The sequence below is a fragment of the Ceratotherium simum genome, chromosome 13, assembly GCF_057802395.1.
Source record: "Ceratotherium simum simum isolate JZ-2026a chromosome 13, ASM5780239v1, whole genome shotgun sequence".
In the NCBI taxonomy this organism is placed as follows: Eukaryota; Metazoa; Chordata; class Mammalia; order Perissodactyla; family Rhinocerotidae; genus Ceratotherium; species Ceratotherium simum.
Window position 1 is genome coordinate 20,856,728 of NC_141912.1, and position 72,089 is coordinate 20,928,816.

The following is a 72,089-nucleotide window of genomic DNA, read 5'->3' on the forward strand; positions in this document are numbered from 1 at the left end:
TTTTAACCATGTGTCTTTTAATACTCCCCTACTATAAAAGCCCACAAGATTATTAACGAGCTGAATTTTGTGATTTGGATGGGAAATGAGTTTGCTCCAAGATGGCTTCACAATGTTTGCAAGTCCCATCTTAGGAGATGTGCAGTGAAGTGTGGGGATGGGCTGAGGCTTATGAGTTTATAATAGATGCCATACTGGGAAGGGCTAAAGGCAGAACGTTGTGTATGACTAAAGGAAACCACAGAAATAGCTTTCAAAGAACAAGGTACCAACTAGCCTATGCTTGACCTGAGCTACTGCTAACCGAGAAAAGGAAGCAGCTTCTTAATTCAACTGAGTTCAAACCAGGGCATAGAAGCTACAAAACAGTGAGCAGAGAGTGAAGATGGATGAAGTTAGGGACCTATAAGGAGAAGGAAGGAGCCATACCTAGTACGCTGGCCCTAACCTCAGGGAAAGAGTTTGGCTGCACTGGTTAAAATAATCAAGAAACTATTTATATATCTCCTCTGAGACATTGTGGCTCTTAAAAAAATTCTTGGCAACGTTCCACTTATACTACAGAAATCTGTTCAGTGTGGGCCCTCAGATTTCAGCAGGGGATTTGCTGTCAAATATTTTGGTTCTGATTCATGGCAAATTTTCACATCATTTATAGGAAACTTTCAGATTAACTCAGAGAACATACATATACAGGGAGTTGAAAAAGCATGTTTTCAAATCTTAAAAGGAAAAAAATCATTTTAAAATCCCCTCTGTTATTTATATATAAAAAATCAGCCCATGTACTATTGCATTCCTAGAGAGGTCTTCGGTTCTTCTTATTTGGAATGCAATTTATACGAAATGGTTTATTTCACTTGTAAAAAACAATATGCAGCCCCACTACATAAAATCTTGCAGCTACTTTATGATAATTTTCAGAAATTGGGCTCCTTAATACTGTATTTGCTTTGTCTAAAAGCATGCTGCAAATGGACTTTTGCTATGTCTCAACTTTCATTTGTTGTTCTTCTTGGTGGATTCCAATGGACAGGCTGCACTTGCAATCAAACTACTACCTTCGAAAGTTGTCAGTTCTGGTCTGGAATAGCATGACTGAAGGTTCATTTGTCTTGTCAGAGTTCAAAAGGGCACGCAAGTTTTATCCCTTGGCCCGCTCCCTTTTCTTGCTTTTCAAAATAATTCTGCAGTGCCACTGGGTTTTTGGCCTCGACGCCTGGGCACACATATGCTGGCGGGGTGAGGCTCCTTCTGCTCATCTTCCCAATGAAAGAGCTGAGGCTAGAAGGGACGGGAAAATGAAACTTGAAGGTATTAATTTTTAAACTCCCAAACCAGTTGCTGTACCTGTCACTTTAGGCTTCTGAATTTCATTAGTGTTGACAGAGATGAACGACGTGTCCTAATTGAGGGCTCGTGCCTGCAGCTTGACAGCACTGGCTTCTTTATTAGCACTACCACAGGGCCTCCTTCCGCACGTCTGCCGTCTGAGATGGCAGTAACCACCTCCACGGACTGTGTAGCTGGAAGAGGGCAATGGGACTGCAAGCCCGTATCCAAAGAGAATCTCTGCCTCTTTCTCTATTCCGTTCTCTCTTCCCCTACTCTCTTGCAATCCCCTTACCTCTAATACACTGAAATAGTTCCATCTTTGTAAGCCCCATATCACATAAACAGAAGAGAAGAGAGTGAGTGAGGACAGGAGAAAGAAAAATAGAAAGAGAAAAGGGAAGAGTATGATAGGAGAGAAAACACAAGAGAGCAAATGTATGAGCTCATTTAAATGAAACCTCACGATTTTATATTATGTCTTCAGATTATTGATCTGCTCACACATTACTACCTTTCAGTTTATTCAGTTGTTAAAAAGCAATAGGTTTGGGGGCCGGCCCGGTGGCACAAGTGGTTAAGTGTGCGTGCTCTGCTGCGGCGGCCCAGGGTTCGCCGGTTCCAATCCCGGGCGCACACCGATGCACCGCTTGTCAAGCCATGCTTTGGTGGCGTCTCATATAAAGTGGAGGAAGATGGGCACGGATGTTAGCCCGGGCCAGTCTTCCTCAGCAAAAAGAGGAGGCTTGGCAGATGTTAGCACAGGGCTGATCTTCCGCACAAAAAAAAAAAAAAAAAAGCAATAGGTTTGCGTCAGCATCATATCCATATCTATAGTTGTAGGAATACAAAATTCACTCACACCAATGAATCTGTTATCTGTTATGACTTGTTTAACTAAAACTATAGTTCACACAACTATATTTCTACCTACCATTCCTTATAAGTACAATCCTACACATACTTTGCACTGCCATATATAACATACACATATAGACTAGCTATACTTGGTATGCTGTGGACATTTAATAACTGCTCATTTGCTCTCTTTAATAACTGAAATTATTTCCACAATCTATGAATGAAAATGTGTGTCTATAGTTTAATATATATATTTTATATTATATATATATATATATATATATACACACACACACTATATATCTCTCTCTCCTAACATGTTTAACTTGAAAACTTAGGAATATTTTAAAACACAGAATCATTTAATATATTCATTAATGAATGCAATTATTTGGCTTTTGAATAGGTACTTCACAAAAGAGGCTATCCAATAGCCCGTATCCTTCAGGGAAAGTCAAGATAGAATCATAATAAAATACCACTACACAGTCAAGAGACTGACTGACATGAGAAACCCTGCTAATACTTTTACAACTCTCACAAATTTCTAGTGGGATTTTTAAATGGTGGAAAACATCTTGGAAAACAGTTTTCCATTATGTAATGAAGCTATATATAGGTATATCCATAGAATCCAAAAATTCCAATTCTAGGTATATGTCCTAGAGAAGTGCATGCATATATGCATCAGAAGATAGGAATAACAAAGTTTGTAGAAGCCTTATTTAAAACAATACAAAGTAAAAACAACCCTAATATCAATAGGAAAATGGATAAATTATGAATTAATGAAAATGATTGAACTGTAATTATAAACAACAGTATCAATGGATTTTTATCAACATAAGGTTGAACCAAAGAAACCAGACACAAAGGAATAAATACCGTATGATTTTGATTATAAAAAACTGTAACTGCATTGTATAAGGAGGGATATTTAAGTAGTAAAGCAATAAGATGATTAGTATAAAAGTCGAGTAGTAGTTATCTTTAAAGAGGAGTAAGAGGTTGGATTGAGAAGAAACATTCAGAGAGTTTTTGGGCGGCTGGTAATATTCTTTTTTTTTACCTGGGTGGTACTTAACTGTACATTTATATATTTTACACTTTCCCTTATATATGTTGTTTTCACAGTAAAAATATATATTTAAAATGCCATAGTTTCAGCTCTCTGTACCTACTTCTACTAAATATCCCAAGAAAGAAATTCACAGTATCACAAGCAAAAATATTTAGTCTTTTTGAATCTAATCAGACATTCCCAATTTTTAACCCCATCTCCTTAGTTACATTGTTTTCCCCATCTCTGTAAGCCAGTGTCCTTAGATTAGAATTAGGGATCTCAAATCAGAATCTAAAAATGATTATTTTAGCCTACGATGTTTGCAAAAGAAACATACCAGTTAGGAGAAAAAGTTTCTCTTTTTTGTTATTTGGGTGAAGGTTAGAGCTCACGATTCTTGTCCTTGACTGAGCTGCTCATCTCCTTTGCTATCTCTCCCGTATGGTTTCTTCTTTTCCATATTTTCTCCACATCCCTAGGGTGAAAGTAAGCCATCTTCCACAAGAACTGTGCAAAATTTCCAAGGATTCACAATCCATGTGACTTTTACGTCCCATACCCTGTACCTCAACTTATGCATTCTGAAAAGACAGACGAGGCATTAGTAAAGAATTGGGCTACCCTAAAATAACTTTCTGGACCCTATACCAGTTGGTAATTCATACCCAACCTTAGAAAAGTTTGGGAATTTCGTAAACATATTTGGCTGGGGGATCAGCTATTCTGGTTATTAATGAAAATTGAGAAAGGACCTAAAGTTAGACCTGGGTCTGAGACAGCTAGGCGTTCAAGATAAGGGGAAGGGATGAGTCCCAGATTGGAAATCCCCAGGATGGAAAAATACATGTAATAACTGTCATTTCAGTTCATCCCACCAAGCAACTCTTCCCTAAGTTCCACCACCAAACCCTCAGGGAGGAACAAACTAGGGAGGAGGACTGTAGTCCGCTAACTCTAAGGGTTTGGAGCGGGACAGAGAAGAGAATGCTGGAACCAGTTAATCTTCATCTTTTTTTTTTTTTTAATCTCCTTACCTAGTAGGGCCTTGCACTGTCCCTATATTATTCCCAAGGACAACTTGGTGTGGGCATTCAAGGAAGTCCTAAGGCAATGGTCCAAGACAAGGGAAGAGCAGAACTGAAGCCATCTTCTTGTATTCCTCCTCTCAGAGTGGCCACCAATTGCCTTCCCCCGCTGGTTGCAATGCGGAACAGCCTTCAGTTTCTCCAAAGTTTCTTACTTGGTGTGTTGCTGCCACTCTTGTTATTTCCTGCATTCCATGTTTTACTGTGTATTTTTTCAAGGATTTTTTTTTTTTGTGGTGGCAGGGAGAGAAACCCAGTTTAGCGAGATGGAGAACCTGAGTCAGCCCCTGCTTGGGTGTTTATGGGCTTGACAAGCAGATGCTAAAATGGACCAAAATCCTGGAAAATCAGAGAATTCATTACATGTTAGGTCCATGGTACACAATAAACGTGGATCAAGCCAGAATCTGAAGGTATGGCTGCTAGGGAGAATCAAAGCCAAGAAATCAGGTCCCCAAAATACAAAGAGTAAAAAGGGCAAGAAGGACAAAATTGTGTGGACAAAACAATCCACATGAGTTGGGGGATAGATACTGACATTTCATCCCAGTTTAAAGATACTGAGAATGTGTACCGATGCTTAGCATAGTATAACTACTCACTGAATTTAGTTACACAACTTTTAAAAATAGTTATTGAGTATTTCCCATATCCAACATTTTTAAGCACCAATTTTGTGTCATATATTCTTCTAGGCTAATGGGAATGTGACAGACAAGGTCACAGCCCACAGGGATCTAGTGATGCAAAATGACATGTAAAGAAGTATGTATAATAATGCATAGACTTATGTGCTCTGATTTCAAGTTGATTGGACTCAGAGCACAGGTGAAGGATCTGGTCCTATACAAGGACAGGAAATCTTTTTCCACTGTAAAATATGACAAAGAATAAAAGATTGGTGGTGGGAAGCAGGGGGAGTTTATTTTCCCTAGGTAAGAAACTGACAAGATTGCCTACTATGAGTGAGAAGGTGGCAAAAAATTAAAGGTCTGAGGAGAGCCTTAAAGGTCTAAAATAGCAAAGAACAGAGTAAGAAGGCTGAGTATGGAAACACAGAAGTATCATCAGACACCTAAGACCAGTTGGGGTGGAAAATCATGAATTTACAGTGAAGCAATGTGGATAATTTTGTGATATTTTTAGCCATTTGCAACCATCCAGACTAGATTCATCCATGATTGAAGTTGTTGAGTGGGTCTGAATGAAAGAAAATTGAGGAAGATTTGGGTATACTGGGCAAGAGAGTAAATTGGATTGTTGCAAAATTAAGTGTTGACACCATATTGAAACCTTTTGTTAAATACATCTTAACAGTCAATGATGATATTTCCAAGATTGAGGAGCAACAATCCCTATGCAACAATAACTGGAACAACCATCTGTTAGTTGAATGGTATTAATTTTGCTTTGTAAAAATAGCTTTGATTAGAAATTAAAATAGGGGCCAGCCCCGTGGCGTGGCAGTCAAGTACGCGCGCTCTGCTGCTGGTGGCCCGGGTTCAGATCCCGGGCGCGCACTGATGCACCGTTTGTCAGGCCATGCTGTGGCAGCATCCCACATAAAGTAGAGGAAGATGGGCATGGATGTTAGCTCAGGGCCAGTCTTCCTCAGCAAAAAGAGGAGGATTGGCATGGATGTTAGCTCAGAGCTGATCTTCTTCACGAGAAAAAAAAATTCAAAAAGAAAAAAAAGAAATTAAAATAATTGTGTGCAAGATAAACACCTCAAAGGTTTTATGACATTATTTTCTGGTTTCATAGTCTACAAAAATATTTAAAAGAGCTACAAAATTGGGTAATTTGAGAAGTAGTTACTAGACAAAATTTGACCTTTTTAGTGATGAACCTTCTTGAAAATAAGAAAGGTTTAGATGGGATGATGACTTAAGCACCACCTCATTAATGCACAGAGAAATACTTGCCAAGATATGTAAAGAAGAGCTAAAAAAGGTGCTAACATAATCTGTGGCTTCTCGTCTCATCTCAGAAAACATATTTTCTGACCAAAGCAAACACAAAGTAAAAATAATAAGTCTGGTTTCTAAGTTTTTAGCTTTTGTTTATTACTAGTCGGTAGAAAACATGCTATAATTTGTGTCCCTTCGAGTTAAAATTAAGCACAATGGAACTAAACAGCCACTTAATATATTACAGACTGAATCTAGCAAAACATTATCAGTCCTGGTGACTATGGAGAATGAAGATGTGCTATAGTTAATGGATATCTGAAAGAACCTCTCGAGTGGAGAAGGCAAACCTTGGGAACACTAGTATAGGAGTATTTCTTGGTACTTTCAGGTCTCAGAGACGCTATCACTCTGGATCTGAAAGTTCTGATCATGGAGATCAGCAGATTTATTTCATTTTATTTTTTTTAGCATGGTAGCTTTCAGCAGGGAGAGATGCCAAGAGATCAAAGACAGAACATGTGCTTAAAAATGGATACAATATAACCACCAACTAGCTAGGCAATCTTAAAAAAGGCTTCACTTTGTTAGCCTCAATGTATTCAACTATAAATCAAAGAAATGCTACTCAATAATTTCTAAAAGTCCTTTCAGTTCAAATATTATGTTCCTTTTAAAAATATTATTTTGTGGATTGTACGTATTATCTCTTAACAGTGACTGGTCTGGCTTTTCAATAAAAAGAAAATGAATTATTCTGATGATATCTTAAGAGGGTGATCGAACAGGTCTGTGGAGTGGGAAGAGTGACTAGAAAACATAAAACTTAAGTTTGTGTCTGGTAATTCCATCAAATGTTGTTGACAACAATTTCCTCATCGGTGGCATGGGAATTATCATATACCCTTCCAGGTGCTGGATCAAGATGCAATAATACAGATGAAAGAACTTCAATCAAATAGCATAATAAGACCATAAAGGACTATAAAAATATAAGAGATTTGTGCTCTGTGCAAGTCTGATCACATGTCATCATTAACCTATAGAACCCTAGGGGCTATACAGTTGCATTGGGGTTAGGAGTATAGTATTTATAGGTCCACCAGGAAAATTGGATTACATATAGTAGATCTGCTAGACCAATTCTCTCCCAAATCAATCTTTTAATAAAAGCAGTCCCAGCTAATATCCCTGAAGCTTAATTTGCGTGACCTGATAGGTTGACACTAAAGTTCATTTGGATGAGAAAATCAAAACAGCCAAGGCAATTCTGAAAAAAGAACAGTAGTGAAGGCAGTGGCAGGGCTGGGGGTGGGGAGAGGTTTGTTCTACATGATAACAGAACATTTTAAAGGACGGACATTAGAATTCTGTCATTTGGCATAAGAATAGTTGAAAAGATCATTAGTATTGAGTGGAGAATCTATTTAATTTGCTAATTTAGAATATTAAAATGGGAAAAACCTGAAATATTCTACAGCATAGTGACAATTCACTGTTTTTTTGTTTTTTTTTTTAATTTAGATTCCTAACTGACATTCACAAAATTCTAAATGTAAAAGACCAAAACTATAAAAATTGTAGAATAAAATGTAGGAGAATATGCTAACAAACTTGATCTTGGCCAGGGTATGTTCTTTACCAAGATACAAAATGCAAAAGCCATAAAGAAAAAAATATTGAAAAACAATGAACTGCTAAATAGAAACTCTATACACAAAGTTAAAAGATAATTTGCAGACTAAAAAATATTTATATTATATACAACAAATGATTAATCTTCACAATAAAGAAAGAGCTGTTAAGACATTAGAAATTCAGAAAATGTAGAGGGAGGAAAGAAGGAAGGAAGGAACAAATGAACCAAGGAAGGAAGGAAGGAAGGAGGAAGGAAGGAAGGAAGGAAGGGTAAAGCATATGGACAGCACTTCACGTAAGGAGAAATAGAAAAATGTCTGCATTGGGCCGGCCCCATGGCTAGTCGTTAAGTGGGCACGTTCCGCTGCTGGCGGCCCGGGTTCGGATCCCGGGCGTGCACTGACGCACCACTTCTCCAGCCATGCTGAGGCTGCGTCCCACATACAGCAACTAGAAGGATGTGCAACTATGACATACAACTATCTACTGGGGCTTTGAGGAGAAAAAAAAAGGAGGAGGATTGGCAATAGATGTTAGCTCAGGCCAGTCTTCCTCAGCAAAAAGAGGAAGATTAGCACGGATGTGAGCTCAGGGCTGATGTTTCTCACACACAAAAAAAATGTCTGCATGTATACTATATATATTGCCATACATGTGATCAGTTGATGAGAGGGGCTTATCTTAATCTTCCAGAGTGACTGGACATTTGAGAATAAGAGAACAAAACCAAAAATCATTAAAAACTAATGGCAGGTCACGTATTGGAAAAAGCATGACTGAGATTGGAGAGTTGGGTTTAAACAAACAAGGTTTGAATATGAGAAGCAGGGTCTTGAGAGTCTGGGGCCCACTGACCTTCTGACATGATGTTACTTTTATACCTCTAGGCTTAGAGTAGGGTACTTAAAAAGAAGACATCTTGAACAGATGCCTCTAAACTGAGCGTGGGGATAGATTATGATAGAAAATCTGAAGTTACGGATATTAAGTGATAGCATTCTTAAAGTCCTAGTGTGGAATGAAACTGCTCTACTCTTTCTAAGGACTTCTGGTTGTCAGATGAACAGGAGTGGATTAAGCTTGAGGCAATTTTACTTGTGTCTCTAGGTTTAGCTGGAATCAAAGGATTTTATGAAAGGAAAAATGGCCATACACGATTTTAAATTCTCTTCACAATTGACTTTGTGATATTTTATTCCCGGGAATGCAAAGGCAAATAAAATAAAACCAAATCAAAATACAGTTTTCCAATGATGTAGTTTGGCTTAACTCAAGTATTTAAATACATTCTAGCATTCTGTTTAGGTTATGTGAATTTTAAAAACACAATCTATGTCAAGGTAGACTCAATTTCCATCTATTTCTCTTCTATCCTTATATAGTCAAAGTTATATTTATGGGTATTTATGTGAAAATAGCACCTTTAATCATACTTTAGTCTTTCCAAATAACAGTTAATAGATTTTATAGAGTTTGGTCAAGGTCTAGATTTATATGAGGGGCTTGCGGTGGTCTTGTGTACACACTTTTGTTTTGCTTTAAACATAATTAGATTTCAATATGTGCCCAATAAACATTTTATTGAGAGTTTCACAATGTCCATGGCCATATAGCTATCTTAACAGCCAAAACTTTGTTGAGCTTCAATTCTCTCAGTCATTTTAGTTATAGAAATTGATTGGGAACTGAAAGGACAGAGTGCTTAAGGCTGAGAGAAAGTAGCCTGGCGGTGGCCTCTACCCTCTCTGCCTGAGGTTCTGTACTACAGAAAGGTCTGTCGGCTCCTTGGAGGCGATGCACACCTTCTCCCACTCTGAGAGCAGTCTCAAGGCAGGATGTCAGCAGAATATTCCATTGCATTATTGTTCTACCCATCTCAGTACTTAACTCTTTGCCTTGTTTCTCTTCCTGTGTGCCCACATATCTATGCCAGCTCCACATCGACTCTGAACAAGAAGCAATGAAGTGCCTGAGACAGGAAAAGGGAATAAATCACAGACTCTAGAGCTCAGAATTAAAACCCTTCTGTGAGCTCATCCTGAACTACTTAACCCGCCTTTCCCATTCCCTTCATAGATCCCATGCTTCAGGAGTTACTTATTACATTCCCGCCCTGTACTTTCACACCGCCCTGGCTTTATTCTCCTCACCTTAAATTGTCTGCCTCTCATCTCTACATATTCTGCCATTCTTCAGGGCCTAACTCAACTTCCACATTTCTAAAAACTTTCCTCATCCCCTGATCCTTTTTCATTGTTAATATCTTTGGAACATCCTTGATAACTCTCTCTGACATTCATCACCTTCCATCTTCTCTTGTGAGATGTCTCATTTCCAAAGCAGATTCTGAAAAACAAATATACAAACAAACCAACCTTATTAAATTATTAAATGAAGATAGCAACACCCTCAAGGGTTTCTCTTTCTATTTTATTTGATTATGAAGTATTCCACTTGCTGAAAAGTGGCTTAGATCACTCTAGGCAATACCAATCAATGAAGGGGAATTCTGAGTCAGGAGGCCATTTGACACTTTAGGGTCACACTATGGAAATCAAGTGCGAGCAGGTCCAGTCCACTCTTTATGAGGGCAAACCCTGAGCTTTCATCTGAAGTAGCTCAGGAGGACTGTGGGAAACTAGGTGTCCGTAGCAGTGCTCTGTGTAGTTGCCTACCAGATGCCCATCTTTCCCTTGCATTTAATAACAGAACCGATTTTTATCTGAGCACATTGCTGCCAGCTAAGATATTACAAGTCCTTTTCTCCCTTGGAGTTCTGTGTAGGCCTGTGACAGTGTTTTGTTCGAGAGATGTAAGTGGAGATTTCCTTCATGAACAATCCCTGAAGTCTGCCTCTTTCACCTCTTCCTCCATCTTGCTGTTTGGCATGAGATGAGAACAGGAAAGCTGGACTTCAAACGGCCATCTTGGACCATTAGGAGAGAGCCTTATTATAGAGATCGTGGGAGGTGGAGACAGTTTAAGCACATCGCTATATTAGGGTTTTGGTCACATGCAGCTGAACTTACTGATATGCTCTATAAAGCTTGCTTCACCTCTGCTAACCTAAGAGCTGTAAACTTAGTTCATTCTGAAACCATAAAAAAAATGACATGTAACAGAACCCCTCAGTCTACTGCGTGCATTCTGAAAGATCATGAATAGGTCAGGCTCTTTGAAACAAAGACCAGAGAAATACTGACCTAAGACCAAGACTCCAAGCATTCTTCTACTCTGGACTCTCACAGGCCTGTTTCCACTGCCATGTCTGGTTTTAGGACACACTACTTCTCACTTGGATGACTGGAAAAGTCTCTTTTCTAGTCTCTCCTTGTTCAGTTCTCCCTAATACATATTACTAATGGAGTTATCTTTTCAAAGTATAACTTTGAATGTCCTGCTGTTTGCTAAAAGTGCAATTATTTTTTTCCATTGCAATCTGATGTTTTTCAAGCTACTTACCTGATAAGACAGTGCATGCTCTCAAATCAGGTTCTTTCTCTAGTTCTGTTTCTGTCTACTTTCTTGTGCAACCTGTATTTTATCAAAATTAATTATTTGCTGTTTCTAATGTTATCCCAGAAATGATTCACCTCCTGCACACAGTCTTATCTATGTTATTCCTGATATTTGAAATGCTTTCTCACACCATCTGTAAATGGTTTTATTATACCCATCCTTAAAGATTCAGCTCAAATAGTACCTCATCTTTGACACTTTCTTTAATAATAATGATGCCTCTTAAACTATGAATATACTCAAATAATGACTAAGTTTTGAGTAACTACTGTTAAGTCAAAAACTGTAAATGGTCTGAAATTTTACAGTACTTGCAACTAAAAATTTAACCTGCCAGTCTATCTTCTATTTATCTACATATCTATCTATCCACCAACTATGTGTGTCTGGGTCAGAGACAAAGTCTGTTTATTACTCACAACAAAGCAGTAGCAAGAGCAATACCTTTGTGTGGATTTCTTAATGCTCCAATTCCCACTGGATGATGTGGTGAGTGCCGTATGCTACTTGTGCATCATAGGAAATGAACTCCAAAATTAAGAAACTCTCGTCTTACATAGAGCTGCTGGTGACATGCCCATTCTCTCCTCCAGAAAAAGAGAGAAACCTTATCATTATACTGAAAGGTAAGCAAATGTCCCCAGGGGAAGACAAGGGAAGGGAAGGAAAGGGAAGGGTAAGGGAAGGAGAGGGAAGCGAAAGGAAGGGAATAGAAGGGAAGGTCTTTACCTCTACTACCCTGGGATGTCTCCAGAGAGGGCGATGTCTCCAGCTTTACTTTCCTGAAAGGTCTCCTTATACAAACATTGGCTGTAAATGCCTTACCTCAGAGGGCTTGAATCATGCAGAAACATGAGATAATCATGGAGAATTGTCTTCCAACAACTACCATGAGTCAGGCACATTATATCCGTTATCTCCAATCTTAACTCTAACTCTCTAATGTAGATATTAGTATTCCAGTTTTGCAGATGAGGCGACTGGAGCTCTGAAAAAGACAAATAACAAATAACATACACAAAGCTACAGAGTTACTAAGTATCAGGGCAGGATTCAAGCTGTGGTCTTTTGGCCTTGAAGTCAATATTCTATCCATCACAAACCCAATGCAGTACATCTTCCACTGAAATCAGCTTCCTCATGCTTAATGTGAATTTATTTTATTGTGCATATTTTCTGTTTTTCGTATTTTCATGTAAGCTTCTTGAGGACAGAGACATGTCTTGTATTTCTGCTGTGCCTAATGAAATGAATAGCTTGTGATTACTGGATGCCTTATTAAGATTGCCTGAATGAAGAAAATCTGTCAAAATACATACGATGAAAATTTGACATCATACCACCTAAATAATACATGATTGTGGAAAAGAGGTCACATCATAAGATTCAAATATAGCAACCTCTTACTTGAAATATTAATAATGATCTCAACTATTTTTTACTCAGCTGACAATTTAGCCTGAATGTTTATAAAAATTTGATGTCTAAAGTTTAGAAAAAGTAACTAAGACCTGATAATAATCAATGAGGAGGAATATATAGATTATATGAGTCAATTCACATGAGTACTAATATAGTTTTAATATAAAGTATCTTGAAAAATGAAAAATTTATTTCATTTTAGAATTAAACTCCTTCCATTCTAACCAAAAATATGCTCTATGCTGAAGAGTCAAAATTAATGGTTGAGTTACAGACCTTTTCCCCCTCAATCTGGGTCTGGGGCAAAAGCTTTTCTCTCAAACAGTTTATTCTAACATACTCATCTTCTATTTACATGGTCCATCTTCTGTTTGCATAGTTCATATCACTGGAATATGTGTTCATAGTTCTTCCTTGCCTGAAATCAGGCTGCTCCACTCTTCAGAACTTAATGAGTTTCTTAAATAAAAACACTAGAAACTGTTAAATATCTATAGCAAAATTTAGTCCCAACTTTGTCATTTAAGTACCCTACACAAGTTATTTAGTAGAATAAATATATTTGGTTGCATTTCTCCCTTTGGGCCAGTATTCACTGCTTTATTCTCCTCCTTACGTTAAATCATGAATATTTAAGGCTCTTCTTGCATTCTTGCTAAATACCTGCTTTAAACATGTGCCTGTTTTTGAGATAAGAAACCTCTATTCCCAACAAATTCTCAGAGAACAAAATATATTTACATAATATTTTAATAAATATTATAAGTTGGTATTTTTTTAAAAAGGGATATTTTTACCTTTTCTCAAAAAAAGATATAACAAGAAAACAAATGTGAGCCCTCATGAGTGGGAGGAAGGGTATGTTTCATTATATTTTAAACGACTTTGGCAGTTGTTTTCCTTACATACATGCAGGATATTAAAGTGTTAGCTGTGTGTGTGTGATTTATCATGAAACCTCTCTACCCAAAAAAGCCCTGCTATTTTAGTAGAGTTCAATATATTTCCTTTGGGGAAGATTAAATAAAATATGTTAACTCAGTTAAATTTGGAGTCTGATGACAAATGACTAAATGTGTTCGAATTAGGCAGGCACAGGAAATCTGCCCAGCAAAGAACTAAACTGGGAAATAATGTTTGAATGTACAATGGCAACGTTTTTCAGTTTGTTGCTTTAGAGTTCAGTATTACTATATGCTATTAATTTTAAGTAGTAACTTAAACAAGCAGAAATAAGATTCCTATATTCTGGCACACAACTCAGCTATATAGCTATACACTAAAATTCAAATTTATATACATATAAAGGTAAAATGAAATTAGGATGGGGTAGTGGAACATATTTTAGATTTGATTTTGATGTATGACATTTAAAAAAGGAAAGGATATCTTCACTTAACCTCAAATTACATGTCAAAGTACACTCAGGGATTATTTAATTATTATCTTCTGATAATGGAACTAAATTACTAGAGGTAGGGAATATATCCTTATTGTGAATTTTAAAATCAATTATTTTATATAAAGCGTAATTATAAAGATAGGGTTAGGAATTAACTTGGGTTCAATCAAGTTCAGGCCAGTTGACTTTGGTAGGTACAGCTAGGAAAATAAGTACTGGGGCATATTTTTAAGTGTTTTGCTCAAGATCGAAGCTGGAGTTGATAGCAGACAATGGCCATCCCAATTACACATGTTTCTGAAAGTGGAGGTTTGGAATTATTAAGATAAAGTATAATGCTTTTCCATCTTTCATAATCCCAGAGTGACTTAGCTAAGAGATATAAAAGATAACCTATTGCTATTAATGCTAAACTCACAGATATAGGAATACATTTTTTCTATGTTGTGAATTTCAAACCTTAGCAAAATACATACAGATACAAACAGAGACCTGGAGAACACTCCATACGCCCCAACATCTTCCTTTTATTTAACCTTTGATGCTGAAACAGAGCTACTCCTTAGGATATACCCAGAGCACCCCTTTCATTCTCAGAATAGAGGCTAGGTTCCACTGCTATGTCTGTTCATAGAATAACTATTTCTTTTGCAGGGCACTCCAGCCTCTTGTCCTTATTAAAGGGAGAATCAAACTCAATGAGAACAAAAACCTGGTAACAGTAAAATCACGTAATATAACGCTTTATCTCTTATTTATTCTTACATCTCCTATGAAGCCTAGTCTGCTTTCCTAAGGTCATAAAGCTCAACAAACGATCACTTTATAAGATCAATTATTTTATATGTTTTTATTTTCTTCTATAACATCCAAAATGCATTTTTGGTATGGTGTCTTCTGTGGAAGACAAATCAAAAGAGGAGGTATTCACATCACGAAACCGCAATGGTTTGCCATTTTTTGCAATAAATTTCTAAGTAGACCCATTTCTGATGTCTAAAAGAATTACAGCCCAGCACTGAGGATTCAGGCCATTGAATTAAGGATGGACAGGGTTTCTCAGACAACTGGAATTTAATTTCAAGTAATGAACCAAAGAAATATAAGAAGTTGATATTTTCAATGGTGTTGAGTTAGAAGTATTTTCAGATGAAGTTTGCATCACCTTGAAGAAAGGACATTTCTATTTTTTTTGAAAACGTATTATTACAGTACAGAAGATGTAAAATGAACTGCACATATGAGACACTGCATGAGCTAAGGCATGAGCTGAAAAATATGGGAAAAAGAAACATAAGACTTCATAACAAAAAAATTAGGTGCTGGAGAAAATCTCCCAACAGAGAGAAAACAAATCTAGTTATTAAACTATTTTCAAGAGTGCTAGGCAAAATGGACTATGCAATTGCAGTTTAGTTTGAAAAATTTCCTAGGTCTTTAAAAATGTTCTGATCCCACTTTTCTATCTCAAGACCAATGCACTGCCAACCAGTCACTCACATGAAGCATTAGTAGCTGGAGATACCATTACCCATGGTGTTGTGTTGGAACTCTGTTGATTTTGAGCAATTTTAAGTGTAAATGATTGAATAGTTTAAAATGAGTAGCTTTTAGAGAACTACTATAGGTGAGTAGAACTGCACTTAAAAGATCAGAAGATGAAGGCAGGCTAATGTGTCTGGCAATCTAATTGTTATTGGAAAAATAACCTCCTTGAGCCTAACAGCCGTGGAGAATCAGGCAGCAGGACTTGGACAGATAGATAGGCATCAAGTCTCTGCTTGAAGTAAGTGTTTTTGCTTTTATCTCAGTCTCTTCATGATAACTTCTGAAGAAGCTGAATGACTTGGACTGAATTTAGTAGAAAGTTCAAGATGTACCTTAATTTCAATTAAGGGGTCAGTCTGCCATCTTGATTTAGTAAAAGTTTGGATGATTATTGCCTATTTTAAAATATTATTTTCCTATCTTTTGTATCAAATAAAATAGCTAGGCCCTTTAATATTGTCTTCCCTGACATAAATGTTGATTTACAGTAATTCTCGCTTTAATTTCCACGGAGGCAATTGGTTTCAGATAATGTATATATTTTGTTATAATCTTCAACATAAATGATAATGGTGGAATTTCCTCTCATCTTTAAGTCAAATAAATAAAATTGAAGTTTAGAAAGAATTTTTTTTTCTGCAGTAGATAGAATGTGAAAGTATCAATCTCTGAAAACTCTGGCAACAAGCTAAGTTTTGTGAGACACCTAGTAGAATTCTAATCTTTTATAACCTATAGTTGCCAAATTTTGTGCTCTACCCCACTTCTACCAACATACACACACACAATGTTTTCAGGAACTGCAGTATCCTAAAATCTTACCCAGGAGAAGTCTTAGATATACCATGAAACAGGTCCAGCCACTTCCTATATAATACTGCCCTCCATTCTCCTCTTCTTCTGCTCAGTTCCTCTCCTGTGCTGTTAGAAGCCTCTCTGTTTCTAAGACCCACTGATGCTCTTGTTGCCAAAGCATTGCTGAATTCTCTGGAGTTGTCAAAGTGTAAAGGCAGGTTGTCTCGTAAGCAGTGGTTTACAGAATCCCTTTAGACAGCATAGCATTACCCATTTCCATAGTGGTAATTTAAAAAATAGCTCTTTAAAAAAAAAATTATAGCCCGTTCCCTTCAGATGTTTTTGAGGCTCAGACTACTCCACTAAGTAGAATCTGGGCTGGGACAAACAGCTTAGTAACAGCTCTCCTCACTGCTAATTATGCTTTCTTACTGGACCATATTTGTCTGCCGGATTTTCTGTTCCCACAGAGTTATCTTCCAGTTATCTTCAGTCTCTCTTGCTGGTAGCATTAGGATGTGCTTTTCAGCCATTAATGTGCCTGAATACATCTGTTTCAAAGCAGAGTGTTAAGGCTTAGGCCATTTGTCTATCATCTCCATTACTTTTACAGATAAAAATCCTTTGGGGGAAGAGAAGAACTATTTTGATGCAAATTATTACTAAATCTTCCAAGTTATCCTCTGGAGCCCTGTAACTGCTGAGGGTAGAATTAGATTCTGGAGGTAGCTCAGGATGGATGCCATTACAGGTTTCCCAAGGAGCTAACACATGCATTATTATTATGGTTGCTATTGTTATTAACTCTCTTGAGGCAGTCATTCTCTGGAAATCTATTAATGAAACACAATAACCTTATATGAGTAGCCACACATCAAAATACATGTGCGTTTTAAGATTTGTGGAGCTTTTCTCTGAACGAGGGAAATGCCATGTCTGTGCTCTTTTCTCAGTATTCCATGGCTAAAGTTACCCCTGAATTTTATCAAAGTCCATCTAGAGCATGTAGGAACATTCCCAAGATCTCATGAGCTTTTAAATACCCCACAGCCTCTTTGGTGTGGACAGGGAGGCACCAAAGGCTACCTTGTGGTTTAGTGTATCTCCCATCAGGCACTGGTGTGTGCAAGCAACAGCTTCATGGTCACAAATCCCCATCCAATGAGGAACTCCACTTCTGATCCAGTCTTATTTCTTGAATGGACCAAGCATGATGCACTTCCCTTCTCTGACTCTGTCTGATACGACCCCACAGACGATAATTTGTTCAGGATCAAACCAGTACCAGCACTCTAGTGACAGCTTCCTGAATCTCCATACTCTATGATTATTTAAAGTATCCCTCAATTTGGACACAAAACTGAATATGGTCAATTTAATATGTGTGTTATATTGAAGACATGCCTCTTTTTGCTTAAGTCGGTGTCACAAAAAGAGTATGTTGTTCCTACAGACCTAATAAATCAAGAAGTTAAAATATAGTTCATCTAGAAGGTAAATCTATCTCCTAAGAACACAGCTGTAGAAAGCAAAGAAGAAATCTCCATATATGGTATTCCCCCGTGCTTTAGCATCTAGCTCTTAAAAAGTGTCTCAGATATATTATACCACTTCAGGCAAACAAAATACTCTATTTACTTCAAAGAAAAGAGAACTAAACTTCTCAAAGAAAGGGAACTTCTCACATTTTGAAACAATACATATATTTTTCTAATTGTAGAAATAACAGATGTTATTGTGGGAATAATAAAAGTTATATAAAGAAGGAAAATAATTTCCCATAATCCCATCACTGAGTGCTAACAACTTTTAATGTTTTATTTAATTTACTTGGAGTCTACCTATCTATCTACAAACCTATCTATAAACTGCCCATACTATTTAATAATAACAATAATAGCAATAATAGAAGCTAACATTTATTGAGGATTTTCTATCTGTCTGGCATTGTTATACATGCTTTTCAAACATTAACTCATTTAATCTTCACATACCTCTGAAAGAAACAGTATTTTTATCCCATTTTTATAAAAGAGAAAACTGAGGCACAGAGAAGTTAAATAACTTTTTTGAAGGTCACATAACTAGCATATGGCAAATTTAGGAAAGGCACAAACACACACACACACACAAACACAGAAACCCACAGACCCAACACACACATACCTACACACCTACACAGATCCAACACAAACATAAATTTTATCCAGCTTATTAATAGTTAACGTTCTATGGTGAAAGATCTAAAAATAACATAAGCCTATTATGAAAAACACAGAAAACACACAAAAATAAAAAAGGGAAAATAACAATCACCTAATCCCACCATTTAAAGTAACCACTGTCAACCCATGTAAACGATTTTCTTCTACTCAACTTGTTCTATATTTTGAAATATTTTTAATAACTCTACATATATAGCTTTATATGCCACTGTGTTTTTTTACTGAGTACTAAAGCAACTGCATTATTCCATAACATTGAAAGCTATGGTACCATATCTTTTCCGAATCTCATGATAATTTTGTTGCATAAACACAGTTCAGATGGACATAAGACAGGTGCTAGTAGAGTATTAAATAAGAAAATAGGCCTGCTATTTGGCATTTCAGATAATCAATTAAAAGAGAATTTATTGAAACCAGTGATACCTGAGTTTAAGAGGCACGTTTTCATAATGAAGATGGAATTGGAAACAGCCTTTTAATTTCAGGAGAAACATGGTTTAATGATGAGCACATGATCAAATTATTTAGACTAGCATAGGCAAACGCACTGAGATAAAACTAAGCCCTTCGTGTGTAGGGGCCATATAGGCCACATATAATCTGGGATGGTGAATCCTTATGGAGAATAAACTTAGAGGTTCATATTTGAAGGAGGTAGAACATAAACTGGGGTAGAATAGAGGCAGATTGGAGAAATCTGAAATCCAACAAGTTGCTTCTATCTATAGAACAGAAACACAGCTGAATTATGTATATTGTTAAATAAAGAACTTGGTAGCTTTAGAGATAATTTAAATTGATTTACATTTACTTAAGTGATAAGAGATCTCACCATAAAATCCTTTGTTCCTTGAGGTGGGAGGAACAGACAATTATGTGAGTGTATCCAAGAATGCTTGTCTCTCAAAAATAGAAACTTGTGTTTTTAGCCAATCAGCCAGTCTCTGTCTTTTAATTGCAATGTTTAGCTCATTTTCATTTAATGTAATTTATTAGTAGGGTTTGGATTAAATCTATCCCTCATTAATATAGATACAAAAATCCTAAACAAAACATTAGCAAATCAAATCCAGAGGTATATAAAAAGGCTATGCTAGTCACTTAGTAGAGTTTATTCCAAGCATACAAGAGTAAATTAAGATGGAAAAAAATCAATCAATGTAATCGACTGTATTAACAGAATAAAGGGAAAAAATATGATGATCTCAATATATGTGGAATGAGCATTTGATAAAATTCAACACTTTTCATAGTCAAAAGCCTTCTGCAAACCAGGAATAGAAGGGCACTTAATTTGATAAAAGATCTACAAAACGTCTTCAGCTAATATCATACTTGATGGTGAATATTGAAGCTTTTTCTCTAAGGTGGGACAATTATCACCAATGTTATTCAATATAATACTATATTCCTAGGAAGTGCAATAAGAAAAAGTCATATACAAACAAACCATTAGAATTAGTAAGTGAATTCAGCAAGACTGCATGATACAAAGTCAATATACAAAAATCAATTAAATCTACATACTGGCAACAAGTCATTGGGAAATGAAATTTACAAATAGTACTATTCACAATAGCATAAAAAAATCAAATACCTAGAAATAAATATATCAAAAGATGTACAAAATTTCTACACTTGAAACTACTAAACACTACAGAGAGAAGTTCTGGAAGACTTAACTAAATGGAGATATTTACCATATTTATGAATTGGACTACTCAATATTTTTGGGACACTGTTTTTCCCCAAATTAATCGATAGTTTCAAAACTATCCCAATCAGGATTTTCTTCTAGAAACTGACAGAAATAACGTCTAAAATTTATACGGAAATGTATAGGACCTAAAATAGTTGGGACAATTTTGAACAAGAAGAACAAGTGGAGGACTTATACTATGAGATTTAAGTCTTGCTATAAAGCTAGTCATTAGGTAGTATAATAGTCATGTAAGAATAGTTGAATAAATCAATACAACAGAATCGAGTCCAGAATTATAATATATCATATCATATATATGCGTGATAGATATTTTACAATATATAGTACATATATTGTCAATATGTATTATTGACAATATGTATGTCAATATATGAATATATATATTATATATGCATATATGTACATATACATATATATAGTCACTTGATTTATGACAAAGATGCTAATGAAATTCAATGAAGGAAAATAGGTGTTTCAATGAACGACAATGAAGTGAGATATCTATATGGACAAAAAACGAGCCTTGACCTCTACCTGATAAAATTTATTCAAGAGGGTTCATATTACCTAAATGTGAGCACTAAAGAAATCAACTTTCTAGAACAAGGGTGAGCAAACTTAGTTCTATTATCCAGATTTTTTAGGCTCTTTGGGCCATGCAGTATCTATTGCAACTACTCAACTCTTGATGTAGCATGAAAACAGCCAAAGACAATATGTAAACAGATAAGCACGGTTATGTTGCAATAAAACTTTATTTATGGATACTGAAATTTGAATTTTATATAGCTTTTGTATTGTTTTATTAAAATATTACTTTTCTTTGGATTTTTTCAACTGTTAAAAAATGTAAAAACCATTGTTAGGTCATGTTTCACAGAAAAAAAATGTGATGGATTGGATTTGGCCTGTGGGCTATATAAGATTTTTTTTAATTTTATTTATTTATTTTTTTCCCCCAAAGCCCCAGTAGATAGTTGTACATCATAGTTGCACATCCTTCCAGTTGCTGCACACGGGACACGGCCTCAGCATGGCCGGAAAAACGGTGCGTTGGTGCGCGCCCAGGATCCGAACTCAGGCCGCCAGCAGCGGAGCACGCGCACCTAACCGCTAAGCCACGGGGCCGGCCCATGGCCCATGGACTATAGTTGGCTGACTTCTGTTCTAGAAGAATACATAATAGAATATATTGATGATTTTCGAGTAGCAAAGATTTCTTAAAAATTTCTAAATCACTAACGAAATAAAAAACATTCTATAAATTGTATATCAACAAAACTAAAAACTTTGCATCAACTCCATTAAGCATGTGTAAGCCAGCCACCAGTTGAGAGAAGATATTGAAGCACAAACCAAGAAAGGACTCAAATACGTAAAGTACTTCTTCAAATCAACTACAAACAAAAAAGACACCAATCTTTTAGTAATGGCAAAGGCCTTGAACAGACTCTTTACAAAAGGAAATAACCAAATGGCGACTAAGCATATGAACAGGTTCTCAGCATCGTTAGTCATTAGGGAAATGTACAAACACAATGAATGAGATATCACTATACACCATCACAATAGCTAAATTTTAATAGCAGAGATTAAAATAATGGCAATTTGGTGAGGACATGGAGCAATTGCAACCCCCATTCATTGCTGACGCAAATGTAAAATTATACAACCACTTTGGAAAACTTTTTGGTAGATTCTACAAGTCTAACAATATGCCTACCCTATGATCTAGTAATGTCACACCTAGTATATATAATTTAATCCAGCTTTTATCAGTAAGCAACTAATATTTTGAGATCCATCTGCCAGATTCCTGAGCGTATTTCTTAATTGCTTTTGAATTCAGATTTTGGAAAGAAAGGTGTAATTTTGGGGGACCTCTTAAATGCCAACAAACAGATTTTAAAAAATTTCATCTTAAACATTCATGTCCTTTCCAAATACTGTTATGGCCAGGCTGCCATTTGGGATACCTTTGTTTAGTCTAGTGGTTCTCAACTGGAACAATTTTGCCCTCTCAGGGGACATTTGGCAAAATCTGGAGACATTTTTGGGCGTCAAAACTGAGTGTGTGTGTTACTATCTAATGGGTATCTAATGGGTAGAGACCAGGGACGCTGCTAAATATCCTACCATGCGTAGGGAGCCCCCTCACCCCCAACAAGAATTATCCAACTCAAAATGTCAATCGTTCCAAGATTGAGAAACTCTGCTCTAGCTTCTTTTTCCATGTCATATCCATCTTCCTGGTTTCTTGACTTTTCTATTCTGGTTTTTGCTCAGGAACTACCCATTCTTCTCTTTCTATTATGCAGAACAGTTTAGCCCATATTCTGACATCTTGGTGTGAGACAACTCCTAGGCTCCAGTGAGGGAAAAAGGAAGGACTCCCATGCCACAACAGGCATGCATTTTCCCAACCAAAGGCAGTGCTCTCCCTAAGAGGAACTGTGGTACACATAAATTTTCCTATCTCATTATCCTTAAAATGAAAAAAAAAAAGCAACTTAACTGAGATTTATAGTAATAATTTAAATTAATTTTAACTAAAGACGCAATATGGAGTAAGTGGCCAAAAATACTTTATGGAAAATAATTCTAGGTCATTTGAGTTAAAATAAACATGGACAACACACATATTATCCTTGCTTTGAATAGTATCCTATCTTCTTAATTATACAAATATTACTTATAAATTTAGCATGCACTAAAATTAATGCAAAGAGAAATGCTCAAAAACAATAATTTCAATTGTTGAAATGATGACAATCCTTTCCTCCCTTTGAAAAGTGTCGGAATATTACTTTTATGATGCAAAAACTTTAGGCTTTGGAGTCAGAATGTGTGTGTGGTAAGAGGGAGTGTTGGCAGGGGATGTACTGATGTCACGTGAAATGGCCACAAGAAATTTTCTGAACGTGGCGTGATGATTTTTTACTTCAAAATAACTGAATTTTGATCATGGACTAAAACACCATAACACTTTTGATGAGCTGGATCTGAGTTTGGCTAAATCATCATGGTGCCCACATTTGGGTCACAAGTCCTAAGAAAACCTCTCCACTTAAAGTTTCTTTCTCAGATCCTAGGATGCAGCTGAAAGTTGGCATTGCTAGATTGAATCCCTCAGCTACTGTGTGGGAATCCGAATGGCCTCAAAGGCACCCTCTGACCCCAGTGGCAGGTGACTGAGTCATAACCACCACATGGATTTAAATAGCAATTTAATTTCATATGTTTGGCTTCTTGCTTGTTTGTTTTTTAGTTCCCTTGTTATCACAGGTCTGCACTGTCAAGGCTACATGATAAATTTGTCTTTGCCCAGCACAGTAATCTTTATCACTAACAAAGACAATTTATTTCACCCTTCATTACAGCTATCATTTAGTGAATTATTTTCAATGCTCAACTTGAAGTATCAGTAGATATTTATAAACACATGCAGGGTGTAGGAATACCATATTTTTTATTTCTCAGCAGACTATCTGACATTCCTTAGCTAATGAGAGATTAAATGAGAAATCTGATCACGCATGGATCATCTCTGTCTGTAAAGTATTGTTGATATTCTCAATTCCAACATCATCTCAAAACAACACTAAAGCCTCAGGAGGGGTATAGCATAAATTTAGAAACTGTGGTCTACATCACATTTTTAATCTTATATTCACAGGTTTACACAAAAGTTTTCTAAAACTTTTATGATTATGCTGCTCCTTGCCTAAAAAGTGTGCAATGGTTCCCATTGTTTGAATGGAGATGGTGACTTTTACTTTCTTTGAACTGGAATAAAACATAATTTCTGAATCAATCACTGGTCATTTAATACATATTGAAATTAATATTTTTAATTATAATTGCTTTAAATATATCTTATTTCTCCAGTTAGATTATAAACTCATTGAAGTCAGGCATTCTAATCTTTACAGGCATCTAGAAGTAGTTGGAAAGATTAAAACTCTTAGTGATTATTGGCTACTATCAAATGCATTTGGCAAGATATTACAGGAAAAAGAAAGGACCACATGAAAAATGGCCATTTTGTAAACAGAGATAAAAGGGAATAGAGAAAGCCTAGAACTTTGATGCTTTGAAGAATTAGAAAATCTTACTGCTCCTAGATGCAAAAAATAAGAGGAAAAAACATCTTTGAGAGACAAGAGCTGCTTGAATCCCAGTCTTGTGGTGAATGCCAAATTGAGGTTGTGGTCTTATAAGTCTGTAGCTTCAAAGTGGCTACCACTAAATATAGAGAGAGGTGTGGTGGAGTTGAAGGATACAATAAAATAGAGCATATACTAGAATTACATTTAGGAAAAAACTCGGTGTATGAACATTGGTACATGGAACTAACTAGAAGAAAAGACTGGAAGCCTGTTTAGTTTTTGTTGGAAAGGTATTGCCTAAAACACCAAAAGCTGGGACTAAAAGTTTCTTTATTCAAAGTTAAAATACACCTAAGTTTCCACCCTTCTATAAGCAGGAGCATGTTCTAAAAACTATACCACCCTCAGGAGGGCATATTCCCTAATGCCCACTCCAGATGTAGCCATGGAGGATAATGAATAAAGATTCTCTCTCCAGTGAAGTCAGAACCTAGAGCTTTAGAGATAAATGAAAAATGGAGTCTAATGAAAAATGGAGTCTAATTAGGGAACTTCCCTCTGCCAGTTCAGGAAACTTTATAATGATTGCATGATAGTAATATTTCACACCAGCAACTGCTGAATGTCTTCCATTTTTCCCTTTCAAATAGGAGTTTTATGTGGCTACTGTCCCTATTCCACCATTGAATAATGGATGTGTATGTGGTGAGGAGTGGCAAATAAACTTTTACTCTCTAGTGCATGTTTTACTCTATAGTGTGTTATTTTCCACATCCCTCTCAAAAATGTTGCTCTACTTTGTGATTCTAATATAATTAATTTAACAATGTAAAAATTAATAAACAGAAACCTCATTTAAAATGGAGTTGGGAGGCCAGAAAGGGGAGTTCTCACACCCTAGGATGATGGCAGCGCCCAACAGGAAGAAAGATTTCCTCTTCTTGCGTGGCAAGAGCTCAGCCAATGAGAGACTGTCACAACTCAGCCAATGAAAAGCCACTACATACAGAATTCTCAATTCCTCCAATGAATTCTTTATTTACAACAGCCCTCCCAATCTCCTCTCCTCCTCTATAAGAGTTTCTCTTCCCCTTGTTGCTTGGAACTTGAACGTGGCTCGCCATGGTTGCAGATTCTGAATTGTAATTCTTTGTTGATCTCCAATAAACCCTTTTTGCTGGAGAAATAACTGGCCATCTATTTGTTTAAGGTCAACATTTGGTGGCCGGTATGAAGATCCAGAAAAAAGCCCTGACAACTCTGAGGGTAAGTATTTCTCCTGGATGCGATCTTCTACTCTCTTTGTGGTTTGAAGCTCTCCAGGCTCTATTAGGGATCTATTTTAAGGCTTTGTCATTTTCTGGTTAAGGCCTTGTTTTGTCTTCAAGTACTTCGTTGGCACTTCGGCCTGACTCTTCTCAATCAGGCTGTTCCATTGGAACTGGCTGCTCAGCCTGCAGTCCAATTCCTCTAGAATCAGACTGTTTCACTGGAACTGTGATGTTCAGCCCTCAGCCCAACTCCCTTGGGATGGGGCTGTTCTACTGGAACTGTGTTTTCAGTCTTCAGCCTAAGTCCTTCAGGATTAGGCTGTTCCCTTAGAGAACTGTGCTGGTATTCAGCCTGCAAGCTGTTTGAGCTGTTCAAGCTGTTTGAGTTGCTAGTTGTTTAAGCTGTCTGAGCTGTTTATGCTATTTGAAAATTATTCTTTTACTCTAGAGAAAAACCTCTGAGAAATGGGATCCTAGTCATCTAAATATTTTGAGGGCATCCCTACAGGCCTGATTTTATGTTTAAAAACTGAGGTCCTGGGGCCGGCCCCGTGGCTTAGCAGTTCAGTGCGCGTGCTCCGCTACTGGCGGCCCCAGTTCGGATCCTGGGCACGCACCGATGCACCGCTTCTCCAGCCATGCTGAGGCCGCGTCCCACATACAGCAACTAGAAGGATGTGCAACTATGACACACAACTATCTACTGGGACTTTGAGGAAAAGGAGGAGGAGGATTGGCAATAGATGTTAGCTCAGAGCCGGTCTTCCTCAGCAAAAAGAGGAAGATTAGCACAGATGTTAGCTCAGGGCTGATCTTCTTCACACACACACACACAAAAAGGGCTTGCCTTTAAAAAAAAAAACCAAAAAACGGAGAACCTTCCTCATGTGCATTTCTAACTAAATGGACCAACTTCACCAAAGGTAATTTAGAACACCAGTGGCCAATATGGGGAATTTGGAACACTCCAAACTTACTTTTTTTTTTAAACTAAATTGGACAACCATAGCTTTGTAATTTCCCAAACCGAATGGAATGCCTATTTCCATTCGTATTTTAAGGCTTCCAAATGTTATCAGGAGTCTAAAACTGACTCTTTGCAAAATAAAATTTTGAGATTGAGGTAAACAAATGATTGAAGGTGATAAAATGGCTTCCGAAGTCTCAGTTCCTCCTTCCCAGCTTCCTTGTCTCAGGCTCTGCCTCTGGCACCATCATGGTGCGCTCCCCAGGCTTCTCATGCTCAGACCCTACCTCCAGTGCCACCTTCCTCCTTCCCTTCTATGCCATCTACACCTCCTCTGCACCCTCAGTTCCCCATACTAACTCCCTCGCCGATCTTCCCCTTTTCCCTGAACCTCTCCCCACTTCCCCTGAACCTATCAGAACCTGTTCCTTTAAAATTAAGCCTTCAGAGGATCCAAAGGCTAAACCCTCAATTTCTTATATTCCCTGGCCTAAAGCTGAACTGCAAACCATAGTCAAAGATTTTCCCAAAGTACCGAAGTTCCTCACAGATTTGCTGAGGAATTTCATATGGTTATTCAAACTTATCAACCTGGTTTCTCTGACCTATATCAGCTCCTTCACATGCTTGTCAGTGAAGGCCAGGCCCAGCATTGGATGAAAACTGCTAATTGGGAACATCCTTAAAGGTCTCTAGAATTACAACCAGGAGACCAACCTGCTGACCTGTTGTATGATCAGGCTCAGGCAATCACTAGACGACTTCATCAGGCAATTCCTAGGGCTTTCCCAAAGCCTGTTCATTGGAACAAAATTCAGACTTGTGCACAAGCACCTGATGAACCTGTTCATGACTATGACAACTGACTTCAGATTATTTTTAAAGACAATTCTGTTCTTCCTCCAGATGTTGATTCCACCCAGGTAGCTTTGAACTCGATGTTTATTACTGGGCTGAACCGGGAGCTCTCCCTTCTAGGAAAAAGGATCAGGATGGAATGGGAAACTATGTCCACTCCAGATTTAGTTAATCTGGCAAACCAACTCTCTGGCACTCTAGATGAGTCAACTAAAAGAAAGACTGCTAAAATTCTTAATCTCCAACTGCAGCAAATAAAGGCCACTAAACAAAACCAAAATTCGCCTATTTTCTATTATTGCAAAGAGCCAGGACATTGGAAAAGAAATTGCTACAAATTTAAGCACTTCAGTCATTTTCAGCCCTTTACCCAGTCTTTCCATTGTCCTCTGAATTCTCAGTGAGGGGTTCCAAGAAACTCCAGGGGCTCTCTCCAATCCTCCCTCTTAATCAGCTTGGAGAAACACTTCTCCAGATTGGAGATGAATCTCTTTCTGTCCTAATTGACACCACAGCCACACTCTCAGTACTCAATCCCACTACTATAAAGCAGCCCCTGCCTCGGAGTATTAAAACAGTTCAAATAGTGGGGATTTCTAAAAAACCTCAACAGGTTCCTGTCTCTGAACCTATTCCTTTCTATTTAGGCCCTTTGAGAGACACACACCCTTTTCTCCTTAGTTCCTCTGCCCCTATTCATTTATTAGGCTAAAACTTCTTGGAAAAGTATCATGCCGAAATTTCTCTCTCTTAAAATGGGAAAATAATTCTAGAATTTAACAGTAGTCATCAAAATAGCCAACTAAGTGAGTTAAATGACCCTCTGACATCTTTTATTTGCTCCATCTCTGATGGTACCAGAGCTGATTCTGGAAGCATTGATCATTTGCCCCTATTGAATCAGCTACCACTCTCCTTATGGGCAAAATCTCCAACTGATCTTGGTGAAATTTACAGCGCACCTCCCATCAACATTCAAATAGATACCTCAAAACCTCTCCCGAGGATTAACCAATACCCTATGAGTAAAGAAGACCTTCAAGGTATAAAGCCCATAATAGAAGATTACAAGGCTCAGGGCCTCATTATCCCTTGTACTGGTCCACATAATACTCTTACATTACCTGGGAGAAAACCCAAGGGCTGAGGGTGGAGGTTTGTCTAGGACCTCTGAGCAATAAACAACATTGTTATCCCTTGATACCCTGTTGTTCCTAACCTCATATGCTATTAACATCTATTTCCACTGGAAATAAATTCTTTACTGTAATTAATTTCTGCAGTGCATTCTTTAGTATTCTAGCTGATAAAGCTAGCCAATACCTTTTTGCCTTCACTTGGGAAGGAAAACAATTCACCTGGACAATAATCCCCAGGATATTTTTTACTGCGAGTCCTTTTATTTTTGACAAATCTTGAAGGGTGACCCGGATGATATCAAGTTCCTAGGGGCTCTACTTTATTGCAATATGTGGATGACACGCTTCTTTGCTCTCCCTCCCAAGTCTCCACACAGGAAGACAGCATCCGCTTGCTAAAGCTTTTAGTCTTAAAGGTACATCAGACTGCCAAAGAGAAATTGTAGTTTGCCCAAGCCCAGGTTTGATATTTAGGGCATCTTATATCAGAACCAGGGCTACACCTAGATCCAGATAGGCTTCATGGTGTCCTAAGTTTCCCAAAACCCAAAACTAAGCATTAACTGAAAAGTTTTCTTGGGCTAGTTGGTTATTGCCAAATTTGGATTCCAAATTTCTCTCTTATGGCCAAACCTCTGTATGTTTTACTAAAGAACAACACCCCCAACCCAATTTTATGGGAAGCACCAGACAACATAGCCTTTAAGGCCTTAATGGAGCATTTGATGAACCCATCTGCCCTTGGATATCCCAAGTATTAGATTTCCTTTTTCCTTTTTGTATATGAAAAGGAAGGGAATGCCCTTGGGGTACTCATCCAAAAACACAGGGACCACCATCGACACATAGGGTGTTACAGCCAGCAACTGGACCCTGGGGCATGGGGATACCCCCTTTGCCTTAGAGTCATTACTGCCACTGCCCTTTTGGTTAAGGCCACTGAGGAAATGGCTGTGGGATCCCTTTAACCACCTTTGTACCTCATGCAGTAGAAGCCCTCCTAAATTCTCATCACACTCAACATATTTCAGCCAGCTGCCTCACCTCCTATGAAATCCTTTTGTTAACTGCTCCTCACATAACTCTTTTACATTGTAATAACCTTAACCCTGTCACTTTTCTTCCCTCCATTACTGATGAAGTCCCTCACGACTGTTTAACACTGACGGATCACCTCCTGATCCCTTGTGATGCTCTGTAGGAAACTCCTTCAAATTACATCATCTTATATGCTATTAGAACTCCTTTTGATATCATTGAAGTAGCATCTTTACCTATGGCTACTTTGTCCCAGCAGGCCGAATTATATACTCCTATCTGGGCTTGTACTTTAGCCAAAGGTGAAACTGCCAATATTTATATGATAGTAGATACACTTTTGGAGTAGCTCATGATTTTGGAGTGTTGTGGAAGCAATGTGGCTTCCTTACTTCTAGTGGAAATAAAATTAAAAATGGGGCTGGCCCTGTGGCTTAGCAGTTAAGTGCGCGTGCTCTGCTACTGGCAGCCCGGGTTTGGATCCTGGGCGCGCACTGACGCACCGCTTCTCCAGCCGTGCTGAGGCCGCTTCCCACATACAGCAACTAGAAGAATGTCTAACTATGACATACAACTATCTACTGGGGTTTTGGGGGGAAAAAAAAAGGAGGATTGGCAATAGATGTTAGCTCAGAGCTGGTCTTCCTCAGCAAAAAGAGGGGGATTAGCATGGATGTTAGCTCAGGGCTGATCTTCCTCCAAAAAAAAAAATTAAAAATGGCCCCTATGTTCAGAAATTAATGGATGCTATACTTTTACCTGCTGCTTTAGCTATTATTAAGATCCCAGGCTGGGGGTCGGCCCAGTGGCACAAATGGTTGGGTGCACGCACCCTGCTGTGGCCTCCTGGGGTTCACCGGTCCGGATCCGGGCGCACACCAAGGCACTGCTTGTCGAGCTATGCTGTGGCAGCATCCCATGTAAAGTAGAGGAAAATGGGCATGGATGTTAGCCCAGGGCCAGTCTTCCTCAGAAAAAAGAGGAGGATTGGCATCAGATGTTAGCTCAGGGCTGATCTTCCTCACAAAAAAAAAAAAAAAATCCCAGGGCATTCTAAACTTGACTTTCTGGAAGCTAAGGGAAACTACCTTGCTGACACTTCCATGAGGAATGCTGCCCTTAAAGGAACCAACAGGAGCCAGAACCTCTGTCATGACCCAAAGGGATATTTCCCCAAATTATAATTTAGAAAATTATGGCTATAGAAGCCCAATAATTGGCCTCAGAAAAGGAAAAATAAGAGTGGAAATTCAACAATTGTTGGTTTGATAAAAAGAAAAAGCTCTGATTCAGACCAAATATCAGTCCTACTGGAGACTCTAAAATTCTCACTCCTAACCACTGTACATGCATTAAACCATTGGTCTACCGACAAATGACAGTGTTCATGAATCAATAGTGGTGGGGAAATATTAACACAGCCGTAAAAAGTGCCTACCTCACTTGTGCCACTTGTCCAAAACACAATCTAGGGAAGCCTGTCTGTACTGCTTCTAGACATTTTAAACTGCCTAATGGACCATTTGAGGTTTGGCAAATGGGTTTCATACAACTTCCCCTGTCTCAAGGATATAAATATGTTTTAGTCATGGGCTGTATGTTTTCTCACTGGACTGAAGTCTTCCCTTGCAGGCGGGCTGCTGCCTCTTCTGTGGCTAAAGTCCCTTTGGAAAATATTATTGCTACCCAGAGAACTCCTCTGGAGCTTCACAGTGACTGAGAAGCCCATTTTACTGGTCAGGTACTTTGACAAGTCTGTGCTGTTAGGCTGGTTTTACAATACCACTTCCTCCGCTGTGCTTACCACGCTCAATCCTCTGGTTTAGTCATATGCACTAACAGCATTATTAAGACTCAGTTGGCAAAATTTGTAGAGACTCTCCAAATACCTTGGCCAAAAGCATTGCCACGGGTCCTTCCAGACCTCAGATCCACTCCTTTTGGAACTTATAAACTCTCATCCTTTGAGACAGTCACAGGATGCCCAATGCACTTGGCTCCTGCCTCTTGACTCAGAGCTGATAAAAGGAGATATACTCCAATATTGCAAGGGCCTAATTGCTTTTATTAAAAATAACCACGTCTTGGGGCTGGCCCCGTGGTGCGGCAGTCAAGTGTGCACGCTCCGCTTCAGCAGCCCGGGGCTCGCAGGTTCAGATCCCGGGCACGCACTGATGCACTGCTTGTCAAGCCATGCTGTGGCGGCGTCCCATATAAAGTAGAGGAAGATGGGCACGGATGTTAGCCCAGGGCCGATCTTCCTCACACAAAAAAATACATAAATAAAATAACCATGTCTTGGTAGAGTAATATTTTCACATTGTGCTCCAGGGAGACAAAAGACCTTAAGCATCACGCGTTGAAACCTGGAGATTTTGTCTACTGGAAAAGATATCTCCAGAAGGACTCTCTTCAACTTGTCTGGAAAGGCCCCTATCAGATACTGCTAACTAACCCTTGTGCTGCAAAACTCCAGGAAATACACTCTTGGATTCATGTGACAAAAGCACCAAACTGTGACTGAACCTGCACATCATCTAGTGACCTGAAAGTAAAGATTTCTTGGAATTGAAGCAAAGGACATCTGATGAGACAGCTTTCTCAAGATGTCCAGGCCAGGTCTGTTGGAAGTTTGTCTGCTAAACCTTTGATGATGACATAACGCTTCAGATGATTTCCAATGCCTATGATCTTGATAACAAATGGACTTTAGAACAAAAAAATGCCTGAGAGTTCTTCTCCTACCCCTACTTATTACTTGAATGTGATCTCAGTAGGTTTCCAATCTGTGCACTTTCCCTCTGACGTGGGACATGATACTCAGGGAAGGTCCTTCCTGGCATTGAGGGACAAAAGGCTGATGAAACTGAAAAAAGCTGACTTTTCATCAGCGATGCTTTCAGAGAAAGATCTTGATCCAAAGGGGAAAACGTGAAAATTAATAAACAGAAATCTCATTTAAAATAGAGTCAAGAGGCCAGAATGAGGAGCTCTCATGCTGTACTGGCAGAGCTCAACAGGAAGAAGAAAGACTTCCTCTTCTTGCCTGGCAAGAGCTCAGCCAGTGATACTGCCACAACTCAACCAATCAAAAGCCACTATACTTCAAACTCAGTTCTTCCAGTGGACTCTTTATTTACAATAGCCCTCCCAACTTCCTCTTCCCTTCTATAAAGAGTCTCTCCTTCCCTTGTTGCTCAGAACTTGCAAATGGCTCACCACGGTTGCAGATCTTAAACTGCAATTCCTTGTTGATCCTGAAGAAACCCATTTTTGCTGGAGAAATAACTAGCTATTTTTTAAGGTTAACAACAATATTCAATGATATTGATAATATTTCACCAATAGTTCTTAGTTTTTTAAAATTACTTTTCAATCAGTCTTTCAAACTCCACAGGTGCTCATATGCATGTGCTCATTTGGATTATGCCGAGGTCATACCATATGAAAAATAAACTCCAGGACCAGCAACCCAATAACAAACTCTACAGAAGCCAAGAAGCTCACTTAGTCCAAATCAACCACTCACATGAAAGGTAAGTTGTTAGAAGCCCTCATTTTAGATACCATAATATTGTGTTCTCAGTGTCATGCAATTTCACATTTACTTATTAGTTTATTATTTAAATGGTACTTATTAAGCACTTACTATGTGTCAGACATTATGCTAAGTGATAAGGACATATTGATGAATAAAACAGACGCCATCCTTTCTAGAAGTCTTTCTAAATGTTGGAAACACACTGCTTGATAGTATATATACATTTGAATATGAAGTAGTCTGCTGGCAGTTTGATGGTTTTAGTGGAAAACAGATTAGAACATTTTGTATACATTTCACAAATATAAAATGTAAGATTAATTATTATTTTCTAAGATATCCTCTGATTACATTTTTAAAGGTTTAGCATAAGCTGTAAGGATTGACCTGGTCAATTTATCTTGATCAACATACTGTTTGGGTAGAGTTTGTCTAAACTAATTGTTAAAAATTCGGTGATACTCTTTTTATTTGCTACGTTTGTTTTATTTTTACTATTGTATTATATTTTTATGATTGTATCACAATGTCACAAAAATAATGTCTCAAAAGTTATCAAAAGTTATCCACTAAAATATAAAAGGAATCAATAACAAATATTTGAAAATAAGGTTTTATTGGAGACTCAATTCATTTTTCCTAACTCCTCTGGGTATTGTTTATTATGAAGATTTGTCAAGAAGTGGTATAAATTCATCAAAGATTTCTTGTCATTTTCCAAGTACAGTGACCTTTCTTACATTCCAAAGAACATTTCGAGAAGAGAATAAAATAATGCTTTCAGTGTGAAAAGACTTCATTCAAAGGTGCAAAACTAGATAAAAGTCATGGTATTGCTAAGAAGCTGTAAAACCTGCATTCTTCATGAAAACCATTTCAGAGAGAGAGCAGAATGATCAGTTGGCAGTATTCTTTAATATGAAGCGGCATACTTGGATATTTTATTAGTGGCATACAATACGGAGGTTCAATTACTATCTATGTGCCAACAGATATTTTTATATCGCAGTTGAATAAAACAACTGGCTTTTCATTTAAATAATGATTATTTCAAGAAACACAATATAAACTGGAAATATCATTTGGTTCATAATTGACAGAGTTTCAGTTATCTGAAACAAGGAAAGACACTATCACATCAACAAAAGAGGTGGCACAAAGATGACAAGCCACTTACCACATTAATTAGAGAAAACAGTTGGAAGTCAATAATATGTCTCCTAATCTTGATCCAGTGATGAAGAAAATAATTAAAATTGAAAACACAATCAAATTTTGTATCTGAAAATATGCTGTTTCAGCAAGAGGTACACATCCTAGCTACAGTACGCTATCAAGGACAGTTACACAAGTATCTGATAGGACAGAGAAGATTTATTTAAAAAAATAATTTCTTCAGGTGACTTACAATGGGATATTCAAGGGATATTCAAGATTCTGAGTAACATAACCTGATACTTTAGAATCAAAGTATGATGGTTTTAAATACAAAACTATCAGGATTTCTAAAAAATAAGTGAAGTGTCTTCTAAATTACTTCATTGCCAAGAGATGGACTTGACAACACTCATTGGAAGAAACAGTCAATCGTGTTACTGGACATATTTAGAAATATCATGAAATTTCCTCAATAGAATGTAAATGTTTCCCAACACTGAGTACACTGAGAAATTGATTAAAAAGTAGCTACTAGCACCATCCAAGTTAAAACTCTCTAACCACTAGCTTCTGAATGTGATGTAGTCAACACTTAGTATCTAACAGAATGATGAGTGGTCTTCAGTGGGAGAGCACAAGGACTTCTGAATTCAATCCAAATAGCCAGAACTATCTGAGACACATCAACACTCGCTGCCTTTCTCAAAGGCCTTTAATTGCGAGTTAGTTTTCTAATTTAAGGGAAAGAGAGAAGCAAGAGAAACTGATCTGGTTTAAGCCATCCATTATCAAATCCAATATAGAACAAACACTTTTTGCAATTACTAAATTTTTTTTGTGTGTGTGAGGAAGATCAGCCCTGAGCTAACATCCATGCCAATCCTCCTCTTTTTTTGCTGAGGAAGACTGGCCCTGAGCTAACATCCGTGCCGATCTTCCTCCACTTTATGTGGGACGCCGCCTCAGCATGGCCTGATGTGGTGCATCAGCGCACACCCGGGATCTGAACCTGGGCCACCAGCAGCTGAGCGTGCACACTTAGCCGCTACACCACGGGGCCAGCCCCAACAATTACTAATTTTAAAATAAGATCCTTTATTCTTTTATTTAAAATTATGATGGGTCTATTAAAATATCTGAAATTAATGGTTTATTTTTGTCAAGCTCTACTTAAGGAGTCTTTAGATAGACTGCTCCTGACTGCCTCCATCCCAAACCCTAGAGACCTCTGCAGGAAAAAGTCTTTAGGCCCAGCCTTGGCAGCTGTCTAATATACTTTGCAGAGTCTACGTGTGATTCTCTTTACTTCCTATTCTTTCCTGGTTCCCAGAAGCCTAGTTAAGTAACCAAGACCCTGGAGCAGGAAAGAATCAAGTCTACAGATAGCTAGTCCAGTTTGCCTTACATTACGTGACCTGTCCTCTTTAAGTACCTTTTTAGCTTTGGACTGGGATCCTCATTCTCATTTTCCTTTGGCTGGAGCACTTGCTCTAGCCAAAAGGCAATGCCTGGAGGCTAATGCAAATGTTCCAAAGGGCAAGAGTCTATCAGCCCCTTTCTAATTACCCTGTCATTTGCCAAGATCTTTGTGAAAGCTTAGGGGCTAGAGGTTCTGATGACAGATAAAACCATACACCAATGAGTAAACAAATGTGTTCCAATGATGAAGAATGCTCATTAGTTCTTATTCTGATCTGGTACCAAGTGTGACCAAAGTGGATATATCAGTTGAGAGTTAGAGCAGGAATGAGATAGCATGCTCAAAAGGATTTCACTGAAAATAAATTTACGAAATGAACCATGTACAGAAGTGTGATCAGGGTTTTAGGAAGTTACATGGTGAGGAACCTAGGGACCAGCAATAATGTGTTCAGGCCTGAACCCCTAGGCCTGAAGGAGAAGGAACTGGATTCTCAGAGCCTGGCGAAAGCTGGACCTCCTGATGGCATCTTAGCCATAGAGAAATGCATCTACTGCCAGAAAGTATCAGCATAGCATGTGAAGAGGGGAAGATTAAATAGCCCACTTTTCTCTCTTCCTGCCTTCCAATCTGTTAATTAGTTTTTCCAATTGGCCAAACCCAACTGGTAGCCAGAGGGCCAGAGTACCTGGGTGTTGATTGCTCTTCTAGGACACAAGAAGCACAGAGAAGGGAAGAGTATGGCCACAGAAAGTGGGAGTGCGAGGGCCACAGAGTGGATGCAGATCTTGGAACAGATGAAAACACAAACAAGACAGGTAGTGCTGGATCCATTTTACTTCCTTTTGGTACCTGGATACTTCCCATCTTTCAGATTTCTGGCTTCTTTGTGAAAAGGATTTGGGTCTCTCATTGCTTGAATGGCTCTTTCTGCCTCACTAAACTGTTCTCTCCAGGATCTCATACATGGCCTGACATCCAGCTGCAACCCCATTAATAAACCAGGACTCTTATTTGTAATTAGTTCCTTAATGCCAAGATTTGGTATATATCTATTTTTTAAAAAATTCTGCATTGGCAATATTGACTTTCAAGGGGAAGGGTAAAAAATTATTGATTTGGAGAAGGGGATTCCAGTCCTCGGATTGTATCTCAGTAACAGTATTTGTCTTTCCTCAAGCTTATAACAGCATTGGTAGTCTCCCGATCAGAGGATGCAAGTCTCATTAAAAATATACAATACTCACTGGAGCATTTTACCTTTCATATAGTGTAAATAATTATGAAGCTAAATCATTACTATTTATTTAGTGCCCACCAAGTTCTCGGCATAAATACTCCTGATTCTCACAAAGTATTATCAATCCCATTGTAAAGATGAGACAACTGAGAATCAGACAGCTCCCATAACTAGCCCAAGGCCACACAGTTAGTGAAGGACTAACCATTCGTAAATAGCCATTCCTGGATTTGCCTGTTAGTCTTCGTCATACAGATTTCAGGGTGAATGATTACAGGCTCTTCAGAGAGGTCTTCCCTCTCCAACAGGACTAGACCAAAGACTGCCTGTGTGGATAATGGAAATGCCCCACTGTATGAAGGAGGCTTTTTTTTCAGGCAAAGAATGCTCATTTATGCATTCAATATAATTCTTAATGAGGTCTTCCTCACTACCTTATTATAAATTATACAGCCGACCCCCCTCCACTTCCCCGGACATTCTTCCTATCCTCTTTAATTATTTAATTATTGTCTTGTCTCCTTGCTAGATTGGAAGCTCCATGAAGGCAGAGGATTTTGTCTGATTTATTCACTGTCATATCCTTGGTGCTTAGAATAGTGCCTGACATACAGTAAGCACTCAGTAAATATTTGCTGGTTGAATAAATATCAACTTATTCTACTCAAATCTTTATCCTTAAGAATCTCAGACAGTGTTTTCTCTGGTTGCTTATACTCTTAGACTACTAATGATTTTGTTCTTGTATTTATATTCAATAGGAAGTGGCCTGAGGTCTGTCGAATCAACTTCACAAGCAATAAAAAAAAAATCAGAGATATTCATTTTGAATATCCCTCCACTCATGTATTTGTGATACAGTTTTGAAAATTATTATCATTATTAGTGGTATTTAAAAGGTTATTTCCCATTAGTTCCTTAGAGGAATAAGTTAAAAACACTTATAAAGTCACTGACCTATACTTATGTTATTGAAGATGAGGAGAGTTGTGTGTGTGTCTTACCTGTGTCATACACATATATATATATCATATATACATATATCATCTATATCATATGTATATCATATATACATGATATGTATATACATCTATATATGATATGTATATATGATATAGATGATATAGATGATATACATATATACACACACATATGATGTGTGTGTGTGTGTGTGTATATATATATATATCTCACAGCTGGTAAGCAGCACATTCCAGTCTTGGAATCAGACATACCCAAGGACCTAATCTCTCCACTCTGTAATCCTATGAACCTATGAACCCAAACATGTTCAGTCTGTCCTTTTGCCTTTGGCGGACCATCACCACACTGACCATTCCCATGTGGCCTGCCCCTATAATGTGTCATATTCCACAACTTTGGTGAATGTTGGACACTAGGGATTTCTTCTGGAATTCCTGTTGACTAGCCTTTCTCTCATTCTGATATTCGAAATCACATTTTATTTTCTTCTCTATCCCCAAGATTTTTATTTTCTGGCATATTCTTCATGGGATCACATCCTATATAGCTGTCCAAGTCCATTTACCATTTACTGTTTAGAAATGTATATTATATGGAGTAAATTTTCAGAAATGAGAACGTAGATAGTAGAGGTCTCTGATGACACTCTGTTGGTGGCATCATTAAGTAGAATTGTGGGTTTGTACTTATTTGAAGTACACAGATGCAGGAAGGATGGGCTGTGTGCATAAATATGTAAATGAGTAACTTTAATTTAATTTTGAGGGTCTAAAAACTTATTTGATGTTAACCACAAATGAGAGGATTTCCTCATAACCTAGAAAAGCCTTTTTTAAATCCTTATTATGCACACTTTTTAAGAAATGCCAAATGGTGATTATTTGGAAAGAGCTAGAAAGGAACCCAAAAAGGGGATGTCCTTCCCTAAGACAAAACTGACTGCACATGTACATATTTAGTTTTAATTACAGAAAAAGGTCTCTTATTCATATGAGGCATTCTGATGTTTCTTTTTCCTTTTTTGACACTGAGAATAAAAAACTAACTTTAACTTAAAAAAGTCACAGATATATACCAACCTTAACTCTGCTGCTAATTAATGCTATCAAAAAATCTAGCAGGATTATTCTGCAGCCTTTTTATCTCTGCATGATGAGTAGCTTCAAATAGCCTCCCATCTCCCATTACCAGCGGGATGTCATCTAAAAACTGAGTAATAGCAACAACTGTTCCCATTAAAAATACTGCAGCCTCTTCCTCCAGAGTCTGAGGTAAAAACTAAGCAGCCACATAATTATCTAATGACCAGTTTTTTTCCAAGGTAGTTGTAAGGTCAAGATTAGCTGGGAAAGGAGTACCCGAATATTTTTCTGCTTTGCGAGTAAGAAAAAAACCTCATTATTGAAATTCTTTCATGTAATCATTTCCATATTCTTTTTCTACACACACACACACACTCACACACAATTCTTGCACACCATTTTAATTTTAGAAAGAAACATTCTCTGCATTCCTCAGCAATGTATATTAGCCTTGTCTGAAATGTTTCAAGGTGAATTAGTTTTCAGACTGTATTCCACTGTACTGCAGAAAAAAATGGTAGGATTTTTGGTAAGCTAGCTCCAGAATCTTTATAGACTTTGCAGTAAAATTCCTTTAAGAGGATAAACCAGAGCATACATGTTACTGTCATATTCTATATGACAGTCTATGCTGAATATCATCAGGAGACATATTTAACTTTGTGCAAATATACAAATGATTCTTATCCTTTCCAAATGTACTCAGAAAATCGTATCTTCTGAATGCAATTCCCAAAGTATTTTATTTTTTCATATTGCTATTAAAAATAGATTTATCCTATAAATGTACAATTTCTAGTTTTAGTAAATTTATGAGGTCAATCTTTTTTATTTTAAGAATTAAAGAACGGATGGCATGGTTTTGTTTCCATTATTATAAAAAATAAAGGAAATACTATAAATAAATACATGCAGGAATATTGCTAAATGGCTGTGGGCCAAAATATTTTCTAGGAATGAAGATGGAAACATACAAAAAATTCCACATCTTCCATAAATATTCCACATTAAGAACTAAGTGAAATTTTTCTGACCAACTCAAGCAATTAAAGAATATTTATTCCACTATAATTTACAGTTCAGAAAAAAAATCATTGGTATATATTCCTTCCTACCACAAATCAAGAAACATAGCACCCTATGGTTTGAAACAACAGGTTTTTTTTCTTTAATTAAAAAAAGCCATATTTTAATGGCTTTTTATAGCTATTAAATAATCAGTATTTGGTAAAATATTTTAACCAATCTTTTTTCCCTCTTCTCTTACATGCTAAATTGTTTGCTATTTCTGAGAGTAATACCATTGTACTTGTTAGATAATTTACTGTAAACACACAGCCTCTTAATCACATCACAGAAGCTTAAATAGATTTGTAAAACCATTAAAAAATCAATACTTAGCTTTTAGGTGATGAATTAATTAATGGAGTGTGAATGCTTGAAGTCTGCATTACCCAGCATGCACTGTGGCTTTTCATAACATCACTGTCAATGGGAACAGTATCCAAAGTAACATGATGTAATTAGCTGGGGAAGTGCTGATAAAAATATATCAATCCCTGCTTCCCAATGAGAATATTCTGGTAAAAACTGCTTTTTGGTAAGAAATGCAATTCAGTATTTTTCTGTCACATATAGTGATGGAAGAAAGAAGCGCTGAAAAACAAAGTCCAGAAAAAAAGTAATCAGGGATGTTCCAACTCTTTTTAATTAACAGGCAAAAGGTGGCGGATGATACATACAATGGCATAACATAAAATTGTGAAGGGCTCTAAGGACTGGGGAATCGGATTTTATTGTTTCCTCCATAAAATTAAAAAAAAGTCTTTTTCTGAAAAATAGATCATATTTTCCTATTTTATCCTATCACTCTTCCAGTGCTTCTTTCCACTTCTTTTAAAATTTCTTCCTTAAATATACCAACGAAGCTTCCTACAGGAAAACATAACCAGATTCTAGTTCCTGCCTTCAAGAACTTACACTCTAATTGGCTAATAGCATAAAGTAGACCACAATTAAAAAAAAAGGAGCAATCAAAACAGAGGAAGTTCTATGTTTTGAGTGGGCAAAACACATATAATTTTGGTGATGATCTTTAAGAAAAAGAACATCAATTTACAAATATAAAATTAAATATGAAGGCTTCTACTTTGGGCTATGATTTCAGCCAGACATAGGTTCTCCCTGAGAACAATCAGTAAAGCTGAGAGAATTTCCTAAAAACTGGTCTGTTTAAAGACACTGGGGAACTACTGTGGCAATCAATATTTTTGGGAAAAATATCTCTGAGAACAGGAAACCATGCAGAGAACAGAGAATCCACTTTTAACTTCAGGACATTTGCTGATTCTCGATATCAGGCGAAAGACTTAGGATTCAAGTCTCGGACAGAAGGCCTCTACTAAGAGGCAGAATAATCAGTAGAGATTTTGGCAGTCTTGTAGGAACAGAGACCAAAATTATAGTGTTGAGGATCCAAGGCCCTAATTAAGCTAAAAGTCAATAACAAAGGGTAACCAAAAAGTATTCAACTTCTAGTAAATGAAGCTATACACTTCTAAATAATCTGTTGGTCAAATAAGAAATCAAAGGGAAATAAAAAATATTTTTGACTGTGATAATGAAAAAAGACATCAAATTTTTAGGAAGCAGCTAAAGCTGAGTTAAGAAGAAAATGTGCAGTCTTGCATTCATATATTAGAAAATTCGAAAGACTGGAAATTGATGACCTTCCTAGCTATTTTAAGAAATTAGAAAAGAACAATAAGTTAATCTCAAAGAAAACAAAAAGAAGAAAAATATATAAAAGCAGAAATGAATGAAGTAGAAAAATTAACTAAGTCAAAATATGATTCTTTGAAAAGTGATAAATTGATAGACCTGTAGAAAGACTAACCAAGAAAGAAAAAGCTCAAGAAAGTGTGTGTACATGTGAGAGGAGAAACAAATTATCATTATCAGGAATAAAAGGGGGGACATCACTAAAGATCCCACAGATATTTAAAATATAATACAAGAATATTATACACACCTTATAAAAAAATAAACATTTAGATGAAAGGAACAAAATGCTAAAAAGACAGTTTGTCAACTCTAAAACAAGAAGAAAGAGAAAGTGCAAATAATCCTATATCTATTAAGGGAATAGAATCTATAATTAAAGTCTTCCTTCTCTGTTGCCTTCTGACACACACACACACACACACGTACATACACAAACATACAAACTCCAGTGTCAGAGGGTGTGACCAGTAAAATGTCCCAAACATTTTAATTATGAAATAACACCAACCTTACACATAATCTTCCAGAGAATTAAAAAACAAGAGACACCACTCCCAACTTCGTTTATGATATCAGCACAGCCTTCTGTTATTTTCAGCTTAAAGGCTATTTTGTCTGAGATGAGTACAAAGCTATCTCTGCTTTCTTTTGATTACCATTTGCTTGAAAAATCTTTTTCCATCCCTTCCCTCTCTGTCTATATGTGACTTTAAAGCTAAAGTGAGTCTCTTGTAGGCAGCATATTGTCTTGACATATGTACAGCCACGTTTGGCCGTTCCATTGACCGACAGCCACCAGCACACAAAGAAATATAAAGCTGCTTTCTGTGTGGTGGGAACTGGCCCTTCTTCCACACAGATAGTTGCAAAATTTCTAACATTACAAGGCTCTTTGGGCGTCATAGCTCGGGATGGACTGGCCACCTGTGCCAGGCTGGGACGATAACTGGAGAGAACAATGCATGTACACAACTGCCGGGCTGGGACAATAGCCAGGGGGCTTGGTGCACGTCCGCCACTGATAACCATTTGTGCATGGAAACACTAAATGCTTGCTCTGCAAACTCTGTAACTGCTTGCTCTGGAAATTACTGATGCTATATAAACTGCTGGAAACTGAGGCCTAGTGAGAGTCTCACCTGTGGAGGGGACGCCTTGCCCAGGACCTCTGATGATCGGATTCCTGCCTAGCCGTGTCAATTGCAGGGACTGTCCCCGGCAGTGGGGCGTGGATGTTGTGAGTAACCAATCTGATGTGTTTTCTTTTCAGTCAACCTGGTGTTTCTCTTTCCGGTTGATTTGTGTCATTTCCCTTCAGTCGATTTGGTGTTTCCCTTTCCGATCGATCTGATGTTTTTCCCTCTTATTATTTAAGCTATTTGGATCTGTTTGTAGACTATCGCCTTTATTCTCTTCTATATAATAAAATATACCTTCAGTCCATTTGTTTGGAGTGGAAAATTTCTTTTACGTCTCCGATTGAATCCACCAAACCTCTCAAAACACATATCATTGGAAGTTTTTTTTTAATCCATTCAGCCATTTTACATCTTTTGATTGGAAAATTGTATCTGTTTATGCCTAAAGTAATTATTGATAACTATTGCCACTTTGTTAATTGTTTTCTGACTGTTTTGTAGATCTTTTGTTTCTTGTCTCTTATCTGACTGGTCAAGTATGTTTTTGAGGTTCTCTACTGAATTTTTCAGTTTAGTTTTGTATTATTCAGCTCTAAGATTCTGGGTTTGTTTTGTTTTGATGGTTTCTATTTCTTTGCTGAAATTCTTATTTTGTTCATGCGTTTTCTTAACTTCATTTAGTTGTCTGTGTGTTCTCGTAGTTCATTAAACTTCTTAAAGAGGATTATTCTGAATTTTTTGTCAGACAGTTCATAGCTCTCCATTTCTTTCAGGTCAGTTATTGGAGCGTTATTAGTTTCCTTTGGTGATATGTTTATCTGATTCTTCGTGATTCTTGATTCCTTGCATTGGTATCTGCACAATCTCCAGACAGCTGGATCTCCTCTTCCAGACATTACAGGTTTGCTTTGACAAAGACAGTCCTTCCCCAGTCAGCTTAACTTGGGGTTCTGGAGGGTCAGCTGGTAGCATCCTTGGGCAGGTGGGGCTTGCTATCAGGGTCTTTACTTCAGTGAGGCCACTGCCTGAGCTCTAAGGGGGTTGCCGCTGGCTGGAAGCAGTTGGACGTGACTGCTGGCTTGGTTCCCTGCCCAAGCGTAACTGTAAGATGGGCTCCATGGTTGCCTGGATTCTCTAGTCAGGCTTCCTAGTTGGGCAGGACTGGATGCTATACTCAACAACTGAGTGGGGCTGCAAATTTGCTTCCTTGCCCAGGCTGAGCCATAGAACAGGCTCCATGGCCATTACGGCTTGATGGCTGGGGGCCAGAATCAGGCAGATCTGTCCACCGAGCTCTCTGGCCAGAAAGGGCCATCAGCTTGGCTCTGCAGATGGCAAGAGCCACTGGCTGGGATCTCTACTCAAGTGCCTCTTTGAGGAGGAACACAGTTAGCCAAGATTAGAGGGCTGGTTGCTGTAAGCTCCGCTCCCTTTATCCAGTGGTCAAGTTCCACAGATTACCCTCACAGTATCTATGACGTAAGACCCAAGAGGGCTCCCTAGGAAGCATCCTGCAACTTTGGGGGCACTAGATGTCTACCTTGGGCTCTCTTTTTCCCACTGGAGAAACCATAGGCCCAGGGGGACCCTCTTGGTACGGTGCTACATTGCAATGGGGAGGGGTGATGTGGTCAGAGTGTAGCTGGTCCTCTTACCCTTCTAATGCAGTCCTTCTCTGTCTCTGTGGTCCAGGAGGGTGATTCTGCCTCACCTCTCATGTTCTGGGATTTTCACAATGGTGCCTTGTCTATAGACAGTTGCTAGTTGTCTTCTTGTGAAAGAGACTGAAGTCAGGAATGAACTATGCCACCATCTTGATGACATCACTCCCATCAGCATAACCTTCATACCAAAAGCTGAATGGAACATTATTAGCAAAGGAAATTTTCAGGCCCATCTCTTTCATGTAAATAGACTCAGAAATCTTAAACAAAATAACACCTAAAGTGTGGAATAAGTACTAGATAAAATTTAACAACTTTCATGATAAAAATTCTTAACAAACATATAACACGTATATAATGATGGTGTACCTAGAAATTACTAAATAATCCATAAACTATTAGAAATAATACATGAAGTTAAAAAATTGTTTAATATGCTGTAAAAATAAAAAATTATTACTTAGCAGTAAGAAACCATAAAGAATAAAATTTTAAAAACAATTACATTTAAAAACACATCAAAAACATTAAATGCCTAGAAATTAAACTAACAAAAGTTGCACAATTATTTTACTCTAAAAATTATAATTATTATTAAGAGAAATAATAAATATCTAGAGGAAGGGAGAGAACTAACATTTTTGTGGATGGGAAGACTCAATATTTTTAAAATGTTACTTCTCTATGCACTGATGTATAGATGTGAAACAAGCTCAATCTAAATTTCATATAAATAGAATCAATAATAAAATATGTACCATTTTTTGCCTGGCTTCTTTCACTTAGCACAACACATTTGTTATTCATCCATGTTGTTGAGGCACTGAGTCTGGACTGATTTTCCCTCCGTCTTCAGGTCTGGAGACCTGGGGACTCAATGTTGAGTTTCAGTCTACATGGAAACTTCAATACATGGTAACACATTGGCTATCAAGGTGCTAAATCATGTCATGCAAAACAAAGAATGAATTTCTATATGAAGCAGATCTAGAGAACATTTTTATAATTGGAATTTGCTACACTAGCAAATTCCAGGCACAATTGTGTTAGAAAATTTTTTTCCCAACACTTAAGATATTGTATAATATTCAAGTTAAATAATCTCCAAAGCAGGTAGGCATTCTTTGAATCATTGATAAGAAAGTGTATATTTTGTGGAGGCCCTCTTCTACCCTTAGCTTTGCACAATTGATTGCTTTAGATAGAAAAGAAATCCATAGCCTTGAATATCGACTTCCTGAGTCACTGAAAGGCAATGGCTCAAACAAACATAATAAAAGGTGAAACTAAGAAGGACCAAATAAGAAGCAAAGATCAAGTGAAAAATGCTGTTTCCAAAATGAAACACTTAGTCCAGGAAAACCTCGAGTGTCAAAGCGTGAACCTGAGAAGAGCTTGGCTCTGAATCTTGGCCTCCAGTATGAGTGTGTCTGCTACTCTCTGTGTGGCTCCATGTGACATATACTTCTCAAGGGTGGAAAAAGAAAATGAATCTCAGCCCGGAGTGTAGGGCTGTCTGAAGACAATATCTTATTCATCAGTCCTCCCCAGGTTGCTGTTATCTAACTTCCTCTTTCCAATCCTAGGACCAAAGATCACGCTGCTCTCTGTGGGCCCACACAGGGGCTCTCTGCGGTGTTCCACATGAAATACACTTCTGTTTACCAATCTTGTTCCTCCATTTACTCAAACTATCACCAACTAGTAACTAGTGACTCCTGTTAGTAAATGCCGGTGTAACTAATTCCTCTTATGTAACAGAAGCGCTATTACCGGAGTCTTTTTAGGGGAAAAAATGCTTTTGTAGAAAGGAGTGGCTTTAATGGAGGTAACATCACTAGCTGGGATTAGCCAGTGGGAAAGAACGCACTGGTTGAAACTGGGCTTGTGTCTATTCTTGTCCCAGACTTTTAGGTGAAGAGAGAGCATTTCCAATGTTTAAGGATATGGAGCATGTTCTTTGCGCCAAACACTGACTGTTGCTTTCACACACATTGTCTCTCTTAACCTTTCCAAGGACAAGTGAAGAAACAAGCCAGAGGGGTTCAGCAACTTTCCCACAGAGGATTTAAACCTACGTGTACTTCAAACTTAAGTCAAATCACGTTGATTCTCTGCTCATGATATTTCTAATCACACTTAGAATAAAATCCAAAGTCTCTATCATGTTCTACAAGATCTTACATTTCTGGCCTCTGTCTCTATCTCTGCCTTTATCTGTCTGTCTCCTTTAGTTACTCCTTTCCTATGTGTAGTCACACGGCCTCCTTACTATTCTAGCAAAGCAATTTATTCACACACAGGATCATTGTACACCCTGGTCTCACTGCCTAGAAGGCTTTTCACTCACATATCTGTATAGTCTACTCCAGTCTCCACTCAAATGTCTCCTCCTTAGAGAAGGCTTCCCTGCTACCCTATATAAAAGAACATACACCACCCCAAATCATTCTGCATTCTTTCATTCTAGTTTATTTTCCTTTAAGGCCTTTTCACTATATGCTATGCTATCAATATTATATTATATCCTGTCACATAATATTTTTATTGTGTTTCCCACTAAAATGTAAGTAAACTCTGTGGGTGGAGGCCTTTTATAACATTAGTGCTTAGAACAACATCTGGCACGTAGGAGGTGCTCAATAAGTGTCAAATATATGAATAAATTATATGATTAGTTTTCTCTACACAGCTCTATGCACCATTTTGATGCAACAGTAACGTTGGTGTTTTATAGTTGTTGCTAATGTTTATTGGGTGCTCCCTGAATTTGAAGCATGAGTTAAATGCCTTATAAACTTTATTACATTTAATTCACAAACTCACATAAAGGCATATGAATATTAATTTTTATTATTACCCCAATTTTACAGATGAAGACATGTTATGCTCATAAAAATTAAATAATAGGTCACAAAACTAATGAGTGGAGCAGCTGGGATTTGAAGTCAGGTCTGTCTGACTCTTGAATCCATGCTCACAACCACTATTGACAGACATGCCTACACTGTCTTATCAGTGATTCTGCTATATCCATCTCCTATTAGAATCAGTGATTCAGCCCAACCTCTTCTTGTACAGATGAGAAAAGCTGAGGCCAAGAGTAGCTCAGAGAATAGGAAACACAGCGAGACCTAGAACCCATACTTCTTTATACTTTCCTGCACATACCATAGCAGCCTGGGACTAACAGAGAATCTGCTGAAGTATGTTAGCTACCAATCAAGAAGGAAAAATGTTTAGGTACTTCCTGACACTAATCAAAATAATACATTCAGTGGCAAATTCAGAAGGAAAGTATGTGAGATTGGAAGTATGAACAATGTCTGGATGAAATACGAATCCTTTGACTGTGAACTTGAAATTAACCCACAGTATTTGTGAGATTTTAGCACATCCATGTTTGACAAAGGCAGACTTCCAATTCAAAAGAGATTTCTGACCCAGTTTGTAATCATTTTTAAGGTACTGAAATGAGCCTAACCCGGATAACTAAGAACCCACTCTAGCACTTATTTCTTCCCAAACAATGTACACATTTGAAGATGACTGTTCTCAGACAGCTGGAGCAAATTTCAATGTATTTTACTTAAAGAGATTAACCATAGCATTGACATTCTGTTACACTGAAGGGGAAAAATCATCAAAAACCATAATATAACCACTGAACTCATAAAAAAATAGAACGTGGATGGATGGATAGATATCTAGACAAAGATCGGTACTCATTTATTTTTATCTCAAGTTTGTTGTTTTAAAATACAAGAGTATTTCCATTCAGAAGGCTCCCATTTACCATTTTTACTGATTACCTACCAGCGTGGCAGAAGTTAAACTTAACATTTATCTCTGTTCTCTCCTGAAACAACACTGAAATGACCTAAAAAAGATAAAAGAAGCACAACTTCCCAAAGAAAAAGAGAACTGGAGAGGAGACAACATCAGAAAAGAAAGTATTTTAGAAACTTGGGAAAGAATAGACATGTAGTAGCTTATTTTCAGAGGAGAGAATCTAGCTAAGCCCATAGAAGGGGAGGAGATGTGGGGAAGGGGGTTGGGGAACGAAATCAAAAGGAATGAGTTGACACTGCAGCCTATTTCTGGACATGCCCAGGAATCAGAGGCAGCTCTTACTGCCAAAGGTGGGAATCAGATGGGGCTATAACCAGGAAGAAAGATGAAAGGTTTAAATACAAAATCATTTAGACCTCCAGATCATCTGCCCAGACTTAGGAGGCCAGTGACACTCTTCCTCTCTCTTCCAGAGAACCGGACATTTGCCATGTGGACAAGTTGACCCAGGTAGACTCTGGGCTTGGGGACATCAGACCCAAGCAAAGGCAGGAGTGAGAATGTGAGTCACTTTTCTGAAAGAGGACTAAATAAATAACTACAGACTGACCTCCAACTACTTTCTTGGGCTTAGTGTCTCCACTAAGCCCAGTCAGCCCAGTCTTATACCCACTTCCAAACCTCACCACCTCGCCCTCTTCCTTTCAGGTAGGAGATTTCCCTTCTGGAAAACTAACTAGTTCAAGGGAAGAGACCAAGAGATAATGCATTTGGGAATCCCCCAATAAAAGGTCCCATTCATCAAGATCACCCAGCAGTGAACACTGCCACAGAACAAGCCTCACTCCCAGGTGGAGACTAGCAAGTATCATTTTAGTGGACAGACATGGGCAGACATCATCACCAGACACATAAGGGAAAGACTCCAACAGGAAAGACAGAGACCAAAATAAACAGAAAAGAAATATGCTTGAAATCAACACAATGCAGAGCAGAGAAGAAAATTTCAAAGAACTATTATTAATATCTCCAGAGAAGAAAAAGAATATATCACATCCACGAAAAAAAAGAATCAACACTCTATAAAAGAAGAGTCAGAATCTGAGAGAAGTCACAATTAAAAAGAGTACAGGAAAAAAATCCAATAGAAGGTCTGAAAGATAAAGTTACGGGTAATCAACCCAGAAGCTGGAACAAAGACGTGCTCTTTCCTACATGCTGCCCTGTGGTGCAAGGGCTGGAAACCTAGGGCCTACTTTCCAGCCAAGACTCAATAGTGAGAGACACCTGCACGTGACCTGGAGGCAGAGAAGATGCCTATTACTATAGAGGCCGGCAAGTGTTTGAGTTTGGCACACTGAGATTTCACAGTGGGCTCTGGACGTCTTACTGGGCATCACTCACCTCAGTGCAGAGGGAGCTGCAGCTCCTCAGACCCCTAGATACCCTGAAATCTAGTGAGGGCTCTTACTTGTCCATTCCTCTAGCCCTTCCAATGACTTTTAAACACTTAATTCCTGAATTAAATTGCTCTCTGCTTATAATACCTTGAGTGGTTTCTGTATTCCAAAGAAATTCTCACATAGCAGGTAAAGAGGAACAAGGACTTTCACTAGAGCACGTGTGTGTGTGTGTGTGTGCACACGCGTGTGTGTGTGATGGGGGAGTTGGGGGCAATCCAGATGTTTGTCACTAGAGGAATTAATAAGTAAAATATTGTGGATATAGTGAGTAGTGCACGGTAACATGTATCAGTTGGAAACAAACTTTCCATATATATAATAACTTGGATGGATCACAAAGACATAGTATTTACTGGAAATGAGATGAAATGAGATTGATAACATACTACATTTATGTAAATGAAAACAAAAAAGCAAAACAACACTGCACCTTTTACAAGTGACCTATAGCATATATATTGGAATGTGTATGTATATGAGAGAAGGAGATGGGAATTAGGATCAAGTGTGGATGAAGAGGAGAGATTAACACTATAACACTGCCCTTAGACAGACTGATGAGATGCTATTGACTGATATCTCAACTCTCCACACCTGTAATCTATCTCTCTCTCATACACACACACACACACACACACACACCCCTACAACTGGACAGCCAATTGGGAACTACTGTCTACTGATGGTTAGGTCCAGGAGTGATCTGTGACAACGGCAGTAACCATGGCAGTGACAATTAAGAGGAAAAGTTAGAAAAGAATATTTTTAGCTGTAAGCTCATTGAAGATAGGGATTTAGTTTAGTTCATCATTGTATTCCCAATACCTGTAGATGCTCAATAAATTTTTGTGAAACTGAACTGAACTGAAATCAACCTACATCCTACCACAGAGCTCAGGTTCCAGGGGCAAAGTTCCCTAAAATGAAGTAAATCATAAAAATTATCAGATCTCTCTTTTCAGTGCTGCTGCATCAATAGTACACAGTGAGCAGTGAATAGCAGGCTTGCAGTTGCCTTAGTTTTGACAATAACAGTGTCAATAAAAGGGACATACCATTAGTCTTCTGCTTCCTGACCTTCAGCTTCTACACCAGTTCTCTGGAGAAAGGTTTAGTGGGTATATTGGTTCGGTCAGACCTCTGTCTCTGAGCAATGGTTGAGATCTTAAACAGCCACATCTGGAATGAGAGGACTCCGTCAATGACCATTCAAGAAACAGAATTATTTTTCATGTGTTTTAAAGGATCTTAGTTTTAAATTTAAAATGACCCCGAACTTTATATAATTAGAGAATCCTTCTCATCACTAAGGAAGATCAAATCACTGCACAGAAGAGCTCTCTATAAAACTAGTATTCAATAATAATTGAATAACAATTCATGTTGACAATTCCAACAAAGGTTAACAAATACAGTGTATGTATATATGCACATATATTTACACACACATTCATATATATACACATACATATATACACACCCATACATATATACATGGACTTGACCTAGAGAACATTTGCTCTTATAAACAGCTTTATTGCTTAATTGGTAATTAGGTCCTGCTTGCCTGTGTGTGGCATTAACATAAATTGGTAGAGACCAGCACCAGGTGCATTCAATTAAAAAAGTTTTAAAGAGAAGTATCATGTTTTACCACTTGGTTGCATTTTGAAAATATATTTAACAGGTTTATTCCAATGTCAGGGTTGCAATAAATGGAAGTCAGGCTGACTTAAAACAGACATGTCTTGCAGGTTAATCTTCCTGTCTCCTGATTTCCATCACCTACTTTGAAACTATTTAGTCGTTCCGTAGACCTTGCCAAAGGCTGTGGCTGAAGCCTGCAGTTGCTCTTCTCTATGCAATAGAAGAGGTACATATTTTTCTTCATTTGGAATGTTATCAGTCTGAGTCAGGCTAACCATCAGAACTAACAAGACACAGGGCCAATTATATCCATTATTTCTGTAAAATGGCTAGATGGACTTAGGTGCAGCGTGAGTAAGACAGGCTTAAACAGAGGCATTAAATAAACTGTGAGCCTATTTGCAAATGTCTTGCCTCTTGTTACTGTTCACTTACTGGCTCTGGGCATGTGTGATGAACCTCTAGGAAGGATCCTGAATAGCAGGCATCAGAGGTATATTAGAGCATTATGCAATGCAATTATTTTCAGACTTTTCTGAGGATATGAAAAGTTTATGAAGTAGCTTAAAGCTGAAAACTCAGGCAGAGGGAAATAAGATACACTTAGCTTTAGGTACTGGATTTCTCTGGGAAATGAGTCAATACTGGTGCAATTAGTTGTTGCTAATATTTTCCTGGAAGAATATTCCTTTAAATGCAATAACACAGTAGTTGCAGTCTTAATATTTCTTAGACCACACAGATACATGCGCACATTTTCACCTCTTGCATCAGTTTCTCCAAAACTGAATGACTTCCAGGACAAGTTTTCACATGAAACTGCTAGGACCCCCATAAAATTGTTTTCTCTCAATATTCCCTCTTGATTGTGCACTCAGAGCTCTACAACTTAACATACTATCTTTGTAGCCCTCAAAACTACTAATGGAAGGTACACAAACCACATCTTCAAGGCACATAATAAAGTGAATCTGTAAAGAAGTTAAAACTCATATATTTCTTGTGCATTCAAATCTTACTCATTCCTTAAGAAAAATCTCAGCTCCTGCCACATCCAAAAAATCTTCCCTGATCATTTTTGTATAAATGGGTACAGTTTTTTGTTTTTATTGGGATCTGTTTTTGTATTCTCTAAATATTTCATGCATAGAATCTTTTCTCCTCAATTAACTTGCAAACTGCTAAGGGGAAGGGTATGTGTGACATTTTATAACTTCCTGATACCTAATTAAGATGTTATAAATTCATGCTTTGAGACTTTCCCTTTTTGATTCAACATATGGCAAATAGCAGATAAAATATAAAAGATATAATTAAATAACTTTGAAGCACTAAATGTATTGATAGACCAGAAAGGGAATGAAATGCAAAATGTTAAGAGAAGGGCCGGCCCCGTGGCTTGGTGGTTAAGTGAGCGCGCTCCACTGCTGGCGACCCGGGTTCGGATCCCGGGCTCCCACCGACGCGCTGCTTCTCTGGCCATGCTGAGGCCGCGTCCCACATACAGCAACTAGAGGATGTGCAGCTATGACACACAACTATCTACTGGGGCTTTGGGGGGAAAAAATAAATAAATAAAATCTTTAAAAAAAAAAAAAAAATGTTAAGAGAAGCTAACACTGCAGATCTGTTGGGATCTGAGACTGGAAGCAAGAAGAGGTGACCGCGTGTTCTGGATTCCGAGGGGCAGGAGGAAATAAGGTCCCTCACATACAGTGGGGCGCTCAAGTTGGTCTCACTGCTGGACCAGTGTGGAGCTTCCTGACACTGAAAAGGCAGCTGAGAAAAGCCCTGATTTACTAATTTTGGGGGATACAACGTCTATAATGTTGCCTCTTACAAACGCACAAAGAAGCAGATAGCATTGCAGCCAGGCAACCTTGAGCCAAGCCACCACTTGGCAGCAGGAAATGAAATCATGACAGATTAAATGAAAATAAGAGAAAAATATCAATAGTGGTTTTAAAATAAGTATGTTTAGAAACTCTGAAGGAACAGAGAAGTGAATAACTCCATGAAAAGAATGAGAAATTATGAAACCAAAGCAGATATAAATGAAATAATGAAGGGTAGATATAAAAAATGAGAAATTCTTGAAGTGAAAACTATTGTTATTGAAATGACAATAATTGGGATAATCTTTAAATCAGACAAAAAATAAGTAAATGGGAACATGGTTTTGAGAAATTCTACAGAATATGGCACAGTGGATAGAGATTTAAAACATGTATAAGAGACATGGGCTATATAGATCGAGATAATTTAATATACTTATATAAGTGTTGCAGAAGAGAACTGAGGAAATGTCTGAGAGGCTATATTTAAAAACATAAGAATTTTCCAGAACTCAGGGCAGACATGAGTTCAGAGTAAAAATTTCCACCAAATATCAATTATAATAAATAAAAATAAGTCCATGCCTATACATGTCTTAGTGAAACTACAGTGTATCAAGGAGAAAGAAAAGGCCTGATAGTTGGAAAAGAGAAAGACACGATACCTGAAAAGGAAGGCTCATTTCAACGATGGCAGACTTCTCAGCAGCAATAATAGATGCTAGAAGACAACGGAATAATGCCTTCATGTTCTTGAAGGAATAAAATTTTAAATATAAATTATATATCCAGCTAATATATTAAATAGTGAGGTTATAATAAATATATTTTTAGCTATATAAAGTTAAGAGGACTTGTCTACTACTCTATACCCTCACTAAAACAATTACTGACATAGTCCCTTTATTGAAAGTAAATGAAGTGTGTAAGAAATTAATGATAAAATATGTGAATAAATGTAATAAACTAATTGTACAAAATAACTATTACGAAATTTTAAAATATAATATTTTAGACAATTACGAAGGTTAGTGTTATGGCTATTTAAAACAGGCTGAAGTCTGGAGATTTGGTTAGAAAAATTTATAGTTATGTATGTTAAATAATTGCTGAAGGAAGACAGTTACCAAAACAGCAAAGGGGAATCAGCAAAAGGGAAAAATAATAACAATGATGACAATGATAACGATTATGATACTAACTTTATCAATCTACAAGAAAGTAGAAAAGCAGCAGAAAAAAACTCTATGAAGGCATAGTAAATCAAAAACACAAAATGAGATGGTAGACATAGAATTCATCACAAAATTTAAAAAGATTAAATTCTCTTAAAAAATATTACATTGAAAGCAATTGACATATATACTGGTTTCAAGGGTATAATTAAACAAAATGGCCTAGAAAAGTAAAAATGAAAGAACTATTACACTCAAATGCTAATAAAAAAAGCTACTGCAGCAGGCTAATACCAAAGCAGAATTCAAAGCAAAAGCCTTCAATAGGGAAATTATTTTATTCTAATAAAAATGAAGACTCTAATAGAAGAAAAACAATATAAAAATAAGGAATATGTACATACTTAACAATAGAGCCTTGAAATGCACAAAGCAGAAACAAATCTAATTTAAAGGAAATTGACAAATCTAGAAACACCATGGAAAATCTTAACATATTTTTCTCATAAATTGATAGATAAAACAGACAAAATATTAGCAAGTATACCGAATATTGAACAAAACAATAAGCTGGCTCATGAATATTGGTAATGTATATATAAAATAACATATAAATTATAAAACAGATATGTAGCAGATACAAATAATATTTCAAGATATATGAAAGAAGTGATATAACACAGATCACCTAGTATGACCATTGGTTAAAATAGTCTATACTCATGTTATCTTTCCCACAGCACTAGCTCTCTAATGGGCACATGTTAAGCACTCGAGATACTGAATAACCTAACTGGTGACCTAAAAGATATATTACACTCCAGATTTCAATTTTTGCTGTTTTCTATATATGCAGACTAAAAACTCCCTGTCAACTCATAGAAGTCCTGCAAAGCAAAATGAAGAGAAATTGAGAAAACTGTACAAAACCAAACTGAAAACCTATATGCTTCCATTCTTTCATTTTTTTTTTATTATACTGGAAGTGTGTGAAGCAGCTAAAATTGGTAAAGACAAAATAACTCAATAACCTATTTCAAAATTATAATCAACTAAAGTGTTATTAATTAAAATTAAATTGTTCAATTTAATATTTAAGCATTTTGTATTTATCTGTTCAATGAAAACTTTATCTATTTTGCTATTACTAAAAGAGAAAAAAAGCTTGATCAGCCATCATGAAACAAGACAGTAGCTGGTAAAAGTCTCAGAATATATGCCTTTTGAAAACTTTAAAAAAAAACTTTCTTATGTAGTTAGAGTTTATAGTTATAAATATTCCAGGAGAAAAAGAAAGGCTGGCCATTTAAAAAGAAGTAGACATTTTACCCATAATATTTACAGTGGAGAGATGCCATGTCTATATCAACATTATCTGATATGTGGTTAACAACATTTTACTTTTATAAATATCTGCCAATCATAGATCATCAGTATAATTATTGCTCTACTTAGATATATTTTATTGTCATTCAGACACCCTATAGATTAAATCTGCCCCTTTATTTCTCCCTCCCCAAACTCCATCATCAAAGGCAGGTACACATTTGACTCACTATTTTTTTGTACTGTTTTTAATGTGAGGATGCATGTAAACTGAACTCAAATTGTAACTGGAAAAACCCCAGAAACTGAAACTGCTCTAGGGACTAACAGTTTTCTCCATCTCACTTTTGTGATCCTCCTAGTAACTTACTGTTGATGGCATTTCTGCTTTCTTGTATCTGCTTCATTCTTCTCTCTTCGTTTTCTCTCAACCAACTTATCTGGTTTGTTATAGGTCGTATTCCCTCAATGATTGTGCTCACAATGAATAAGTGGGCAGACAGAAAAAAGAGAAAGGTAGGGGCCGGCCCAGTGGCTCAGCGGTTCAGTGTGCGCACTCCACTTCAGTGGCCCGGGGTTCGCAGGTTCGGATCCAGGGCGCGGACCAACGCACCGTTTGTCAAGCCATGCTTGTGGCGGAAGATGGGCACGGATGTTAGTCCAGGGCCAATCTTCCTCAGCAAAAAGAGGAGGACTGGCATGGATGTTAGCTCAGGGCTAGTCTTTCTCACAAAAAAAAAAAAAAAAAGAGAGAGAAAGGCAGTATAGCAAAGAGTCTTAAGAATTAATGGAGAAAATAGATATAAAATGCTTACATCAGTGAGTAGCATATAAGAGCTCAAAGAATGACAGTTAAAAATTAGCAGCTCTATTGTAATTTTACTTGTTTATAATTATATTATAATTCTCATAATTATACTTTGACAAGCGGACATAGAGTATCGGCCTTTGTTATGTCTGATTTTGAAGAGCAAAGATGATAAGACTACATCCTAAGTGTTTTATTTATTTCAATTTTACAAGTATCCGAAATGCTATATTTGTCTAAGAAGAAATTTTTTTCACCATGAGGAGTGACCAAAGAGAAAAGTGATAACAATATTTTTGTTTGAAGAGTCATCATTTGTATTATATAGGACATTTTACTGAGACATTTAAAAATGTGTTTTCATAACCAACTCCATTTTAAAAACGAACAAAGTCTAAAAAAGAGAGAAGCATTGTTTGCTGAAGATTCCAGAGTTCAAATGCTGATTTAGGAAACTTATGTTGAATTTCTACTGCTCTGAAGTTTTTACTTGATCTCTAGTCCATGCTTTATGAGTTTTTGTATTTATATTAAAACCACTAAACTCTCTAGAGTACTTATTTATTTATTTCAACAAATAATATGCATGTTTCCTAGTGCAGAAAAGCTAATCTGTTATGAAGGCTACATATTTCTTTCACAATGTTTAAAAAGAGAAAGCCATTCATCTCCAAGAATCCTTTGATGAGAAAGATAACTACAATATAGAAACCTCTAAACCAAAATTAAATAAAAAATTAAAGGCATTTTATAATAATGAAATAGAAAAAACGTTATTAATCAAAATTATTGTCCATCGTCAAATACCATTTTCATTAATTCAAAATTAGACATCTTGGTTTAAAAATTCCCTCCTTTTCTGGACAGAGGGCAGTCTACACTGGATGAACCTGACGTAGGACTGTGGCAAAGGGGGTGCAGAGGAGAGGAGAGACTTGAGTGAGCTTTCAGGGTGGATCAAATACATTTGAAGTGTGGAAAATCTTGTTTGTAGGAAAATCTAGGCAGAAAAACTGGAGGAGAGAAAAAATTACTTTGCCATGCTGCTACGGCTGAGCTCCTGTACTACAATGGGGGGACATATTCTACTCTAATAATAGATGATTATCCAGCACTTCCTGTGGCCAGACCTGCTGCTAAGCTCTCGCCCTCACTCTACAGTGAAGGGGATCAGAATATGCCACCCCAAAATTTGCCACTTTGGCATCAAGTTACTTTGAGATGAAGGCAACTGAGAATCAACAGATGCAGGAAGAGTTCTCTGCCCTCCCCATGTCTGTCTAAAAGCAGGGCATAAATTTCCCTCTGAGAAGGTGTTTTCCCCCACACCAGGGAGGGGAGAGCAACTCTAACCTCCAGAGATGGAGAGTCAACACTGAGATGCTGCACAACAGACCTCACTAAAATAACCCTTATTTTCCATTAGTTTCCCCATATATTTCCTAGTCACTTCCCGTAATTTATCCTCCCTGGAAGCCCAAACTTCCTTTCCTTTGTTAAAGTAGTATATAAGCTCCTGCGTCTAACTGTTTCTTTGAGTCACTCCTTTTCTGTGAGTTTCTGTGCATGTAAATATTAATAACAATCATGTGCCTTTTCTCCTGTCAAAAAAAAAAAAAAAGAAATTCTCTCCTCTTCATTATCATGCATGTTGTTGATAATTTCCTTAAATGGCAATGGTATAAATTACTTATTTCCAAAGGTTAATATTATGGTAATTATTTTGAAAGCTAGGAAACTATTGGAAGGAAGAGTAAGAGACAATTGAGGTGAAGACTGAGGTTATCTTGTCAAAAACTTCAGCAGGCTTTCTGAAAAGTTTGGTCATTTTAACCATTTATATGACACCTTAATGTAATGACAAGAAGTACAAAATTGAAATTGCAAAGCAAGTTCTGTATTTGTTTATAGGTGTGACATTACTGATCTCAGATCTTTCAAAAAATGTGAGTTTTTATTGCATGAAGAACACATCCCCCTCCAAAACTTAAGGAAAAAATATATGAATATAATAAAATTAAAGGAACATTGGCAAGATGTCCAGCGAAATTTAGAACCAGAAACAATTTGTGGAAAAAAAACGAAACAAAAGTAACAAGAAAAAATACGTATCACATAACGCCAAAAAAAAAAAAAAAAAAAAGATTTGCCCTTTAACAAAATAGAGCTAGCGTTGGCTATTTTAATAATAATGGCTAATAGTAACTGAACACTTAATAGATGCCAGGGAACATGCTTGACACGTATTTTTCTGTTTCTTCAAATAGCCTTTCTCTCCAATGGGTACTAAGATTATCCACATCTTAGATTTAAGAAACTAGTTTTCATATAGGTTAATAAATTACCTATGTTATATGTTTTGTCCTGTCTTTTCATTCAACTTCATATCGTAAGCATTTTCCAAGTCACTAAACTGTACTTTTAAAAATCTTAAAGACACAGAGTATGTCCATCTGATTATGTAATTATTATGTAAATAGAACATGTTATATGCATCTAATCTGCAATTACTGAATACTCAGCAGCATTGATAACTTATTTAAACTTTGCTAATTATATAGATAAAAAATAACTCATACATATTCATGTAACACAGCTTGAATAAATATTATCATGCAAGATACAAATTAGAAAAATATTCAGATTATTGAAACATTTTATGTTTAAATTTTTTCCTAAAGAGTAGTTTTTAAAATCTTTAAGTAAAGAGGAGTATTGGCATTGGATGTTAGCTCAGGGCTGGTCCTCCTCACAAAAAATAAATAAATAAATAAATAAATAAATAAATAAAATCTTTAAGCCCCCGACAAATCAGTATAATCAAATATAATTATTCTTAACCAGCCACTTTTATTAATTTTTTTGTTTTGTTTTGTTTTGTTTTGGTGAGGAAGATTAGCCCTGAGCTAATATCTGTTGTCAATCCTTCTCTTTTTGCTGGGGAAGATTGGCCCTGGGCTAACATCCGTGCCCGTCTTCCTCTACTTTTTTTATATGTGGGACACCTGCCACAGCATGGCTTGATATGCAGTACGTAGGTCCGTGCCCAGGACCCAAACCTGCGAACCCTGGGCCAATGAAGTGGAGCGCACAGCCTTAACCATTATGCCACCGGGCCGGCCCCCACTTGTATTAATTTTAAAGTGGCAATTTTCTTTCCACGGGCACTGAAATAGAGATTTTGCAAACAATTCTGATCTCTTCAGAATTGTCCCCTCCTGCACACCACCCCATGACACTCACAATTGGCCAAATGGGCCCAAGTTGCCAGCACATCTACACCATTGGAAAATCTGCACCCTCATCTGTCCCTCCCCATATCCCATCATCAAAGGCAGATACAGATTTGACTCACTATTCAAACTGACAATGCTACAACTCCTTGGGAACACCTCTTAAACTATCCTTTAGCTCTGGGACATGCCCGTTGATACTGAGTTCATCCCCACCCCCAGCAGATCCCTTGAATTTCAGAAATCCCTGAGGCTTTAAGGGTTAGGCTAGGCGGACACGGATGAAATGCAGAGGTGACAAAATACAGAGGTAGTATACTTCCTGTGACTTTCCGAAAAAGGACAGTGGGGGGATTTTCTACCCATGGTGGAGGAGGGGGACTTATTTTCTGCATAATTATGTCTGCTGGAACATTTTAAAAAGGAAAGCCTTGACCCAAATGCCAAACATGTATAAACACTTCTGTTGTATAAACCCACAGGCAGCTGATATTTTTTAATGAAGATAAAAGCACATAGAAAACAATGACGTTTATTTTAAGTCATAGTTTACACCAAACTAATTGAATTTAAAACTAATTAAACAAGAAAACATCAATTAGATATTTATTTTCTCTCATACAATTATATTGTTTTATTGCCCATATTTCATAATTGTTGTCAGGCAACTTTGAAACCTCTCATTAGTTTTCCAGAAAAGGAAACTGAGAAGTATTATATGTTTTGAACTCCAAGGTGTTTTGCTAGGTATGCTGTTGCTTAAATTAGGTCCTTTTTACAAACAGGTATTCTTGGTACATTTAATTTTTGAAACATCCTGACCTACCAGAATCATTGAGCTCATGGAGATCTACTTCCTGAAAATTAATAATTGTAGTTGCTCATGAGTACTTTGTTTATACAATAGCCAAATCTAAATCTAACCAAGTTACCATGAACACCACTTCTCTGGTCTCCTCACTTTGACCAAGAGAGACAATAACTTAAAACAAGTTGTTTCAAGGGGAGAAGAAGCCAATATGACACCATTTAATTGCATCGCTGAGAATCCAGGTATACAAGGAATGCGGTCTCTGTGAAAGTGGTCTCTTAGACCACTTTGAATGCATTTGACTTTTGTTCCACCTTCCTTCCTCTCCTTCTCCCCTTCCTGGAATTAGCTACCATCAGGTGATAAATTTATTTGAAGAACACTGCTTTTAAAAATAATATTTCCAAGTAACAAGAACTTTTAAGTTGTTTCATACAGAAGTTGTGCTGGATATGTAATTCCATTTGTAATACATAACTCCATATGCAACCTGTAATTCTATACATAATGTAGAATTTGGCTAGTGGAGGACTTTTCTTCATTCTTCAGTGCCCTTATTCATGACTCTACTCCTTTTGATATATCTTTTCACTCATTTAGCCTAACAGTAATAATAGCGTAATCCCATTCATAATGAAATTCTTCTTCGCACTTGTTAGTACATCATGGACCTTTATACCCACTGTCTGCACTTGCATATCTATAATCTCATTAATATTTATAACAATCCTGAGAGAAATTCTAAGTATTACTTTAAACATCTTAAGATCATGTAGCCGGAGGCTCAGAAAGATTATATCTATTCCCAGCCTTACAAGGCTGGTAAATAAGTGAAGGATTCCAGAATTCTTTCTATGTTTCCCACTACCCTTCCCATAAGCCTGCCCTAATAACCACACTCCCATTGGCTTCTTCTGGAATTCCTTTGGTATTCATGTAAAGAACACATGACTTAGCCATTGAAGACTAGCTTGCATGTCTCTGTAATGAAGTCTCTAGTCCTTTCTCTCCTAAATTATAAAGTCCTCAAAGATGAACATCTGCTGTGCCAGCCCTTAGCACCACGCAGTATATTAATGGGCAACAGATGGAGGTACAAAAATGACATTTCTTTGCCTAATAGAATACATAATACCCTTTGCAGATCTAGATCCTTCTGTACTAGATCTTCTTGCCTCTACTCCTGTTTGTTTCAGTTTTTGATAGGTTCCTGATTATTTGCTCTAAACCTCAGATCCCCACCTGTTCACCTGCTGTAATTCAACTCTCCAACAGTAATCTTTGATGTTTGGCTTATTCAAGGGTGGCACATTTGCCTACCGTCACATTCACCTTTAGGTTTGGTCGTGCCTTCAGACTGAGCTGATGGAATAACTAAGTACCCTTTCTGGACACGGTGTCTAGCCAGACTTTTTTCTCCTTGATCAACTTTGGTACATGATCTATGCATTAGTGCAGCATACTTAGGGCTGAGAAAAAAGGCCACATGCAGTAAGACCCCTGCTTATAGAAACTCCACATTCCTTCCTACTATGGGCTCCACAGCTGCCCATGATTTCCTATTTTCCTCCACAGCCACTAAACATTTCTAGCCTTCTAGCACTTCCCCTATTAAATTGAGAGGCGGAAATGTGTCAGATTCATCTTTGTAGCAGAACGTCGATTTGTGAATGAATTATTGATGCATTGTTGATGTTACTTAATTGTTAAAGCTGTAGATATTTGTGGGGTAGAAAAGTTTTCTAAGAAAGTGGCTTGACAGAAAAGCTAAAAGAACTTGTTTAGAATTATCTGAGTGCATCATATTGTTTTGCTTGTTGGGAGAAGTTAACTTCTTTTGCCCAGAGCAGATTTCTACCACTCAGAGGTAAAAACGTCTGATCCAACCCAGCAAACTGCAAACAAATTTGAGTTGTATTGAAATGGGTTAATGGTTCTAATTCTCCACTGGTCACTGTTGGTTACCTTAGGAAAGAACATGTGTGTAGCTAAATACATGATTGATATTGAAAGGTCTTTGTCATACTAGCCAAGAGTATGATTCTGATAAATTTGGCTAGGTTTCAGAGTGCAAGTTCATGGCTAGCTACCAGCACTCAAAGAAAATATGTAAAAAGTTGTTTAACAGTTGCAGTTACAGGGAAACTCCCATAAATATCAGTTTAGAATAGACATATATGGAGAAAAGTCTCTCTTAAAATAGTCTCTCAGCTGAGATGATGCTTTTTAGTCTGCAGCGCCCAGGAAGTTCTAGTTACCAACAGCATATTTGATATGAGCAGACCTCTGCCTAACTCTTAAGCACAATGAGCCCAATTTTCCCCTCTTGAAGGGAGATACTGAGAGCATTTGACAAACTCTCCATGTTATAACCATACAGTCTTGTTTTCTACAATATGCAAGAATCTCTGAAGGGGTAAAGTCCACGTCCAGCATTCGATGTAAACCTTCCCATGTAAAGTAAGAAATTTTGATATGGCTAGTTTGACATGGTCATGATGCTGGTATATACATTTTGTGACCTCCCCCAAAAGTACTACCCCGTTTGGAATACTGGTTTCCGAAAGATGTGCAGTCCAGACACCCTAACATCATTGCTGTCTCTACGCCTTTGCCAGACTTCCCCTCTGGTCTTGAGTCCCCTTGCAGGTTCGGCGTTAGCCCTCAAGGAAATCAGAAAAGGATTGAAAGTAAGACCCAGCCATCTCGTCAAGCTCCTGAGGCACCCAGTGGAGTTTTCTGTAGTAAGCAGATTGGGGACCACACGGATACCGCAAGTTTGCACTCGCCTGTTACAAGTGTCACGGAAATATGTGCTTATTGTGTCACTGTGTTTTCTCACCACATTGCCCCATTCCTCCCTTTCTAGGCCACTCTGGCACACAGCAAACTATGCAATCTTCACGGCCCAGATCCTCTAGAGATGGATCGGCACGGGGGCACTGACGGCACAACTGCCACCCGGACATCCAAGATCGCTCTATCATTCTAAAACCACAGCGTCTACGGGAGGGTCAAACTGACTTTGGGTCGCAGAGATAATACACGCACTAGAATCTTCTCAGGGCGCCGGAGCGTTGACCCCGCGTCGGTGGGCGCGCGGGGGCCCCTCGAGGCGCAGCCGCGCGACGCCCAGCTCAGCGGCCGCCACCGCAGCGCGTCGCCCTCTCCGGCCGCCACAGGCCGGGTCCGCCGTCCCCCCGCCATGTCGCGTTACTGCAGGCGCAAGTACCAGAGGGGGGACCTGGTGTTTGCCAAGCTGAAAGGCTACGCCCACTGGCCGGCCCGGATAGAGCAAGTGGCCGCGCCCAATCGCTACCAAGTGTTTTTTTTCGGGACCCACGAGACGGCCTTCCTGGGCCCCCAACGCCTCTTCCCGTACGAGGAGGCCAAGGAGAAGTTCGGCAAGCCCAACAAGAGGAGGGGGTTCAGCGCGGGGCTGTGGGAGATCGAGAACAACCCTACCGTCCAGGCTGCTGGCTGCCCACAGGCCCAGGAGCAGAGCTGCGTGGAAGGGCCCCAGCCCAAGGCGGAGGCCGCCAAGGGCGACGGGGACCAGAAGAGCAACGCCGACGGCGGCGGTGACGAGCAGGGGGAGCCGGGCCTCGACCAGACGGCCAAGGAGGAGGGCGAGAAGGGGCCGCTGAAGAGGAGCGCCGGGGACCTGCACGAGGCCACCTCCAAACGTCCCAAGGAGGCCGACCCGGAAGGGGAGGAGGAGGAGGAGGCCGCCCGGGAGGATGCCAGGCCGCCGCGCCTGGAGGTGGGGGACGCCGGCGCCGCGTCCCAGCCGGGCCCCGCCGCAGGGCCGCCCCAGGAGGAGGAGGAGCCCGAGGAAGAGGCTGCCGAGAAAGAGCTCAAGCCCCCAGGAGCGGGAGACCGCGAGAGCCAGTAGGCACCAAAGTTTCAAGAAGAGCCCCCCACCCGCGTTCTGGCTGTTACTGGGGAAACTGGCCACGGCCTGCAGACTGGGACGCCTCCCCCACCCCCGCCCACTCTCCTCCACCCGCTCTCCCTCTCCACGCCCGGCCCCTGGGGACTGACCGACTGGGATGGGGCAGGCCACCTGGCCCTCACCGCTGTGTCCCCACACTCCTGGGAGCTGAGTCAAGGCCTCTGCTCCCTGGGATGAGATGAGACCACCGTGCCCCTTCCTGCCTGGAGCTGTTTCCCAAGGCTTCTGTTGGGGCCTGGACCAGCTGTTGCCACCTCCCGATACCCCTCTCTCCCTGCGCCAGGCACTCTGGACCTCTGCATTGGAATCAGGGGTAGGAGTGGAAGGGGTGAAGGATAATGAGCAGGGGGGACTTCCAGGGGCCTGGAAGGGGCAATCCTCAAACTATGGTGGTGGGGGCTATGGCAGGAGAGTGACATCTTCCTGAGCTCTTGTCCAGTCTTCCCATACCTGTCATCCCAGCTGCCTCGATTCAGGGAAAGTGGGACAGCTTAATGGGGGAGAGCCTCCCTTCCCAAAATCCTTTTGCTGACCCAGAGAGTTCTGGGAGTTGTAGTTTTTCATCAAATAAAATAATAATTTGAGGGCATCCATGTTGTTTGTGATATGGGAGAGCCTACCGTTGCCCGGCTTCTTAGATGGGAATGGTGAGGAGCATCTGTCCCCAGTTAGATCTCTGGGGCCACATGGGATGTTATAGGGAGACCTTTGGCGGCCCCCTTCCCTCTCCCCACAGCCTCAATGCTACCCCACAGTCATACATCACCCAGGCCAAAAAGAAAAAGCACAAAGTTTAGGGAACCTTTTTAATAAAAGGAAATTTAAAAAAAATTAACTACCCTGGGATATGCCTCCACTCTGCTCTTAGCTCCTCCACTGCTACCCCCATTTCTGAGATGAACTAGGAGGGTCCTTTCTGTTTGGGGTTTGATAACTTTCTTTTTGTAGTTAAGGCTTTGGTGTTCCTTTGCGGTGTCATTTCCCATCCAGATCCCCAACATGCTGCCATCAATATTGTCACCAGACCTGATATGTAACCTACTGAGAAGACAGAAATAATTGTCCCCTCCTAACCTCTTCCTAGTGGTCTCCCTATGCCTTTCTTCATCCTTTATCTCTGTCACCCCTCTCCTCTTTTGGGCTCTGATGAAAAATTGTTGACTGTAGCTTTGGGAGTTTAGATCTGAATTATTTCAGTTCTGGGAAATAAAACCTGCTGATTACTTAACCAATCTTCTTAGGTCTATTCTTTTGTTTTTGACCCTTAAATGGCCCTTAAATGTAATGGTCCTCCTGTTTTCTATACATCCTGTGATAAAAGCAATTATTTCTAATGTACAGAGATATTTTAGAATCACCCTTGAGAAACCTTTATTATCTTAAGGTCTCTGCCCTCCACTCCATCTATAGTAGTCACAGCCACTGATTAGAATGAATGGAAATAAGTCAACTTAAAATGTTTGAATGATTACAAACTGAGATGATAACTGACTTTCTAATATTCTACATGCTTTGCCAAACAACAGATTTGGAAAATAGGATAAAAGGATTGGTCCTTCTTTTTGTTGTTGTTGCTTTTCCAGATTTTATCACTACTCTCTTTCCTCCAACACCTTTTACATGAAAAAAGCCAGTTGATTTATATTTCCGGGTTTTGAAATATGTGGGATCTGCAGAATATTTTGTGTCTTTTCTGTGGCTTTGTGCAAATATCTGGGTATGTTTAAGTATACTTAATAAAATCACATGCTGGGTTCCAGTGTCCGTATTCATCAACACTGCATGCAAGCAGACTTGGTAAATACTGGAGTCCTTCTCACGGAACATGCCAGGCCCTCACTAACCAGCAGGGTTGACAACTGAAGACAATCCTATTTTCCATCCCTGTATAAGATATTATTCTACTCCAAGGCATATAAGTTAGATGATTCCTTGTTTTTCAACTACTGCTATTGCAATAATGTTAATACTGGGAGCTACTATTCATCAATGTCTATCATGTGCTAAGAAGAATGGCTACATTCAATCTTTGTAATAATCTGGCAAGGTAGGCATTAGTACTCAAATATCCCATTGGAAACAGCTCTGGTTCAGAGAGGTTAAGTGGCTTTTCTTCACTTCACAGAACACTCAAGGTTCAAATACAGGTTTTACTGGTCCAAGCTCTGTCTTCTGAACTGCACATTCAAAAAAGCACTAACCATGAAATCAGCAGTTAACAAAATTGCTATTTTAGTATTAATAACAAGTAATCATGGAACAGCTAATATTGAGTCTCTAAAGTTAGCCAGGCAATATACAATGTTCTACACGTAATGTCTTTATTAATACAACTACACAATCAGGTTCTTACTATTATCTCTATTGTAAAGCTGAGGGAGCTGAGGTTCAGAGATGTTAAGTAATTTCCCTAAGGTCAGACAATTAGTAAATGAGCCAAGATTCAAAGGCAAGTCTTTCTCATTCTAAATCATAAGTGCTTTGTTTTATTATATTTTATTACTTCCTATTGAATAAAACTTCCTATTGGATAAAATGAGGTTACCTATTCTCTTCTACTATTTGGAAGTGAACATTTAGAAGTTTGTATGGCAAAGAATATATTAACAAACATTGCTAGTGGGTGTGTAAAAAAAAAAAACCATTCAGGGCACCTGACAATTGTTGTATCATTAAATGACTTGGTGAAATGCTGAAGACAATTGCACATTCAATATTTGTCCAGAAGTTTGCGGCTATAGGAAGTTTGAATATGGATTGGTATTTTTGCCACAGGCAACCATGTGATTTTGATAAGGTTTTTATGGAGGCACATCTTCTAAAATGATTCAATAACCTAAAAGAAAGTGAAATTACTACCATTTGAGTCCTTCTCTTTGTATTATTTCTTTCTTCCTTTTTTGTTTCTTATGTTGGGGATAGAAAAATTTGGTGTTTATTAGGAAGCATCACACACATTTGCCTTCTTGGTGGCTATAATATGGTAGTGAAAATAGTAATCCAACTAACAGTGCATCTAAAGAATGATATACAATTAAAACCCAATAAAGAAAGGGAAACATGGAAAATCTCTATTCTCACCCCTATTCTAGGTAGTAGACCCCATTTCTATGCTTTGGTGGCCAAGAAATGTTTTTATGTGGACTGAAAAAGATGCTATTTTCTAAAATTTCTTCAGTTGTCTAAAATTCCCAATAATTCCAGTGCTGTTTTTTGTTTTCTTCTGATCAACGTGTGCCTCAGTGACAAAATTACTGATCAATAATTAGTTACGTAATTGAACAAAGAATACTGGTCAGCCTTTTGCTGATGCTGTGTTGTGGGGGTTCAAACGTGTTCACGAGTGTTCATGAGGTTCTGAAGAACCTGTGTAAGCATTCCATGTAAATGGGTGCTCATCATATTGGCCATGATTTGCAGACACATTTAGCAGACTGGTTTCTGTAAGGCTTTCGAAGTATTTGATATTTCGCACAAACATCACTAATTACGCCACTGTGGCAAAGGGACTAAGATGTCACCAAGGGTGTAAATTTTGTTTCTTTTAGCTCTCACCCCCTCTGCAAATTCTCATCAAAGGTGCAGACTCTTCTTAGTGGCTCATACCTCCACTTTATGTTTTCAGAAAACATAGTAGATATTCAGGGCACATAAGGCATCTTCTAGTCATTTCATTGTCAACATTCTTGTCAAAGAAAAGCTTCTGCTACACGTGCTATGCATGCATGCTGCTCCTTGTATTTAGAAAGAACTGCCTCACTCTTCTGGGCCCAGCCAATTACTCCAGTTAGGGGCCACCCCTGTGTGTTCCTGTAGCACTCTATGCTCACACTGATCATATTCTAATTTCCTGTTTATTTTTTCCTCTTCCACTAGACTAGAGGAGAAGGAAAATATATGTCATTAATATTTTATCCCTATTCCCAAAACATGCCCTAATAAGCACACAATAGATATTTCTAAATGCTTGAAAGTCTCTTATCAAATACTCCTCATAATCATGGTGCTGGAGTAAAAGTCATATGTGATGAACGCATTCTGACTCTGAAAACAGGGAGGCAGGGTAAACTGGCCTGTGGGCTAATGACTCATGCAGGTTGCGGTGATGTTGTGTCTATGTAAGCAGCTTCCTATATTAGGTGAATTGAAGAGCATCGACAGTTCTCATAGACCCACAGAAATCACCTTCTGATGCCAAGCCAATGCTATTTATTTTATCTAGCTTTTCCCACTAGAGTCACATATCTTAGTTAAACCACATATGGGGCATGATTTTCAGAATGCCTGGGTCTCCAGGTAGGCAAGAGCACATTCTGGTTGCTGCCTTCTTCAGACAGGAGCCATGCATTAACCATTCAGCCAAAAATTTACAACAGTGAAGTGGGAGTATGCCAAGAGAACTTGGATCTGCCATTCCTTCAGCCTCTTCTGTCGTAGATACCTCACTTGGTGTAGACATTTCTCAAAATTTAATGCATTTAAGGGAACAGGATCTTTTCAGCACGCAATATGGCCTCAATCTCACAAGCTAACTATCTGGCTTATATATAAACACTTATCTTTCCCACTCCTATTGGAAAAACTGACCATATTAGACTCTGGGAGATTTCTAAAATAGAGACCTTCTAAGTGGTTTTCTAGAGTAACTCTGATGTCAGACGATTTTCTCTTTGCAGTCTGATTTTACATGTAAACTTCAACTTCACTGAAATGGTCTCTAGAATGCCAGAGGATACACAGAAAAGGGCATAGTAAAAGGCTCCAGATGGCCAGAGGCAGCTTGGGGCATATGTTGATCAAGGGCAGCCCTAGTCACAGCATAGCCAAGTTTTTGGCATGGGGACCCAGGAAAAACAAACTTCACCTACTTCCGGTCCTAGTGTGTGGTCAGTGCCCGAGGACCATGGGTGGTTTGGTGAGTGCCATTTTCTCTCTTGTTTTTATCACTTTGAGATGAGCTCTTCTTTCTGCCCAGAAAACTAACAACTCTATTCCTTTCTTCTCTGTTGAAGCTTCCCCTAAATTACTACGTCAAAATTAGGTATCACTCCAGTGTGTTCCAATAATACCCTGGTTTTCCCTTGATAGCATTTACTGCACTCTCTTATGCTCAGTAAATCAGTAAACTGTAAAATCCCTTCAACAGTCTGTGTCAATCAGTAGGTTGTACATTCTATGTAGGCAGGAACTATGATCATTTTGCTTATTCCAAGAACCTAGCTAAGTGCCTGGTTCATATTAAGCACTCAATAAATGGTTGTTAATAAAGAAATAAATGAATGAATGATTAAATCCTGCTCCCACCCCCACCCTCACCCCAGCCCTCAGAGGAAAATTTGGGGAATTTTGTCATGCCTAGTAAAACATGGTAAGGGGAGCCTAAGGATTTTTTTTTGTTAATGAATGCATACTATTTATTAAATAAGATTATTTTGTTATTATATATAGGTATTGATCTCATAAAATAACAAACTTTAGCAAGACTTAAACCCAAGGAGGAAAAATCAAATTATCCAAGGTCGCCATCTGAATCTGAGTGTGAATAAGCATATTAAACATAATATCTGGCCTCTTGTTGTATTTTCTCTTTAATAATTTGATACTTCATTATCAACTTCTTTTAATGCAGGGCACAGCTTCTGTGGCATCTGGGTTTGGAGCTACTCAAACTCAGATTTAATTGCTGGCTCCACTATTTAAGAAACTGTGTGATCTTCAGTTTCCCTCAACTAAAAGTTGTAATAATGACTTTCATGTCACAGGTTTGTTGTGAGAAGCAACTGAGTTCATATATGTTAAAATGTCAAACACAGTACCCAGCACAAAATAGGCATTATATCTACGTAAATTCACTTCCCTTCAATGTAGTCCAGAAAACTAACCAAACCGTTTGAAATAATTAGAGCCCAACTTGTCACTCTTATTTAGGAAAACGCTGTAGGCCTTTGCCAGATGCCAAGCAGCTCCCTTGTTGTGACGAATATGACAATTCTATATTTAATCTGCCCGTACAGAGAGAGAAAGTGAAATCTTATCCTCTCATTTCCTCTTCAAATGGCTTCTTTAAATTCCCTCACTGTTAGCTGAGTTATTTTATACAGACACATCCAATTTTAAAGATCCCTCTTTTTTGGCGTGACTCATCCCCCCTGTGGCCAGTTTGGTTGCTCCTGTTATTTCCCTAGGATCCACTCACTGTTTTCCAACGGGTATTTCTGAAATGCGTCTCCTTGAGTACCTCATATCCCTGATTTTTTTCAACTGTGGAAATAGCAATTGTGTTACTCTAGTTACTTCTTGGCTCCCTTGTCTTTCTGCCAAGGTACCTATCTGTTCACACGTAATTTTAATGAGCTGCCCAATTTGATTACTAAAAGGCATTGGAGTGTTACAAGGGATTGACCATTCTTTCCAGAAGCTCTCTCAGGTCTCATGTCCTTCTGTGATTTACCAAGTGTCACTTAATTCTGCAATTTTTTTTCACACCCTGGCCAACTCTTCATCACAGTCATTATCCACCTCTCTTGGTGATCTACTTAACACTTCATTAAAAAATATGTTCAGCTCAGCTCCTTTCTCACTGCTCTTCACTTGTCAACAAGACCTGCTTTTTCCCTTTCGCTTGCGATTCTTCCTCACGAGCCTCATCTCAGCAGTGCCTGTGGCTTCATTACCATCAGTTTCTATTCATTTTTTGTCCTTGATTTTACCCTTAAATGTTGGGACATAAGCACTGATTTTAGTCCGTGAATACTTTGATGACAGCACCTCAACTATCCTTGCAAAACAAAAGCAAAAATAGGAAAAGACAAGACTGATTTATTATATGAGAGTCAATTTTTTTCTTTTAAAAAGTAAAATCTGCTGAATTATTAGAAACCTAATAGAAACTTGGCTTGCACAGTTTTGGGTTTGTTAAAGGTGGTTGCTGGAGGAAAAGCATTCTTGCCACAAATATGTGGGTGTGCCTGCATTGTACCTGGGCCTGTTGAGAACACTGGGGACAGAGCAGTAAATAAGACAGATAAGCTGTCTACCCTCATGAAGCTTATAGTCTATGGAAAAAAGACAAATAGACAATTAACAAATACAATGATAATTTCAAAATGCAATAATATCGCAGT

The 72,089-nt window shown here is 38.2% G+C and overlaps 1 protein-coding gene and 1 long non-coding RNA gene across 2 annotated transcripts; one reads left to right on the forward strand and one right to left on the reverse strand.

The window, feature by feature from the left end:
• Positions 1 to 8,997: 8,997 nt before the first annotated feature.
• Positions 8,998 to 54,385, reverse strand: LOC147915385 (uncharacterized). The gene is made up of 6 exons (XR_015553988.1): positions 54,323 to 54,385; positions 51,231 to 51,354; positions 12,138 to 12,396; positions 11,853 to 11,995; positions 10,040 to 10,235; positions 8,998 to 9,858 (listed from the first exon to the last, which is right to left on the reverse strand). It is a non-coding gene; the product is annotated as an uncharacterized LOC147915385 (long non-coding RNA).
• Positions 54,386 to 64,215: 9,830 nt separating this feature from the next.
• HDGFL1 (HDGF like 1) lies at positions 64,216 to 65,310 on the forward strand. The gene has a single exon (XM_014788790.2). It carries the CDS (start codon positions 64,216 to 64,218, stop codon positions 64,903 to 64,905), a length of 690 nt encoding a protein of 229 aa, XP_014644276.1. The 3' UTR covers positions 64,906 to 65,310.
• The last annotated feature ends 6,779 nt before the right edge of the window (positions 65,311 to 72,089 follow it).

Excerpts from the sequence above, each read along its gene's own strand:
- HDGFL1 (XM_014788790.2), top strand. The coding sequence starts at position 64,216 with ATGTCGCGTTACTGCAGGCGCAAGTACCAGAGGGGGGACCTGGTGTTT.